Below are 72089 nucleotides of genomic sequence, written 5' to 3'. Positions count from 1 at the left end.
TGTATTATCATGTGAATATGTGTACTCATGATGCATTATAAAGTGATTATGTGTATTAATGATGTATTATAATGTGAATATGTGTACTAATGATGCATTATGATGTGACGATGTGTATTAATGATGTATTATCATGTGAATATGTGTACTAATGATGCATTATGATGTGACTGTGTGTATTAATGATGTATTATAATGTGAATATGTGTGCTAATGATGTATCATTATGTGAATATGTGTAATAATGACGCATTATGATGTGAATATGTGGACTAATGATGCATTATAATGTGAATATGTGTTCTAATGATGCATTATGATGTGAATATGTGCACTAATGATGCATTATGATGTGAATATGTGTACTAATGATGCATTATAATGTGAATATGTGTACTAATGATGAATTATGATGTGAATATGTGTGCTAATGATGCTTTATAATGTGAATATGTGTACTAATGATGCATTATGATGTGAATATGTGTACTAATGACGCATTACGATGTGAAAATGTGTACTAATGATGCATTATGATGTGAATATGTGTACTAGTGATGCATTATAATGTGACTGTGTGTATTAATGATGTATTATAATGTGAATATGTGTATTAATGGTGTATTATAATGTGGATATGTGAACTAATGATGTATCATTATGTGAATATGTGTACTAATGACGCATTATGATGTGAATATGTGCACTAATGATGCATTATAATGTGAATATGTGTACTATTGATGCATTATGATGTGAATATGTTTACTAATGATGCATTATGATGTGAATATGTGCACTAATGATGCATTATAATGTGCATATGTGCACAAATGACGCATTATGATATGAATATGTGCAATAATGATGCATTATAATGTGAATATGTGTACTAATGATGCATTATGACGTGAATATGTGCACTAATGATGCATTATAATGTGAATATGTGTACTAATGACGCATTATGATGTGAATATGTGTACTAATGATGCAATATGATGTGAATATGTGTACTAATGATGCATTATAATGTGAATATGTGTACTAATGATGCATTATGATGTGAAAATGTGTACTAATGATGCATTATAATGTGAATATGTGTCCTAATGATGCATTATGATGTGACTGTGTGTATTAATTGATGTATTATCATGTGAATATGTGTACTAATGATGTTTTATCATGTGGATATGTGTACTAATGATGCATTATGATGTGAATATGTGTACTAACGATGCATTATGATGTGACTGTGTGCACTAATGATGCATTATGATGTGAATATGTGTACTAATGATGCATTATAATGTGAATATGTGTACTAATGATGTATTATAATGTGAATATGTGTATTAATGATGTATTGGAAGGCATAGGGAATCAATTGGTGGAAAAAGTCCAGGTACTACAGGGAGAAAAGAAGAAAGTAGAGGGGAGTACCCATGAGTTGGAACAACTGAAGGAAAAGGTAAGATCCGGTGATCAGACAAGGGAAAGCCTAGAACAGAAGATAAAAAGAGGGGAAGAATACATGGAACAAGAGAAGAGCAAACTGAACAAGAGAATAGAGAAAGAACAAAGCAGAAACTCCCGGGATCGGGAGAACTTGGAAAAGGAAAGAGAGGAACACGATTTGTAATTAAAACCAAACTGGCTACAGGTTGCGGCAGACTTCGCTCGGTCTCTGACAAACCCAACCTGTAGCGACGGGTGTCTCCCCAACTGGCAAGGCACAGGTGTAATTTGGTATCGCGATAGAGGCGCGTAACCCGAGATCTGTGTCGAACCAGCCGGCGTTGCACCCGTGGGACGGCCGTGCCGGGAGGCGCGACCCGTCACCTACAACACTGATATTATTAACATGTGTATGTATGATGTATTAAAATGTGAATATGTGTTCTAATGATGCATTATGATGTGAATATGTTTACTAATGATGCATTATGATGTGAATATGTGCACTAATGATGCAATATAATGTGAATATGTGTACTAATGATGCATTATGATGTGAATATGTGTAATAATGATGCATTATAATGTGAATATGTGTACTAATGATGTATTATAATGTGAATATGTGTATTCATGATGTATTATAATGTGAATATGTTTATTAATAAGGTATTATAATGTGAATATGTTTATTAATGATGTATTATAATGTGAATATGTGTATTAATGATGTATTAAAATGTGAATATGTGCACTAATGATGTATTATAATGTGAATATGTTTATTAATGATGTATTATAATGTGAATATGTGTATTAATGATGTATTAAAATGTGAATACGTGCAGTCATGATGTATTATAATGTGAATATGTTTATTAATGATGTATTACAATGTGAATATGAATAACCCAGAGGACCTCGGAGGAGGAGCTACGAATCCGAGAGGATACCCAGAGGACCTCGGAGGAGGAGCTATGAATCCGAGAGGACACCCAGAGGACCTCTGAGGAGGAGCTACGAATCCGAGAGGATACCCAGAGGACCTTGGAGGAGGAGCTACGAATCTGAGAGGATACACAGAGGACCTCAGAGGAGGAGCTACGAATCCGAGGGGATACCCAGAGGACCTCGGAGGAGGAGCTACAAATCCGAGAGGATAACCATAGGACCCCGGAGGAGGAGCTACGAATCCGAGAGGATAACCAGAGGACTTCGAAGGAGGAGCTACGAATCCGAGAGGATACCCAGAGGACCTCGGAGGAGGAGCTACGAATCCGAGAGGATACCCAGAGGACCTCGGAGGAGGAGCTACGAATCCGAGAGGATACCCAGAGGACCTCGGAGGAGGAGCTACGAATCCGAGAGGATACCCAGAGGACCACGGAGGAGGAGCTACAAATCCGAGAGGATACACAGAGGACCTCAGAGGAGGAGCTACGAATACGAGAGGATACCCAGAGGACCTCGGAGGAGGAGCTACGAATCCGAGAGGATACCCAGAGGACCTCGGAGGAGGAGATACGAATCAGAGAGGATACCCAGAGGACCTCAGAGGAGGAGCTTCGAATCCGAGAAGATACCCAGAGGACCTCGGAGGAGGAGCTACGAATCCGAGAGGATACCCAGAGGACCTCGGAGGAGGAGCTATGCCGACGAGAGGATACCCAGTGGACCTTGGAGGAGGAGCTACGCCATTGAGAGGATACCCATAGGACCTCGGAGGAGGAGCTACGACTCCGGGAGGATACCGAGAGGACCTCAGAGGAGGAGTTACGTATCCGAGAGGATACCCAGATGACCTCGGAGGAGGAGGTATACCGCCGAGAGCATACCCAGAGGACCTTGGAGATGGAGCTACGAATCCGAGAGCATATCCAGAGGACCTTGGAGGCGGAGCTACGAATACGAGAGGCGAGGACTCGGGCTCTGTCAGCGGGCTGCCTCAACCATTCCCGTCTTATATAGGTGGGACGAGTATGCCGTAGGCCTTACCCCACCCTGCCTGATATATATATACTTGAACTCGATTCTGTCTACAAAAACAAACAAACAAAAAAAAACCTCATCCCTCCCCACCTTATATAGGCGGAGGAGTTTGCGGGCTTTGTCGGCGTGCGACCTAACCCCACCCCGCCTTATATAGGTGGGGCAAGGACTCGAGATCTGTCAGCGGGCGGCCTCACCAATCCCCGCCTTCTAGAGGTGGGGCGAATATGCAGGTCGCAGGAGGCTTTAACCCACCCTGCCTTATTTAGGTGGGGCAACCACTCGGGTTCAGTCGCTGGGCTGTCCCACCCCGCCGCGCATTTTATTTTTTATAAAAGACCTCGATATAATGTGCATGTTTCCACACCAAAATAAGATTTGAAATTTAAATTTAATATGTCCATCCTTTGCTCTTATGTTGTATTTTGATGATTGTTTTAGTTTATTAACTGATTGCAAAGTGTTTAACATGAAAGATTTCGCAAACGGATATTGGTTTGATTTTTGGAGTCCACTGAAGTTTATTCTTTGAAACTGTTTTCATGTTGTATCAATGCTATGAGACATTTTCAATCTTTACTCAATAATCTGTTTTTGAAAGATAGTTTCAATTTGATGGTAAAATACTTGTGCATTGGTGCAAACAATAGGGCCATTATAGTTGTAAAAACATCAGCATTTACATGTTCTTGACTTTATTACTTTCACCAGTATCTTGACATGTTTTGGATTTTGAAATCTTCCATCACAATCTTAGCCATCAATTCCTCTCCTAAAGAAGTTCACCAATCTCTGTGATTGAGGACCAGGAAGCTCAATGATAAATTGCAGTTTTGTTTTCTGTGCATGTGAAGATTATTTTTCAGCGATAAACATGTGGCAATCCTCACTGACTGCTTGGACTCTGGAGACCACATCAGGAGGCAGATTCTTCACCTTATTTGGTCCAAGGGTGGTGAAAAATTCTCACTTATTTCCTTTGATGGTGAAGTGGAGATGGAAGTAACAATGGATGTCCATCACTTTGACGGGCGAGGTTGGGGCCCGTCAATTTTTAGCCACGTCGCAGACGCTGCTCATAGAGTGCCCTCTGCTGTTGTTGTTGTTCTTCTTCTTCTGCTTGTTCTTCTTCTTCTTCTTGTTCTTCTTCTTCTTGTTGTTCTTGCAGAGAAGACAAAACCTCGAAGCTCCACCCATTCTGGGAACCATAGCTCCACCCATTTTGGGAGAGGCTTCATAAAAACAAATATCCACCATTTTATTAACTCGCATAGCTTTGAGGCCTGTTTTGTAGGCCCGTGGTGTCTTCCTCTCTCACACAGTTTTATTTCAAATCAAATTCGATATATCATTTCTTTTTTCACAGTCGCTAACATAGTTTTAGACTCGGTTGAAAAAAAACGGGAAGAAAATCCGATGAAAGTTGCCCTTTATAGAACAAAATGAATGCTCAAAGGCCTGTAACTTCAAGTCTATTGAGATATATATTTTTTAGATCGCGGCATGGTCAGTCAGACACCGCCCGAAATAAGAGACGGGAAAATGCCGACATATATTAAAAATTCGTCCATTTGATGACAATCGTCACGATGAAATATTTAATTTATACGTCATCACAATAATGTGGAGAGAGGAGCATAGCTTCGTTCACGTGTCGCCACACACGGGAAATTGCCGAGATATATTTTTTTTAAATCGCGGCATGGTCAGTCATACACCGCCTGAAATAACAGACGGGAAAATGCCGAGATATATTAAAAATTCGTCGCCACACATGGGAAATTGCCGAGATATATTTTCACTTTGCACAAAAATAACATCAAGTAATCGAATCAATAGGAATGTCCTGTGCCTATAACGTCGACGTTATAGGCACAGCTGCATCTAGGCATTGTGTAACATCGACGCGGCTTTTGTTTTAATTAAAACTTTTTGTATTGTTTCCTTTGGTGGGCATTGTTGTGGAAGTCTTAGTTTTATATCTTGTTTTTTCATTCATACAGAGATATCCTTGTTGTCTTTCGATTGTCAGAGGAAGGACCTTTTTAGGTGATGTATTGTTTTTTATATGGTTCAATCACGACTACATTTTATGAGCAACTGTCTTGCAACTTACATGAGATATATGTCCTTTCTCGTGGAGAGTAAGTGTGGTCCAAACCTCACCCAAGTGGGCGACCTCACCTCGCTGCGCCTTATAAAGGTGGGGCGAGGTATCAAGCCCTGTCGGCGGGGGGCTTCACCCCTCCCCGCCTTACATAGGTGGGGCGAGTATGCGGGAGGCCTGACCCAGCCCTGCCTTGCATATACTTGAGCTCAATTCTGTGTTAAAAAAGGTATATATGTATATATATATATATATATATATATATATATATATATATATATATATATATATATATATATATATATATATATATATATTGTTGTGGATATGAGAATGTTTTTTTTTTTTTGTTGTGTAATGAATTGTTGTAAAATGTCACCCTCCTTCCTGCATTTGTTGTTGTATAAAGGTCAAAGGGCGTTCCCGTAGTTAATTCCATAAAACATACACGAAGGACACCATATATCCCGGTTCGGTAGTTATATCCTTATTATGTGTATTAGTGTAAGGCTGTGTCTTCCATTAATTTAAATACTCCATTGCACCAAGTGAAATAAGAGTAGATTCCCTTCACCTTCCCCTTCCAACAATTGCCAACTGTCCCCTCCGCGACTCCATTCGCCACGAGGTCGGCTCGGAGAAGAAGGGGGAAGAGCCGCCGAATCCTGGGCGTGCCCGCCCATCGTCATCAAGGGCGGAGCCAGAGGGCCGTGCCGACCAATCAGGGCCGAGGCGAGCTCACCGATGGGCGTGTTCTAGAGGCCGGCGGCTTGATTGCCCGGGGGGGTTATAAAGAGCACGCGCGGAAGCCGTTAAGAAGAAGTGCGCACGAGGGCGAAGCAAGAGAGGAACGTCCTGAGAGAGATACGTCCTAAGATATACGTCCAAAGAGATACATGCAGAGATACGTGCGACGATCAAGTGCAAGCGAGTCAGAGCGGCGAAGTGCGAAGTGCCAAGTAGGGAAAGTGCCGAGTGCGCAGAGCCAAGTGCAAGAGAGTTCAAAGGAGCAGCTTTGGAGAGCGAACGGTGCACCGGAGGGGCTTCGCCGTGCAGATTGGAACCGCGGCTGTTTTGGCGATCCCAGCTCGGGTATTGACGGCAGCTATCCGCTTCCGGCCCGACCGATCCCCGCTGAACCTTCCTCCCCCGCCAAGCCATTCCTCCTTCCGATCCTTCCTGCCTGCAAATTCCCAATTCGTGTGAGTCCGTCTTTCGTTTGTTCTGTCCAGGGTTCAAAGTAAGACTGCCATAGATAAGCTAAGTTTCACTTTGTCTGCTTCTTCTTCTTCTGTTTTTATTTTATTATCCTTCCTTCTCCTTGGTTTCTTTGATTGTGTAAATAGTAGGAATAAATTTAGTAGCATTTCCAACCTTTTTGCTTTGGTGTTCTTCTTCTTCACAACATTCGCTTTAGTCTTTTCCCCATTGAATATCTGTGGCGCGATTCGGCCAACGTTCAGGAATCGGGTTAGTCGGGGTAACTGTTCGGGCGCGGCGGCCATCCGCTCGGCAAACAACATCCTCGCCGCGGTCCCGTAACAATATACTCGATCTCGATTCTGTGTACAAAAAAAATAAATACATGATGATGTGACTGTGTGTATGAATGATGCATTATAATGTGAATGTGCGTACTAATGATGCATTATGATGTGAATATGTGGACTAATGATGCATTATAATGTGAATATGTGTATTAATGGTGTATTATAATGTGAATATGTGCACTAATGATGTATCATTATGTGAATTTGTGCATTAATGATGCATTATAATGTGAATATGTGTACTAATGATGCATTATGATGTGACTGTGTGTATTAATGGTGTATTATAATATGAATATGCACACTAATGATGCATTATAATGTGAATATGTGCACTAATGATGTATCATTATGTGAATTTGTGCATTAATGATGCATTATAATGTGAATATGTGTACTAATGATGCATTATGATGTGACTGTGTGTATTAATGGTGTATTATAATATGAATATGCATACTAATGATGCATTATGATGTGACTGTGTGTATTAATGGTGTATTATAATGTGAATATGTGTACTAATGATGTATCATTATGTGAATATGTGTACTAATGATGCATTATGATGTGAATATGTGTACTAATGATGTATCATTATGTGAATATGTGTACTAATGATGCATTATGATGTGACGATGTGTATTAATGATGTTTTATCACGTGGATATGTGTACTAATGATGTATCATGATGTGAATATGTGTACTAATGATGCATTATGATGTGAATATGTGTACTAATGATGCATTATAATGTGAATATGTGTACTAATGATGCATTATGATGTGACTATGTGTTTTATTGATGTATTATCATGTGAATATGTGTACTAATGATGCATTATGATGTGACGATGTGTATTAATGATGTTTTATCATGTGGATATGTGTACTAATGATGCATTATGATGTGACTGTGTGTATTAATGATGTATTATAATGTGAATATGTGTACTAATGATGTATCATGATGTGAATATGTGTACTAATGATGCATTATGATGTGAATATGTGTACTAATGATGCATTATAATGTGAATATGTGTTCTAATGATGCATTATGATGTGAATATGTGTACTAATGATGCATTATGATGTGAATATGTGCACTAATGATGCATTATAATGTGAATATGTGTACTAATGACGCATTATGATGTGAATATGTGTAATAATGATGCATTATAATGTGAATATGTGTACTAATGATGCATTATGACGTGAATATGTGCACTAATGATGCATTATAATGTGAATATGTGTACTAATGACGCATTATGATGTGAATATGTGTACTAATGATGCATTATGATGTGAATATGTGTACTAATGATGCAATATAATGTGAATATGTGTACTAATGACGCATTATGATGTGAATATGTGTACTAATGATGCATTATAATGTGAATATGTGTCCTAATGATGCATTATGATGTGACTGTGTGTATTAATTGATGTATTATCATGTGAATATGTGTACTAATGATGTTTTATCACGTGGATATGTGTACTAATGATGCATTATGATGTGAATATGTGTACTAATGACGCATTATGATGTGAATATGTGTACTAATGATGCATTATGATGTGACTGTGTGCACTAATGATGCATTATGATGTGAATATGTGTACTAATGACGCATTATGATGTGAATATGTGTACTAATGATGCATTATGATGTGACTGTGTGCACTAATGATGCATTATGATGTGAATATGTGTACTAATGATGCATTATAATGTGAATATGTGCACTAATGATGTATTATAATGTGAATATGTGTATTAATGATGTATTATAATGTGAATATGTTTATTAGTAATGTATTATAATGTGAATATGTTTATTAATGATGTATTATAATGTGAATATGTGTATTAATGATGTATTAAAATGTGAATATGTGCACTAATGATGTATTATAATGTGAATATGTTTATTAATGATGTATTATAATGTGAATATGTGTATTAATGATGTATTAAAATGTGAATATGTGCACTAATGATGTATTATAATGTGAATATGTTTTTCAATGATGTATTACAATGTGAATATGAATAACCCAGAGGACCCCGGAGGAGGAGCTACGAATCCGAGAGGATACCCAGAAGACCTCGGAGGAGGAGCTATGAATCCGAGAGGACACACAGAGGACCTCGGAGGAGGAGCTACAAATCCGAGAGGATACCCAGAGGACCTCGGAGGAGGAGCTACAAATCCAAGAGGATAACCATAGGACCCCGGAGGAGGAGCTACGAATCCGAGAGGATAACCAGAGGACTTCGAAGGAGGAGCTACGAATCCGAGAGGATACCCAGAGGACCTCGGAGGAGGAGCTACGAATCCGAGAGGATACCCAGAGGACCTCGGAGGAGGAACTACGAATCCGAGAGGATACCCAGAGGACCTCGGAGGAGGAGCTACAAATCCGAGAGGATACCCAGAGGACCTCGGAGGAGGAGCTATGAATCCGAGAGGATACCCAGAGGACCTCAGAGGAGGAGCTACGAATCCGAGAGGATACCCAGAGGACCTCGGAGGAGGAGCTACGAATCAGAGAGGATACCCAGAGGACCTCGGAGGAGGAGCTACGAATCCGAGAAGATACCCAGAGGACCTCGGAGGAGGAGCTATGAATCCGAGAGGATACCCAGAGGACCTCGGAGGAGGAGCTATGAATCCGAGAGGCTACCCAGAGGACCTCGGAGGAGGAGCTACACCGCCGAGAGGATACCCAGAGGACCTCGGAGGCGGAGCTATGAATATTAGACCATACCCAGAAGACCTTGGAGGCGGAGCTACGAATCCGAGAGCTTACCCAGAGGACCTTGGAGGCGGAGCTACGATTCCGAGAGGATACCCAGAGGACCTCGGATGAGAGCTACGAATCCGAGAGGATACCCAGAGGACCTCGGATGAGGAGCTATGAATCCGAGAGGATACCCAGATGACCTCGGAGGAGGAGGTATACCGCCGAGAGCATACCCAGAGGACCTTGGAGATGGAGCTACGAATCCGAGAGCATATCCAGAGGACCTTGGAGGCGGAGCTACGAATACGAGAGGCGAGGACTCGGGCTCTGTCAGCGGGCTGCCTCAACCATTCCCGTCTTATATAGGTGGGACGAGTATGCCGTAGGCCTTACCCCACCCTGCCTGATATATATATACTTGAACTCGATTCTGTCTACAAAAACAAACAAACAAAAAAAAACCTCATCCCTCCCCACCTTATATAGGCGGAGGAGTTTGCGGGCTTTGTCGGCGTGCGACCTAACCCCACCCCGCCTTATATAGGTGGGGCAAGGACTCGAGATCTGTCAGCGGGCAGCCTCACCCATCCCCGCCTTCTAGAGGTGGGGCGAATATGCAGGTCGCAGGAGGCTTTAACCCGCCCTGCCTTATTTAGGTGGGGCAACCACTCGGGTTCAGTCGCCGGGCTGTCCCACCCCGCCGCGCATTTTATTTTTTTATAAAAGACCTCGATATAATGTGCATGTTTCCACACCAAAATAAGATTTGAAATTTAAATTTAATATGTCCATCCTTTGCTCTTATGTTGTATTTTGATGATTGTTTTAGTTTATTAACTGATTGCAAAGTGTTTAACATGAAAGATTTCGCAAACGGATATTGGTTTTATTTTTGGAGTCCACTGAAGTTTATTCTTTGAAACTGTTTTCATGTTGAATCAATGCAATGGGACATTTTCAATCTTTACTCAATAATCTGTTTTTGGAAGATAGTTTCAATTTGATGGTAAAATACTTGTGCACTGGTGCAAACAATAGGGCCATTATAGTTGTAAAAACATCAGCATTTACATGTTCTTGACTTTATTATTTTCACCAGTATCCTGACATGTTTTGGATTTTGAAATCTTCCATCACAATCTTCGCCATCAATTCCTCTCCTAAATAAGTTCACCAATCTCTGCGATTGAGGACCAGGAAGCTCAATGATAAATTGCAGTTTTGTTTTCTGTGCATGTGAAGATTATTTTTCAGCGATAAACATGTGGCAACCCTCATTGACTGATTGGACTCTGGAGACCACATCAGGAAGCAGATTCTTCACCTTATTTTGTCCAAAGTTGGTGAAAAATTCTCACTTATTTCCTTTGATGGTGAAGTGGAGATGGAAGTAACAATGGATGTCCATCACTTTGACGGGCGAGGTTGGGGCCCGTCAATTTTTTCCTTTGGTGGGCATGGTTGTGGATGTCTTTGTTTTATATCTTGTTTTTTCATTCATTCAGAGATATCCTTGTTGTCTTTCGATTGTCAGAGGAAGGACCTTTTTAGGTGTTGTATTGTTTTTATATGGTTCAATCACGACTACATTTTATGAGAAACTGTCTTGCATCTTACATGAGATATATGTCCTTTCTCGTGGAGAGTAAGTGTGGTCCAACCCTCACCCAAGTGGGCGACCTCACCTCGCTGCACCTTATAAAGGTGGGGCAAGGAATCAAGCCCTGTCGGCGGGGGGCCTCACCCCTCCCCGCCTTACATAGGTGGGGCGAGTATGCTGGAGGCCTGACCCCGCTCTGCCTTGTATATACTTGAGCTCAATTCTGTGTTTAAAAAATGTATATATGTATCTATATTATAATAGGCTACGGTGATTCTGTTGGACGTCTGTCCGGGGGTGTGGCTTCATCCGTTTGCAGAGTAGCTCCACCCATAGCTCCACCCATTCTTGGAGAGGCTTCATGTAAACAAATATCCACCATTTTATTAACTCGAATGGCTTTGAGGCCTGTTTAGTTAGGCCCGTGCTGTCTTTCTCTCTCACACAGGTTTATTTCAATTCTAATTCGATATATCATTTCATTTTTAACAGTCGCTAACATTGTGTTAGACTCGGTTGAAAAAAAACGGGAAGAGAATCCCAAGAAAGTTTCCGTTTTTAGAACGAAATGATTTCTCAAAGGCCTCTAAACTAAACGCCCATTTTATCGAATTCACCATCTGATTTAATTTTTATCGATGGTTTTCGACTCGGTGTCAGAAATAATTGAGAACATTCACAGACGCACGGGAAATTGCCGAGATATATTTATAACAAGTACAAAAAGTTTTAATTAAAACAAAAGCCGCGTCGATGTTACACAATGCCTCGATGCAGCTGTGCCTATAACGTCGATGTTATAGGCACAGGACATTCCTATTGATTCGATTATTTGATGTTATTTTTGTGCAAAGTGAAAATATATCTCGGCAATTTCCTGTGTGTGGCGACGAATTTTTAATATATCTCGGCATTTTCCCGTCTGTTATTTCAGGCGGTGTATGACTGACCATGCCGCGATTTAAAAAAAATATATCTCGGCAATTTCCCGTGTGTGGCGACATGTGAACGAAGCTATGCTCCTCTCTCCACATTATTGTGACGACGTATAAATTAAATATTTCATCGTGACGATTGTCATCAAATGGACGAATTTTTAATATATCTCGGCATTTTCCCATCTGTTATTTCAGGCGGTGTATGACTGACCATGCCGCGATTTAAAAAAAATATATCTCGGCAATTTCCCGTATGTGGCGACACGTGAACGAAGCTATGCTCCTCTCTCCACATTATTGTGACGACGTATAAATTAAATATTTCATCGTGACGATTGTCATCAAATGGACGAATTTTTAATATATCTCGGCATTTTCCCGTCTGTTATTTCGGGTGGTGTATGACTGACCATGCCGCGATTTAAACAAAATATATATATCTCGGCATTTTCCCATCTGTTATTTCGGGCGGTGTATGACTGACCATGCCGCGATTTAAAAAAAAAAATCTCAATGGACTTGAAGTTACAGGCCTTTGAGAATTCATTTCGTGCTATAAAGGGCAACTTTCATCGGATTTTCTTCCCGTTTTTTTTCAACCGAGTCTAAAACGATGTTAGTGACTGTGAAAAATGAAATGATATATCGAATTTGATTTGAAAGAAAACTGTGTGAGAGAGGAAGACACCACAGGCCTACAAAACAGGCCTCAAAGCTATGCGAGTTAATAAAATGGTGGATATTTGTTTATATGAAGCCGCTCCCACAATGGGTGGAGCTATGGTTCCCAGAATGGGTGGAGCTTTGAGGTTTTGTCTTCTCTGCAAGAACAAGAACAAGAAGAAGAAGAAGAACAACAACAACAGCAGAGGGCACTCTATGACCAGCGTCTGCGACGCGGCTAAAAAAATCGCGCCATGATGATACACAAAAATACACCGCCTAAAATAACAGTTGGGGAAAATGTCGAAATATATTAAAAATTTGCTTTTTCTTTTCGTTAAGATATATTACTTTTACGTTTTATGAGAGTCGGCACAAAAACGACATATATATCTTCGTTCTTTCTTATTTCATTCAACATTATTATCCGCAAGTAAAATATGTTTCACGAAATTACCGAGAGATATGCCTTCGTTTTTTTTAATTAGTTATGTGCGCATACACTTTAAATAGGTTTGGCAATAGGGGTTGGCGAGGAGTGTGAGGGGTTGTAGAGGGGTGTGAGGAGGTATTGGAGAGGAGTGTGAGGAGGCATTGGAGAGGAGTGCAAGGAGGAATTGGAGAGGAGTGTGAGGAGGTATTGGAGAGGAGTGCGAGAAGGTATTGGAGAGGAGTGCGAGGAGGTATTGGAGAGGAGTGTGAGGAGGTATTGGAGAGGAATGCGAGGAGTTATTGGAGAGGAGGGCGAGGAGGTATTGGAGAGGAGTGCGAGAAGGTATTGGAGAGGAGTGCGAGGAGGTATTGGAGAGGAGTGTGAGGAGGTATTGGAGAGGAGTGCGAGAAGGTATTGGAGAGGAGTGCGAGGAGGTATTGGAGAGGAGTGTGAGGAGGTATTGGAGAGGAGTGTGAGGAGGTATTGGAGAGGAGTGTGAGGAGGTATTGGAGAGGAGTGTGAGGGGTTGGAGAGGAGTGTGAGGGGTTGGTGAGGAGTGTGAGGGGTTGTAGAGGAGTGTGATGGGTTGCAGAGGAGTGTGAGGGATTGGAGAGGAGTGTGAGGGATTGGAGAGGAGTGTGAGGGATTGGAGAGGAGTGTGCGGGATTGGAGAGGAGTGTGCGGGATTGGAGAAGAGTGTGCGGGATTGGAGAGGAGTGTGCGGGATTGGAGAGGAGTGTGCGGGATTGGAGAGGAGTGTGCGGGATTGGAGAGGAGTGTGCGGGATTGGAGAGGAGTGTGCGGGATTGGAGAGGAGTGTGCGGGATTGGAGAAGAGTGTGCGGGATTGGAGAAGAGTGTGCGGGATTGGAGAGGAGTGTGCGGGATTGGAGAGGAGTGTTCGGGATTGGAGAGGAGTGTGAGGGATTTGAGAGGCGTGCGAGGGATTGGAGAGGAGTGTGAGGGATTGGAGAGGAGTGTGAGGGATTGGAGAGGAGTGTGAGGGATTGGATAGGAGTGTGAGGGATTGGAGAGGAGTGTGAGGGATTGGAGAGGAGTGTGAGGGATTGGAGAGGAGTGCGAGGAGGTATTGGAGAGGAGTGTGAGGAGGTATTGGAGAGGAGTGTGAGGAGGAGTGGTATTGGAGAGGCGTGAGGGTAGAGAGCAGTGAGGGGGTCACATATTATGTGAAATAAATAAGTTGTGTTCATTACACCATTTTAACCATTTTGTAAAATTTAATGTGCAGCATCTAAATCAAGATGTCCAAATGTCACACACCATACCCATGGGATTCCCACGGGTGACCCCACGAGTATATAATTATATACTCGATCTCGATTCTGTGTACAAAAAAAATAAATACCTGATGATGTGACTGTGTGTATGAATGATGCATTCTAATGTGAATGTGCGTACTAATGATGCATTATGATGTGACTGTGTGTGTTAATGATGTATTATAATGTGAATGTGCGTACTAATGATGCATTATGATGTGACTGTGTGTGTTAATGATGTATTATAATGTGAATGTGCGTACTAATGATGCATTATGATGTGACTGTGTGTATTAATGATGTATTATAATGTGAATATGTGTACTAATGATGCATGATAATGTGAACATGTGTACTAATGATGCATTATGATGTGAATATGTGTACTAATGATGCATTATGATGTGACTGTGTGTATTAATGATGCATTATCATGTGAATATGTGTACTAATGATGCATTATGATGTGAATATGTGTGCTAATGATGCATTATAATGTGAATATGTGTATTAATGGTGTATTATAATGTGAATATGTGCACTAATGATGTATCATTATGTGAATTTGTGCATTAATGATGCATTATGATGTGAATATGTGTACTAATGATGCATTATGATGTGAATATGTGTACTAATGATGCATTATAATGTGAATATGTGTACTAATGACGCATTATGATGTGAATATGTGTACTAACGACGCATTATGATGTGAATATGTGGACTAATGATGATTATAATGTGAATATGTGTACTAATGATGCATTATGACGTGAATATGTGCACTAATGATGCATAATAATGTGACTATGTGTACTAATGATGTATTATGACATGAATATGTGCACTAATGATGCATTATAATGTGAATATGTTTACTAATGATGCATTATGACATGAATATGTGTACTAATGATGCATTATAATGTGAATATGTGTACTAATGACGCATTATAATGTGAATATGTTTACTAATGATGCATTATGGCATGAATATGTGTACTAATGATGTATTATAATGTGAATATGTGTATTAATGGTGTATTATAATGTGGATATGTGTACGAATGATGTATCATTATGTGAATATGTGTACTAATGACGCATTATGATGTGAATATGTGCACTAATGATGCATTATAATGTGAATATGTGTTATATTGATGCATTATGATGTGAATATGTGTACTCATGAGGCATTATAATGTGAATATGTGTACTAATGACGCATTATGATGTGAATATGTGTACTAATGATGCATTATGATGTGAATATGTGTACTAATGATGCATTATAATGTGAATATGTGTACTAATGACGCATTATGATGTGACTGTGTGTATTAATGATGTATTATAATGTGAATATGTGTATTAATGGTGTATTATGATGTGACGATGTGTATTAATGATGTTTTATTATGTGGATATGTGTGCTAATGATGCATTATGATGTGACTGTGTGTATTAATGATGTATTATAATGGGAATATGTGTACTAATGATGTATCATGATGTGAATATGTGTACCAATGATGCATTATGATGTGAATATGTGTACTAATGATGCATTATAATGTGAATATGTGTTCTAATGATGCATTATGATGTGAATATGTTTACTAATGATGCATTATGATGTGAATATGTGCACTAATGATGCATTATAATGTGAATATGTGTACTAATGACGCATTATGATGTGAATATGTGCAATAATGATGCATTATAATGTGAATATGTGTACTAATGATGCATTATGACGTGAATATGTGCACTAATGATGCATTATAATGTGAATATTTGTACTAATGACGCATTATGATGTGAATATGTGTACTAATGATGCATTATGATGTGAATATGTGTCCTAATGATGCATTATGATGTGACTGTGTGTATTAATTGATGTATTATCATGTGAGTATGTGTACTAATGATGTTTTATCATGTGAATATGTGTACTAATGATGCATTATGATGTGAATATGTGTACTAATGATGCATTATAATGTGAATATGTGTACTAATGATGTATTATAATGTGAATATGTGTATTAATGATGTATTATAATGTGAATATGTTTATTAATAAGGTATTATAATGTGAATATGTTTATTAATGATGTATTATAATGTGAATATGTGTATTAATGATGTATTAAAATGTGAATATGTGCACTAATGATGTATTATAATGTGAATATGTTTATTAATGATGTATTATAATGTGAATATGTGTATTAATGATGTATTAAAATGTGAATATGTGCATTCATGATGTATTATAATGTGAATATGTGTTCCAATGATGCATTATGATGTGAATATGTTTACTAATGATGCATTATGATGTGAATATGTGCACTAATGATGCATTATAATGTGAATATGTGTACTAATGACGCATTGTGATGTGAATATGTGTAATAATGATGCAATATAATGTGAATATGTGTACTAATGATGCATTATGATGTGAAAATGTGTACTAATGATGCATTATAATGTGAATATGTGTCCTAATGATGCATTATGATGTGACTGTGTGTATTAATTGATGTATTATCATGTGAATATGTGTACTAATGATGTTTTATCATGTGGATATGTGTACTAATGATGCATTATGATGTGAATGTGTGTACTAACGATGCATTATGATGTGACTGTGTGCACTAATGATGCATTATGATGTGAATATGTGTCCTAATGATGCATTATAATGTGAATATGTGTACTAATGATGTATTATAATGTGAATATGTGTATTCATGATGTATTATGATGTGACTGTGTGCATTAATGATGCATTATAATGTGAATATGTGTACTAATGATGCATTATAATGTGAATATGTGTATTAATGATGTATTAAAATGTGCATATGTGCATTCATGATGTATTATAATGTGAATATGTTTATTAATGATGTATTACAATGTGAATATGAATAACCCAGAGGACCTCGGAGGAGGAGCTACGAATCCGAGAGGATACCCAGAGGACCTCGGAGGAGGAGCTATGAATCTGAGAGGACACCCAGAGGACCTCTGAGGAGGAGCTACGAATCCGAGAGGATACCCAGAGGACCTCAGAGGAGGAGCTACGAATCCGAGGGGATACCCAGAGGACCTCGGAGGAGGAGCTACAAATCCGAGAGGATAACCATAGGACCCCGCAGGAGGAGCTACGAATCCGAGAGGATAACCAGAGGACTTCGAAGGAGGAGCTACGAATCCGAGAGGATACCCAGAGGACCTCGGAGGAAGAGCTACGAATCCGAGAGGATACCCAGAGGACCTCGGAGGAGGAGCTACAAATCCGAGAGGATACCCAGAGGACCTCGGAGGAGGAGCTGCGAATCCGAGAGGATACCCAGAGGACCACGGAGGAGGAGCTACAAATCCGAGAGGATACACAGAGGACCTCGGAGGAGGAGCTACGAATCCGAGAGGATACCCAGAGGACCTCAGAGGAGGAGCTACGAATCCGAGAGGATACCCAGAGGACCTAGGAGGAGGAGATACGAATCAGAGAGGATACCCAGAGGACCTCGGAGGAGGAGCTTCGAATCCGAGAAGATACCCAGAGGACCTCGGAGGAGGAGATACGAATCCGAGAGGATACCTAGAGGACCTCGGAGGAGGAACTATGAATCCGAGAGGATACCCAGAGGACCTCGGAGGAGGAGCTACGAATCCGAGAGGAAACCCAGAGGACCTCGGAGGAGGAACTACGAATCCGAGAGGATACCCAGATGACCTCGGAGGAGGAGCTACGAATCCGTGAGGAAACCCAGAGGACCTCGGAGGAGGAACTACGAATCCGAGAGGATACCCAGATGACCTCGGAGGAAGAGCTACTCCGCCGAGAGGCGAGGACTCGGGCTCTGTCAGCGGGCTGCCTCACCCATTCCCGGCTTATATAGGTGGGACGAGTATGCCGTAGGCCTTACCCCGTCCTGCCTCATATGTATACCTGAGCTCGATTCTGTCTGCAAAAACTGATAAAGGTGGAGGAGTTTGCGGGCTCTGCCGGCGTGCGACCTAACCCCACCCCGCCTTATATAGGTGGGGCGAGGACTCGAGCTCTGTCAGCGGCTGGCCTCACCCATCCCTGCCTTATAGAGGTGGGGCGAGTATGCGGGAGGCTTTAACCCGCCCTGCCTTAAATAGGTGGGGCAACCACTCGCGTTCAGTCGCCGGGCGGTCCCACCCCACCCCGCATTTTATTTTTTATGAAAGTCCTCGATATAATAAATGTGTTTCCACACCAAAATAAGATTTGAAATTTTAATTTAATATGTACATCCTTTGCTCTTATGTTGTATTTTGATGATTGTATTCATTTATTAACTGATTGCAAAGTGTTTAACATGAAACCTTTCGCAAATGGATATTGGTTTTATTTTTGGAGTCCACTGAAGTTGATTCTTTGAAACTGTTTTCATGTTGAATCAATGCTATGAGACATTTTCAATCTTTACTCAATAATCTGTTTTTGAAAGATAGTTTCAATTTGATGGTAAAATACTTGTGCATTGGTGCAAACAATAGGGCCATTATAGTTGTAAAAACATCAGCATTTACATGTTCTTGACTTTATTACTTTCACCAGTATCTTGACATGTTTTGGATTTTGAAATCTTCCATCACAATCTTAGCCATCAATTCCTCTCCTAAAGAAGTTCACCAATCTCTGTGATTGAGGACCAGGAAGCTCAATGATAAATTGCAGTTTTGTTTTCTGTGCATGTGAAGATTATTTTTCAGCGATAAACATGTGGCAATCCTCACTGACTGCTTGGACTCTGGAGACCACATCAGGAAGCAGATTCTTCACCTTATTTGGTCCAAGGGTGGTGAAAAATTCTTACTTATTTCCTTTGATGGTGAAGTGGAGATGGAAGTAACAATGGATGTTCATCACTTTGACGGGCGAGGTTGGGGCCCGTCAATTTTTAGCTACGTCGCAGACGCTGCTCATAGAGTGCCCTCTGCTGTTGTTGTTCTTCTCCTTCCTCTTCTTGTTCTTCTTCTTCTTGTTGTTCTTGCAGAGAAGACAAAACCTCGAAGCTCCACCCATTCTGGGAACCATAGCTCCACCCATTTTGGGAGAGGCTTCATAAAAACAAATATCCACCATTTTATTAACTCGCATAGCTTTGAGGCCTGTTTTGTAGGCCCGTGGTGACTTCCTCTCTCACACAGTTTTATTTCAAATCAAATTCGAAATATCATTTCTTTTTTCACAGTCGCGAACAGTTTTAGACTCGGTTGAAAAAAAACGGGAAGAAAATCCGATGAAAGTTGCCCTTTATAGAACAAAATGAATGCTCAAAGGCCTGTAACTTCAAGTCCATTGAGATATATATTTTTTAGATCGCGGCATGGTCAGTCATACACCGCCCGAAATAAGAGACGGGAAAATGCCGAGATATATAAAAAATTCGTCCATTTGATGACAATCGTCACGATGAAATATTTAATTTATACGTCATCACAATAATGTGGAGAGAGGAGCATAGCTTCGTTCACGTGTCGCCACACACGGGAAATTGCCGAGATATATTTTTTTTAAATCGCGGCATGGTCATTCATACACCACCTGAAATAACAGACGGGAAAATGCCGAGATATATTAAAAATTCGTCGCCACACATGGGAAATTGCCGAGATATATTTTCACTTTGCACAAAAATAACATCAAGTAATCGAATCAATAGGAATGTCCTGTGCCTATAACGTCGACGTTATAGGCACAGCTGCATCTAGGCATTGTGTAACATCGACGCGGCTTTTGTTTTAATTAAAACTTTTTGTATTGTTTCCTTTGGTGGGCATTGTTGTGGATGTCTTAGTTTTATATCTTGTTTTTTCATTCATACAGAGATATCCTTGTTGTCTTTCGATTGTCAGAGGAAGGACCTTTTTAGGTGTTGTATTGTTTTTTATATGGTTCAATCACGACTACATTTTATGAGCAACTGTCTTGCAACTTACATGAGATATATGTCCTTTCTCGTGGAGAGTAAGTGTGGTCCAAACCTCACCCAAGTGGGCGACCTCACCTCGCTGCGCCTTATAAAGCTGGGGCGAGGTATCAAGCCCTGTCGGCGGGGGGCTTCACCCCTCCCCACCTTACATAGGTGGGGCGAGTATGCGGGAGGCCTGACCCCGCCCTGCCTTGCATATACTTGAGCTCAATTCTGTGTTAAAAAAGGTATATATATATATATATATATATATATATATATATATATATATATATATATATATATATATATATATATATATATATATTGTTGTGGATATGAGAATGTTTTTTTTTTTTTGTTGTGTAATGAATTGTTGTAAAATGTCACCCTCCTTCCTGCATTTGTTGTTGTATAAAGGTCAAAGGGCGTTCCCGTAGTTAATTCCATAAAACATACACGAAGGACACCATATATCCCGGTTCGGTAGTTATATCCTTATTATGTGTATTAGTGTAAGGCTGTGTCTTCCATTAATTTAAATACTCCATTGCACCAAGTGAAATAAGAGTAGATTCCCTTCACCTTCCCCTTCCAACAATTGCCAACTGTTCCCTCCGCGACTCCATTCGCCACGAGGTCGGCTCGGAGAAGAAGGGGGAGGAGCCGCCGAATCCTGGGCGTGCCCGCCCATCGTCATCAAGGGCGGAGTCAGAGGGCCGTGCCGACCAATCAGGGCCGAGGCGAGCTCACCGATGGGCGTGTTCTAGAGGCCGGCGGCTTGATTGCCCGGGGGGGTTATAAAGAGCACGCGCGGAAGCCGTTAAGAAGAAGTGCGCACGAGGGCGAAGCAAGAGAGGAACGTCCTGAGAGAGATACGTCCTAAGATATACGTCCAAAGAGATACATGCAGAGATACGTGCGACGATCAAGTGCAAGCGAGTCAGAGCGGCGAAGTGCGAAGTGCCAAGTAGGGAAAGTGCCGAGTGCACAGAGCCAAGTGCAAGAGAGTTCAAAGGAGCAGCTTTGGAGAGCGAACGGTGCACCGGAGGGGCTTCGCCGTGTAGATTGGAACCGCGGCTGTTTTGGCGATCCCAGCTCGGGTATTGACGGCAGCTATCCGCTTCCGGCCCGACCGATCCCCGCTGAACCTTCCTCCCCCGCCAAGCCATTCCTCCTTCCGATCCTTCCTGCCTGCAAATTCCCAATTCGTGTGAGTCCGTCTTTCGTTTGTTCTGTCCAGGGTTCAAAGTAAGACTGCCATAGATAAGCTAAGTTTCACTTTGTCCGCTTCTTCTTCTTCTGTTTTTATTTTATTATCCTTCCTTCTCCTTGGTTTCTTTGATTGTGTAAATAGTAGGAATAAATTTAGTAGCATTTCCAACCTTTTTTCTTTGGTGTTCTTCTTCTTCACAACCTTCGCTTTAGTCTTTTCCCCATTGAATATCTGTGGCGCGATTCGGCCAACGTTCAGGAATCGGGTTAGTCGGGGTAACTGTTCGGGCGCGGCGGCCATCCGCTCGGCAAACAACATCCTCGCCGCGGTCCCGTAACAATATACTCGATCTCGATTCTGTGTACAAAAAAAATAAATACATGATGATGTGACTGTGTGTATGAATGATGCATTATAATGTGAATGTGTGTACTAATTATTATGCATTATGATGTGACTGTGTGTATTAATGATGTATTTTAATGTGAATATGTGTACGAATGATGCATTATGATGTCAATATGTGGACTAATGATGCATTATAATGTGAATATGTGTATTAATGGTGTATTATAATGTGAATATGTGCACTAATGATGTATCATTATGTGAATTTGTGCATTAATGATGCATTATAATGTGAATATGTGTACTAATGATGCATTATGATGTGACTGTGTGTATTAATGGTGTATTATAATATGAATATGCACACTAATGATGCATTATAATGTGAATATGTGCACTAATGATGTATCATTATGTGAATTTGTGCATTAATGATGCATTATAATGTGAATATGTGTACTAATGATGCATTATGATGTGACTGTGTGTATTAATGGTGTATTATAATATGAATATGCATACTAATGATGCATTATGATGTGACTGTGTGTATTAATGGTGTATTATAATGTGAATATGTGTACTAATGATGTATCATTATGTGAATATGTGTACTAATGATGCATTATGATGTGAATATGTGTACTAATGATGTATCATTATGTGAATATGTGTACTAATGATGCATTATGATGTGACGATGTGTATTAATGATGTTTTATCATGTGGATATGTGTACTAATGATGTATCATTATGTGAATATGTGTACTAATGATGCATTATGATGTGAATATGTGTACTAATGATGCATTATAATGTGAATATGTGTACTAATGATGCATTATGATGTGACTGTGTGTTTTATTGATGTATTATCATGTGAATATGTGTACTAATGATGCATTATGATGTGACGATGTGTATTAATGATGTTTTATCATGTGGATATGTGTACTAATGATGCATTATGATGTGACTGTGTGTATTAATGATGTATTATAATGTGAATATGTGTACTAATGATGTATCATGATGTGAATATGTGTACTAATGATGCATTATGATGTGAATATGTGTACTAATGATGCATTATAATGTGAATATGTGTTCTAATGATGCATTATGATGTGAATATGTGTACATATGATGCATTATGATGTGAATATGTGCACTAATGATGCATTATAATGTGAATATGTGTACTATTGACACATTATCATGTGAATATGGGTAATAATGATGCATTATAATGTGAATATGTGTACTAATGATGCATTATGACGTGAATATGTGCACTAATGATGCATTATAATGTGAATATGTGTACTAATGACGCATTATGATGTGAATATGTGTACTAATGATGCATTATGATGTGAATATGTGTACTAATGATGCAATATAATGTGAATATGTGTACTAATGACGCATTATGATGTGAATATGTGTACTAATGATGCATTATAATGTGAATATGTGTCCTAATGATGCATTATGATGTGACTGTGTGTATTAATTGATGTATTATCATGTGAATATGTGTACTAATGATGTTTTATCACGTGGATATGTGTACTAATGATGCATTATGATGTGAATATGTGTACTAATGACGCATTATGATGTGAATATGTGTACTAATGATGCATTATGATGTGACTGTGTGCACTAATGATGCATTATGATGTGAATATGTGTACTAATGACGCATTATGATGTGAATATGTGTACTAATGATGCATTATGATGTGACTGTGTGCACTAATGATGCATTATAATGTGAATATGTGTACTAATGATGCATTATAATGTGAATATGTGTACTAATGATGTAATATAATGTGAATATGTGTATTAATGATGTATTATAATGTGAATATGTTTATTAATAATGTATTATAATGTGAATATGTTTATTAATGATGTATTATAATGTGAATATGTGTATTAATGATGTATTAAAATGTGAATATGTGCACTTATGATGTATTATAATGTGAATATGTTTATTAATGATGTATTATAATGTGAATATGTGTATTAATGATGTATTAAAATGTGAATATGTGCACTAATGATGTATTATAATGTGAATATGTTTATCAATGATGTATTACAATGTGAATATGAATAACCCAGAGGACCACGGAGGAGGAGCTACGAATCCGAGAGGATACCCAGAGGACCTCGGAGGAGGAGCTATGAATCCGAGAGGACACCCAGAGGACCTCGGAGGAGGAGCTACAAATCCGAGAGGATACCCAGAGGACCTCGGAGGAGGAGCTACAAATCCAAGAGGATAACCATAGGACCCCGGAGGAGGAGCTACGAATCCGAGAGGATAACCAGAGGACTTCGAAGGAGGAGCTACGAATCCGAGAGGATACCCAGAGGACCTTGGAGGAGGAGCTACGAATCCGAGAGGATACCCAGAGGACCTCGGAGGAGGAACTACGAATCCGAGAGGATACCCAGAGGACCTCGGAGGAGGAGCTACAAATCCGAGAGGATACCCAGAGGACCTCGGAGGAGGAGCTATGAATCCGAGAGGATACCCAGAGGACCTCAGAGGAGGAGCTACGAATCCGAGAGGATACCCAGAGGACCTCGGAGGAGGAGCTACGAATCAGAGAGGATACCCAGAGGACCTCGGAGGAGGAGCTACGAATCCGAGAAGATACCCAGAGGATCTCGGAGGAGGAGCTATGAATCCAAGAGGATACCCAGAGGACCTCGGAGGAGGAGCTATGAATCGGAGAGGATACCCAGAGGACCTCGGAGGAGGAGCTACGAATCCGAGAGGCTACACAGAGGACCTCGGAGGAGGAGCTACGAATCCGAGAGGCTACACAGAGGACCTCGGAGGAGGAGCTACACCGCCGAGAGGATACCCAGAGGACCTCGGATGAGAGCTACGAATCCGAGAGGATACCCAGAGGACCTCGGATGAGGAGCTATGAATCCGAGAGGATACCCAGAGGACCTCGGAGGAGGAGCTATGCCGACGAGAGGATACCCAGAGGACCTTGGAGGAGGAGCTACGCCATTGAGAGGATACCCATAGGACCTCGGAGGAGGAGCTACGACTCCGGGAGGATACCCAGAGGACCTCAGAGGAGGAGTTACGTATCCGAGAGGATACCCAGATGACCTCGGAGGAGGAGGTATACCGCCGAGAGCATACCCAGAGGACCTTGGAGATGGAGCTACGAATCCGAGAGCATATCCAGAGGACCTTGGAGGCGGAGCTACGAATACGAGAGGCGAGGACTCGGGCTCTGTCAGCGGGCTGCCTCAACCATTCCCGTCTTATATAGGTGGGACGAGTATGCCGTAGGCCTTACCCCACCCTGCCTGATATATATATACTTGAACTCGATTCTGTCTACAAAAACAAACAAACAAAAAAAAACCTCATCCCTCCCCACCTTATATAGGCGGAGGAGTTTGCGGGCTTTGTCGGCGTGCGACCTAACCCCACCCCGCCTTATATAGGTGGGGCAAGGACTCGAGATCTGTCAGCGGGCGGCCTCACCCATCCCCGCCTTCTAGAGGTGGGGCGAATATGCAGGTCGCAGGAGGCTTTAACCCGCCCTGCCTTATTTAGGTGGGGCAACCACTCGGGGTCAGTCGCCGGGCTGTCCCACCAAGCCGCGCATTTTATTTTTTATAAAAGACCTCGATATAATGTGCATGTTTCCACACCAAAATAAGATTTGAAATTTAAATTTAATATGTCCATCCTTTGCTCTTATGTTGTATTTTGATGATTGTTTTAGTTTATTAACTGATTGCAAAGTGTTTAACATGAAAGATTTCGCAAACGGATATTGGTTTTATTTTTGGAGTCCACTGAAGTTTATTCTTTGAAACTGTTTTCATGTTGAACCAATGCTATGAGACATTTTCAATCTTTACTCAATAATCTGTTTTTGGAAGATAGTTTCAATTTGATGGTAAAATACTTGTGCACTGGTGCAAACAATAGGGCCATTATAGTTGTAAAAACATCAGCATTTACATGTTCTTGACTTTATTATTTTCACCAGTATCCTGACATGTTTTGGATTTTGAAATCTTCCATCACAATCTTCGCCATCAATTCCTCTCCTAAATAAGTTCACCAATCTCTGTGATTGAGGACCAGGAAGCTCAATGATAAATTGCAGTTTTGTTTTCTGTGCATGTGAAGATTATTTTTCAGCGATAAACATGTGGCAACCCTCATTGACTGATTGGACTCTGGAGACCACATCAGGAAGCAGATTCTTCACCTTATTTTGTCCAAAGTTGGTGAAAAATTCTCACTTATTTCCTTTGATGGTGAAGTGGAGATGGAAGTAATAATGGATGTCCATCACTTTGACGGGCGAGGTTGGGGCCCGTCAATTTTTTCCTTTGGTGGGCATGGTTGTGGATGTCTAAGTTTTATATCTTGTTTTTTCATTCATTCAGAGATATCCTTGTTGTCTTTCGATTGTCAGAGGAAGGACCTTTTTAGGTGTTGTATTGTTTTTATATGGTTCAATCACGACTACATTTTATGAGAAACTGTCTTGCAACTTACATGAGATATATGTCCTTTCTCGTGGAGAGTAAGTGTGGTCCAACCCTCACCCAAGTGGGCGACCTCACCTCGCTGCACCTTATAAAGGTGGGGCAAGGAATCAAGCCCTGTCGGCGGGGGGCCTCACCCCTCCCCGCCTTACATAGGTGGGGCGAGTATGCTGGAGGGCTGACCTCGCTCTGCCTTGTATATACTTGAGCTCAATTCTGTGTTTAAAAAATGTATATATGTATCTATATTATAATAGGCTACGGTGATTCTGTTGGACGTCTGTCCGGGGGTGTGGCTTCATCCGTTTGCAGAGTAGCTCCACCCGTAGCTCCACCCATTCTTGGAGAGGCTTCATGTAAACAAATATCCACCATTTTATTAACTCGAATGGCTTTGAGGCCTGTTTAGTTAGGCCCGTGCTGTCTTTCTCTCTCACACAGGTTTATTTCAATTCTAATTCGATATATCATTTCATTTTTAACAGTCGCTAACATTGTGTTAGACTCGGTTGAAAAAAAACGGGAAGAGAATCCCAAGAAAGTTTCCGTTTATAGAACGAAATGATTTCTCAAAGGCCTGTAAACTAAACGCCCATTTTATCGAATTCACCATCTGATTTAATTTTTATCGATGGTTTTCGACTCGGTGTCAGAAATAATTGAGAACATTCACAGACGCATGGGAAATTGCCGAGATATATTTATAACAAGTACAAAAAGTTTTAATTAAAACAAAAGCCGCGTCGATGTTACACAATGCCTCGATGCAGCTGTGCCTATAACGTCGATGTTATAGGCACAGGACATTCCTATTGATTCGATTACTTGATGTTATTTTTGTGCAAAGTGAAAATATATCTCGGCAATTTCCTGTGTGTGGCGACGAATTTTTAATATATCTCGGCATTTTCCCATCTGTTATTTCAGGCGGTGTATGACTGACCATGCCGCGATTTAAAAAAAATATATCTCGGCAATTTCCCGTGTGTGGCGACATGTGAACGAAGCTATGCTCCTCTCTCCACATTATTGTGACGACGTATAAATTAAATATTTCATCGTGACGATTGTCATCAAATGGACGAATTTTTAATATATCTCGGCATTTTCCCATCTGTTATTTCAGGCGGTGTATGACTGACCATGCCGCGATTTAAAAAAAATATATCTCGGCAATTTCCCGTATGTGGCGACACGTGAACGAAGCTATGCTCCTCTCTCCACATTATTGTGACGACGTATAAATTAAATATTTAATCGTGATGATTGTCATCAAATGGACGAATTTTTAATATATCTCGGCATTTTCCCGTCTGTTATTTCGGGCGGTGTATGACTGACCATGCCGCGATTTAAACAAAATATATATATCTCGGCATTTTTCCACCTGTTATTTCGGGCGGTGTATGACTGACCATGCCGCGATTTAAAAAAAAAAAATCTCAATGGACTTGAAGTTACAGGCCTTTGAGAATTCATTTCGTGCTATAAAGGGCAACTTTCATCGGATTTTCTTCCCGTTTTTTTTCAACCGAGTCTAAAACTATGTTAGCGACTGTGAAAAATGAAATGATATATCGAATTTGATTTGAAAGAAAACTGTGTGAGAGAGGAAGACACCACAGGCCTACAAAACAGGCCTCAAAGCTATGCGAGTTAATAAAATGGTGGATATTTGTTTATATGAAGACGCTCCCACAATGGGTGGCGCTATGGTTCCCAGTGTAGAATAATAATTTTAACTACTGTTCTACTTCAGAAACTTCAGAAACTCGTTTTAGCAAAATCAATGTTTTATTCACTTTTCAGAATTTGTTGTATACTTGAGAATTTGTTGTATACTAAGCCGAGATCTTTAATGAGTCTTTGTTCGACTTTGTTGAAGCTGTTTGGTAGGTCTTGGTTGAAGCTCGGTCTGTAGGTCTTTTGAAGCTCGTTCAGTTGTTGACAATCTCCAGTTGGTTGATCAGTTCAACTGGTCTTCAGTTTCACTCCTCTTCAGTTCACTCTCCCAGTCCACTCTCCTTCTCCAATGCAACTTTCTCTTGGTTTTAAAGGCCCAGACTGCTTCATCCAAAAGCCTTTATTTGGCTCTTTTGGCCACCCCTCTATTTTGGGAGACTGAGAGCACCACTTTATTTCTGTTCAAGAGGTCAAATACTCTGACCTGCTGAAAAAGAATTTGCAGCGTGTGCGCAGTGCCCTGAACAAAGGCTATTAATGATCGACAGGTGGCGGTCCAAGAGCGTTACACATTCTTGTCTGAAATTAACTCTCCTGACCACATGTTAATTCTAGTTCTATGCTCTTTTGCTCATTCGTAAAGTAAAACATAATTCCACTTTAAACAAGATTACATTGATATATATTCTAGCAATATTGTCAATATGAATATTTAATCCCCAACAATCCCCAGTTTTTCTTTTATGTTTATATTAACCATTAATCTAAACATTACCACATTAAATATTCATACCACTAATCTGGTAATTCAATTTCCTAAGGCATACACCGTCATTCTGGAAGAATTTTGATCACAATGCATTTCCTTGTTCATTGACTCTTTCTATGTTGATAATTCAATTCAACTCATTTGCATAAAGATCACAAAACATTTCACCTTTACCAAAACGCAATAATTTCAGTTCATCAAAATAATAAAGCATCTGCAACATTTGGCAAAATATTTGCCTTTAATCAAATATTGACTTTCTTTGTTTGAAAAAGGGGCGGATCACTTGTGTTTGGAATTTCAGCATAAAACATTTTCTCCTGTTGTCTTCATCACCCCTTCACTATTTGCATAGGATTTTCTGCTGTTGTGATAGCTGGGCAGAGTCAAAGACTGACCCTGCTCTCCATGCAGCATCCTTGCCACTCTTGCTGTGAGCCATAGTAGATTTGAACAAGGCCTCCATCCAGTTGTAGTCGACTTGCCTCCTCACTAATCGTGAGCATGGAGCAAGTATTGATGTGATGTTGATTTGTCAACAAGATGTGGAGCAGGGATGCCGGATGCATCCGCAATGATGATGTTGGGACCATGGTACTCAGTTGCCCATGGTCCATACCAGGAGCACACAGCAGAATCGTGCACAGCTGTTGTGAAGGAAAAGGCAGTCGTTCGCTTGCAGCTCCATGCTGACTCCCCGGAAGTTGGTGATGTAATGACACACGTCACCGTATCCCGTAAACGTTGCAGGTAAAATATCGTCGTCCTGCAATTGCTGATGTGATGACTGTTCGAGGTATTTGAACACAAGTAAGTGATCGCCCTTTTCCATATGTTGCAGTGTGACCCAGACAAATGGTCACATAATTTTCCCTTGGTGAAGGTAAACATCCATCCTCCAAAGGAGCATTTCTTCATCATTCTTTGAGAAAGAGGGTGTATGCCAAGATTAACTTCATTTTCACAAATTTTCCTTTTTCAAACTTCTTCCCAGATGTCGTTATCACTCCATTTGGGATGTGGTCTTGTCTTTCCTTTACTTAGCCACATTTATATCTGCTCTCCACACAGATTGGATCAGATGGGGTACATTGTAACATGAAATCACTATATTTTATAACAACTTCACACGAATAATATTCAACCCAGACATGTGTTTTACACTACTAAAACTAAGAATAGCATCCACAATTGCTTTCAGGTTCATATAATTCAAAAAATTAAACTCATGCAGGTATTGTAACTCAACTCAAAGAAAATAAATGCATTAATAATGATTATATATGATTTAAATCACAAACAGGAATATCTAATTCCCAACAATTCTTGCAAACAAGCAAACTATGCCTAATATGTTATTAGCATAGTCCTCCCCGCTTTTTTTCTTTAACAGTGTTACTTGTGGTGATATGAGTTCATCGATCGTGTAAAACGGACATAGTGCACAACAAGTTGTTATGCCCTCATTTATGTCAATGACATTCAACATTATATACCAAACTAACAACTTCTTAAAATGTGACTAAAGAAAAATCCCTTAATATGTAACATAAATCTGATTATTTGCCTTATTCTGATGCCCCTATCTCCCGGGGTCCATATTTATTTCTATTGTTATCAACTTCCTATGATCTGTGAATTCGTTCCAAAATACCACAACCATAGGTTTTAACAAAGCTCTACCAAACTATTTCCAATGTGAACTCAAAATACTAGTAAAACAATCAATTCAAAGAATTAACCTCAAAGGGTCAGCAAATTCATTCTATAACCAGATCTAATTTTCCCATCCAATAGTGTGCCTTGACACATGTCAAATTATAACATTTTAATAAACCTTCAGAAATGTTTCTCATCGCAACAACTTTCCTGTTTACAAATAGCCATGTGTAAATTACGTATTGAACGACAATTTTCTCTCAATGTGTTTGGCCTAAATGGCCGCAAAAGTGGCTGCCAACATGCAGTACCATTTTTATCTACCAAGTAAGTGCTCATCGACATAAGATCTCTACCAAATGTTGTTTGTAAAAACAAATCTGGGATTTCTAATTACATGGATGCACACTCTCAGGACATTGCAGGCTGCTGTTACCAATCCATTATGATAAAATAATTTATTTACCCACAATCAAATAAGTAACACAAATTGAGGATATTATCCCTATCACATTCATTTATAGATTCATTTGGTTCTAATTCACACAATAGCTCTTATAAGTCTTTGTAATATCTCATTAAATTTACCCAGCATTGAAGAATTTATTTACTATCCATTTCCCTTCTGTTTACCCGTAACTTTGTTTAAACTCCATAACTTAATTTGATAAATCCCATGTGTACAGCTACCACTCATTGAAACCCCCTACTCTTGTAGAAAATATCCAAATACGTGGTTGTATACACCCTTAAAAGTTGTTCCTCCATTTTCTATGCAACTTAGTGAAGACTACTGACACCAGTATGCCAATATAGGTGTGGCAGATTAACAAAATATGTTGCAGGTACACGTAACATCGTGTTCTGAGTGTAAAAACCCATAAAAACCCAAAAAACATCTGAGTGTAAAAAACATAACAGCGCGTTCACGTCTGCCCCTTGGTTTTAAGATTCACAATGCATTTCGTTGTAAAACTCACAATAGTTCAATGCAACAAAATTTTCTTTACTATCTGCCCATATCATCTATGCCTAAGACACATCCATACATACAGCACAATTTATATGCTGATAAAAGTCAAGTTTATATTTGTCAAAAATCTGTGAGCAGAGTACTCTGGGAAGTCAGTGTAAGACCTCTTCCAAATTTGACTAATTTTGTACTCTCTCATTTTTTATGAAGCTCATATCCATAAATAGCTGTTATTCTCATATGAATTCTATCAAAAATGGAATCCCAAGATTACTCACAATTTTACTATTAATTAATGGCTGCTCATAACCCAGGACATCAAATCCGTATATTCCATCGCCCTTGACAAAAGAGATAATGTTCATAATCAAATTATATTCCTATTTTATTTTACGAATTTTCTGGATATTCTTGTAAGATTGACACACAAAACAAAACATTGACACACAAACATACACAAACCCAAGCATCTATATATATAAAGTAGAGTTGGCCTCTGTGTCTGTATCCTGATCTATCTACGATCTCTAAGATCTCGAGAACCCGTGGACGGATTTGCGAGCGGAAAGTACTGTTCGACTCGGGATGGTCCCAGGAATGTCACGGAGACATAAACATTTAAAAAATTTCGGGTTTTAAAATTAGCGTATTATTAGCACTAGCAGAAGAGAGAGGGATTCGAAGGGAGGGAGCGCAGCGCTTCTAGCGCTTCTGACTACAGCACACCTTAAAATTAAAAAAACTTCGGGTTTTAAAATTAGTGTGTTACGCGTAATTAGCGCTAGCAGAAGAGGGAGGGAATCTAAGGGAGGGAGCGCAGTGCTCCCTCCAGCGCTTCTGTTAGCGTAATTAGCGTATTTCGGAACGTTAATTTTTCAACTTCATTATTCGGAATCAGTACGTCCCAGAGAACCTTCGTAACGTTAATTTTTCAACTTCATCCGATTGACATGGGACCAACGGCATGTGACAAAGAGTGAAACATACAGGCTACATTTATTTGACGACAATGAGTTCCGACTTCCGACCTCGGTGGGATGACAGGCTGAGTCAACCCCCCTGGTGTGAAGGGGGAGGAGGAGGGGAGGGGGAAGAGAAGGGGAGGGGAACGAGGGGGAAGGGGATGGGAGGGGGGGAGGGGGAGGGGGGAAGGGGGAGGGGGAGGGGAGGGGAAGGGGGAGGGGAGGGGGGGAGGGGAAAGGGGGGGAGGGGGAGGGGAGGGGCCCTTCTTCCCCTGGGCACCCCCGCACCCTTCCCTCCCCCCTTCCCCTCCCCCCTCCCCCCCTTCCCCCTCCCCCCCATTCCCCTCCCCTCCTCTTCCCCCTCCCCTCCTCCTCCCCCGCTTCCCCCTCCCCCCTCCCCCCCGTTCCCCTCCCCTCCTCTTCCCCCTCCCCTCCTCCTCCCACTCCCGTGCAAAGCCGGGTACCTCTGCTAGTTATGTATATTTGTTTGCATTTGAACCATCATTAACAGATCAAGATGGGTGTCAATTTCATTTCAATTTCGTAAAATTTATCCTTTAATGTTAGAAACGCTAATACACAAATAGACAAAAAGTTTATTTTTTAGAAAACCCCTATAATGTCACATTGAAAGTACCCTTTTCGGTCCCACAATAATTTATCCAAATTTTCCAACACCAACAAATTATACAAATTTTTTTGTTTTACCAATAAATTGTACAACACCTCTATTGACATGTCAGTCGACCACTGACCTATCAGCATGCAAAAAAATAGTCCAAAATGCCCACCTGCTGATCATGTGATGCTCGTCACTTGGTTTCCAAAAAATTTTCCAAAAAGTTTTGCAAAGCAATGTTCCACACTTTGGTAATTGTTTTGTTGTAAAAAATTGTTTTGCCCAAAATACTCCCTAAAACCACATTTATAATTGGCAAATATGAGGCTTCCAGAATGAACTCTAATTCTGGATCTTTTAATTCATGTTCCAAAAAAAATCCAATTTTGGCATTTAATCAACTAATTATTAATTCGCTAATAAGCAAAAGTAAAATTCATTCTTGCTCCGAAAAAAATTTTGAGACAAGAAGCAGGAACAATTATTCATGTTGGTCTTATGATTTAATCTGTTGGGGCCTGTCGTCATTTGGGATCGGCAGCAATGAAAGCCTAATCGTTATCTGAGGTACCTGTAAGCACTGGTACCTTTAATCTTGGTTCTCCCTTGCGAAATCGTGTTTTGTTGACGTACGGACATCTTCTTTTCCAATGTCCATTATTTCCACAATTAAAACATCGACGTCTGTCATTGGCTGGTTTGTCCACCTGTTCACTTGTATTTCTAGGCTGTATCTCCAGATCCCTGAGTTGCCACTGCAATCTCTGGTTCTCTCCTGAAACACGAAAAAATTCTCTGTACCGTCCTTTTTGGGGAGACAAATGGGAATCAGATGGGACAACTGTCACTTTTATTCCTATGTTCGAGGGCAGTTGTGCATTTATGTCCTCCAATGTATCCTGCATCGTTTTTATTTTAAGTTCTAGGTCCAATATACGTCCTTGCTGTGCCCTATTCCTGGATTCCATATCCCAATAATGGAATGCAAGCCAGTCTACTGTTAAATTATGTCGCTTCCTGGCTTTCAATTCTTGTCCTAATCTCTCCAATCGACTTCGCTCAAATGTACCATCTCTTGGAAACTCCTTATCATGTCTCTTTGTCCACAAATACCAATTTTCAACCTCACTAATAGCCTCTTCACCATATCGGTCGTACATATAATATGCACAAGTACCTTTTTTTGGAATATCTGGTTGTCCTTGTGTATTCTTACAAGCTGCATTCCCCATTCTGCCTGTATATGAATAACACTCAGTATTTACTCAATGTAACAGATAACTACCAAGACTACACTTCGGACTACACCTGTACCCACTAACAACTGTGTGTACTGCAAAAATCTCAGAAGTTTGTTCCACCTTATACAAAGTAGCGTTGAATGCGTTGTTGTCTAGCTTATTCCTATAAGCTCCACTCTGTGGTCTTCCAGGAAGTATCTCTCCACCTGTCCACTTGATGACTTCAGGTGATTTCCAGAGAGTCCCCCTGCCCTGTGGCTTTTCCCACACCCCAATCTCGCTGATCAGCGTTGCAGATGAGTCTGGATCAGTAAGTCCTGTTAAGGGGGGGTCAAACAAAAATAACCACATAATATAACAAATAACCACTAGACTCACCACCTCGCTCATCATCCCAGGTTGTCTGCACCTTGATGTTTTGCAAATGTCTCAAAGCTTCTTTCCTGAGACCGCACTTTTTATTCATCCATCAATTGACTTGTTTAAATTAAATTTAAATAAAAGCAGATCAGATTAAATTAATCAGATCAAAATCAATCAGATCAATCGGATCAGAATCAGAATCAATTCAATTATGCAATTTTAATCAATTTATCAATATTCATCAATAAAATTCTAATAATAATATATAATAAAATAATATAAATGATAATATCCAAATTCACATTTATCAGTCTGATACCGAATTGAAACCCATGTCTGATACTGAACTATGATATGGGATCAACATTACTCTATCTCACATGTCACCCATGTCACATGTCATGTGTCACATGTCACACGTCATGTGATGTCACATGTCATGTCATGTGTCACCCACCATGTCTCACTTTGAAAGACACTCAAAGTTCTTGACAATTAAAATGGTGTAATATTCCTGAAATGTGTACCAATGAATGGCAATTAATTTACAATATTTATCAATGGAATCCAATCATACCGAAATTTCGACACTCCAATAAACTTTGTAACTTGTAATACATCATTAATCCTGCAGGGCTATAAAGCTATCCTTAAAGTCCATGCAATCGATTTACATCAAAACCCAATGATGACATGCCTGACAATCATAGCAATTTTCATGATTGTAAAATCATGACCATTGTAAATCATTGTAATTATAAATTGTAAATATAAATTTACCATAATTGTAAATTGGCAATTATAAATTATAATTGTAAAAAAATTGTAAATTGTTACCATTATCAGAGTCATACCATAATCATCCATTGCAGAAGACAAACATTTCCTGTATCAACACATCCACGTGGTATAATCAACAATGAAACAGTTATCATTAACAAAATTTGAGAATGAACATCAATAATAATCAGCATATGACAATCATGATGACAATGATGAATCTCATCAACAATGAGAGAAAACAATGAGAATGAGAAACAATGAGAGAAATGAGAAAACAATGAGAACTATGAAAGGTGAAAACAGGTAAAAGAAGAAGCAAAAGAGGAGGAAAGGAGAAGGAAAGGGGGGAGGAAAAGGGTGGGGAAGGGAGGAGGAGAAGTGGCAGAATGCCAAGGGAGGAATGAGGCTGGGGGAGGGGTGGGGCTTAGGGGTATTTACTATGCGAAATACGACACTCATTGTATTTTCCTAAAAATAACTGTGTATGATTGGCTGCACTTATTCTCCCTTACAAGGCTGTGAAAGGTTATATGATGGATACTATTTTCCCTCTCGACCTTCTGTGCAAATCATACACTCATCTGTGTATTATTTTAACGATGTAAACTGTGTCGTATCATGGCACTCATCACTTTAACACTATGGGGCCATGGTTGGAGAAGGGGGGGGAAGAGGGGTGCAAAAACACATGCATACCCACACATACACACAAAAACACAGCCAGACCACATAATGAGGTGATATGCTAAATCAATATGGGATCCATATGGGATATGCAATCCCATTCAATCCCATACAATCAACGATCCTATACATGCCTCATACAATCAGTAATATAACATGATTTGGAGGGGGTGGATAATGGTAGAATGAAGTTAGGGTTAAGATTGGGTTGGGGTCAACAAATTCATGTACATGTAAATTCATTCATGTATAAACAGATCACAATATATTTCATCATTGGTTTCCCTCCATTTAATTGCCTTGTCAAATGTCATAGGATCTTATATCAATAAATTCCCTTTTTTTAAATCTGAAAAGACAGATGAAATATAAAATGATCAAAGGTACATTTGATGGTTCTATTTTTTAGAGATTACGGATCACAGTAGCATGGGATTGGCTCTCATTAAATTTCATCTTGATTGAAGGATTTTTAGCTGTGGTCCAAGATGGCCGCCGCCATAAAAAATCCTAAAAATATATATATATTTTTTCTAATCAGGATGTAAATATACAGATAAAAGTAAGTTTGGAGAGAAAAACAGGAAGGGGGAAGGGATACAGAAGGGAAGAAAAAATGGGGGGTTTGGATAGGGGGGGGGGCGGAAGGAGGGAGGGGGAAAGGGCGAGGGAAGGTTGGGGGGTGTAGGGCAAGAAAAGTGAAAAAGGTTACATTTAAAAAATCGCTTCTGATCCTATATGTAGAAGTTTGGGCTAGGGCCCAGAACACAACACCAAACGGTTACCATGGGCAACCTGCCTGCACGCATTCCAGTGGCCGGCTACAATTACTGGCATCAGTGTGTGCAAGTCTTACTTGGAGCGTTGAATGCGTTGTATTACAAACATTACATTACATTACATTACATTAGAAATTAAAAATTACATGACTGTCCTACATGGGAAAAATGAATTGATGGTGCACTTCATCAAGTCATCCCTGTCAGAACATCATAATTCATAAGATTACAATTTCTTGTGTTCGTAAGAGCACATTTGGCCAATCACACACATAAATGTGCATAAAAATGCAGACGTGCGTCCAAACCGCTTCGAATTAACTCTTATGAAGGTACAAAAACCCATATTTGTGCCACAATGGAATTTTTTTATGACTTAAAATCGAGCCAGTCGATTTTACCATTATTTGGCTTACTGTACAGACGCTGTATAAAATCGCTTTTTACAAAACCCGCTAATATGATTATAAATCAAATAGTGTCCATTCTGCAATCTGCTCGTGTGTGTGGTCACAACCAAGCAGGATCTCAACCATTATTTTAACGGGAAAATCGACACACTTATAAGTCGTTTGATCACGAAAACGAGCAGATATTTAATGCAGACTATTAAACTGGAAATCATTTTGAAGATATTTACAAAATTGACGTTCTATTTCATGAATTCATGACGTTCATGAAATGAGCAAGAAATATACAAAATCCATATTTCAGTTGTACATGACAAGACGAATGCAGCACCTGTTGGCTAACGCCCGGGGTTCGTTAGTGGCTCTTTGCACTCGTCTCTTTAAAATGTACCGAAAAAAAATTCAAATTACAGAAAAAAACAAAAAAACAATTGATTATTAATTTTTTAAAAAATTTTTTATCGTCATGACTTCTGAAATTTAAAAAAATCCTTCATGAAAGCACAGCACCTTTTCTAAAGACTAAAGGCTTCAGTGGATATTTGTGACGGTTCATGGCACCATCCCTCAAAAATGCGTATACATAAATTTTGGAAGAAAAAGAGAAAAAAAATCGTCATGATTTCTGAAACCTGTTAAAAGGCCTCGTGATTTTTTTTCTTTCCTTCCACATATCAACAAACACACAAAACTCAAACACTGAGCTATTTTCACAGATTAACATCAGACTACACAGATAACAAACAAAAGCTTACCTTGTTTACCTGGGCAGTTGAGTCCCTACGGGCCACCAATTGTAGAATAATAATTTTAACTACTGTTCTACTTCAGAAACTTCAGAAACTCGTTTTAGCAAAATCAATGTTTTATTCACTTTTCAGAATTTGTTGTATACTTGAGAATTTGTTGTATACTAAGCCGAGATCTTTAATGAGACTTTGTTCGTCTTTGTTGAAGCTGTTTGGTAGGTCTTGGTTGAAGCTCGGTCTGTAGGTCTTTTGAAGCTCGTTCAGTTGTTGACAATCTCCAGTTGGTTGATCAGTTCAACTGGTCTTCAGTTTCACTCCTCTTCAGTTCACTCTCCCAGTCCACTCTCCTTCTCCAATGCAACTTTCTCTTGGTTTTAAAGGCCCAGACTGCTTCATCCAAAAGCCTTTATTTGGCACTTTTGGCCACCCCTCTATTTTGGGAGACTGAGAGCACCACTTTATTTCTGTTCAAGAGGTCAAATACTCTGACCTTCTGAAAAAGAATTTGCAGCGTGTGCGCAGTGCCCTGAACAAAGGCTATTAATGATCGACAGGTGGCGGTCCAAGAGCGTTACACATTCTTGTCTGAAATTAACTCTCCTGACCACATGTTAATTCTAGTTCTATGCTCTTTTGCTCATTCGTAAAGTAAAACATAATTCCACTTTAAACAAGATTACATTGATATATATTCTAGCAATATTGTCAATATGAATATTTAATCCCCAACACCAGAATGGGTGGAGCTTTGAGGTTTTGTCTTCTCTGCAAGAACAAGAACAAGAAGAAGAAGAAGAACAACAACAACAGCAGAGGGCACTCTATGACCAGCGTCTGCGACGCGGCTAAAAAAATCGCGCCATGATGATACACAAAAATACACCGCCTAAAATAACAGTTGGGGAAAATGTCGACATATATTAAAAATTTGCTTTTTCTTTTCGTTAAGATATATTACTTTTACGTTTTATGAGAGTCGGCACAAAAACGACATATATATCTTCGTTCTTTCTTATTTCATTCAACATTATTATCCGCAAGTAAAATATGTTTCACGAAATTACCGAGAGATATGCCTTCGTTTTTTTTTATTAGTTATGTGCGCATACACTTTAAATAGGTTTGGCAATAGGGGTTGGCGAGGAGTGTGAGGGGTTGTAGAGGGGTGTGAGGAGGTATTGGAGAGGAGTGCGAGGAGGCATTGGAGAGGAGTGCAAGGAGGAATTGGAGAGGAATGCGAGGAGGTATTTGAGAGGAATGCGAGGAGGTATTGGAGAGGAATGCGAGGAGTTATTGGAGAGGAGGGCGAGGAGGTATTGGAGAGGAGTGCGAGGAGGTATTGGAGAGGAGTGCGAGGAGGTATTGGAGAGGAGTGTGAGGAGGTATTGGAGAGGAGTGCGAGAAGGTATTGGAGAGGAGTGCGAGGAGGTATTGGAGAGGAGTGTGAGGAGGTATTGGAGAGGAGTGTGAGGAGGTATTGGAGAGGAGTGTGAGGGGTTGGAGAGGAGTGTGAGGGGTTGGCGAGGAGTGTGAGGGGTTGTAGAGGAGTGTGATGGGTTGCAGAGGAGTGTGAGGGATTGGAGAGGAGTGTGAGGGATTGGAGAGGAGTGTGAGGGATTGGAGAGGAGTGTGCAGGATTGGAGAGGAGTGTGCGGGATTGGAGAAGAGTGTGCGGGATTGGAGAGGAGTGTGCGGGATTGGAGAGGAGTGTGCGGGATTGGAGAGGAGTGTGCGGGATTGGAGAGGAGTGTGCGGGATTGGAGAGGAGTGTGCGGGATTGGAGAGGAGTGTGCGGGATTGGAGAAGAGTGTGCGGGATTGGAGAAGAGTGTGCGGGATTGGAGAGGAGTGTGCGGGATTGGAGAGGAGTGTGCGGGATTGGAGAGGAGTGTGAGGGATTTGAGAGGCGTGCGAGGGATTGGAGCGGAGTGTGAGGGATTGGAGAGGAGTGTGAGGGATTGGAGAGGAGTGTGAGGGATTGGATAGGAGTGTGAGGGATTGGAGAGGAGTGTGAGGGATTGGAGAGGAGTGTGAGGGATTGGAGAGGAGTGCGAGGAGGTATTGGAGAGGAGTGTGAGGAGGTATTGGAGAGGAGTGTGAGGAGGAGTGGTATTGGAGCGGCGTGAGGGTAGAGAGCAGTGAGGGGGTCACATATTATGTGAAATAAATAAGTTGTGTTCATTACACCATTTTAACCATTTTGTAAAATTTAATGTGCAGCATCTAAATCAAGATGTCCAAATGTCACACACCATACCCATGGGATTCCCACCGGTGACCCCACGAGTATATATATACTCGATCTCGATTCTGTGTACAAAAAAAATAAATACCTGATGATGTGACTGTGTGTATGAATGATGCATTCTAATGTGAATGTGCGTACTAATGATGCATTATGATGTGACTGTGTGTGTTAATGATGTATTATAATGTGAATGTGCGTACTAATGATGCATTATGATGTGACTGTGTGTATTAATGATGTATTATAATGTGAATATGTGTACTAATGATGCATGATAATGTGAACATGTGTACTAATGATGCATTATGATGTGAATATGTGTACTAATGACGCATTATGATGTGACTGTGTGTATTAATGATGTATTATCATGTGAATATGTGTACTAATGATGCATTATGATGTGAATATGTCTGCTAATGATGCATTATAATGTGAATATGTGTATTAATGGTGTATTATAATGTGAATATGTGCACTAATGATGTATCATTATGTGAATTTGTGCATTAATGATGCATTATGATGTGAATATGTGTACTAATGATGCATTATGATGTGAATATGTGTACTAATGATGTATTATGACGTGAATATGTGCACTAATGATGCATTATAATGTGAATATGTTTACTAGTGATGCATTATGACATGAATATGTGTACTAATGATGCATTATAATGTGAATATGTGTACTAATGACGCATTATAATGTGAATATGTTTACTAATGATGCATTATGGCATGAATATGTGTACTAATGATGTATTATAATGTGAATATGTGTATTAATGGTGTATTATAATGTTGATATGTGTACGAATGATGTATCATTATGTGAATATGTGTACTAATGACGCATTATGATGTGAATATGTGCACTAATGATGCATTATAATGTGAATATGTGTTCTATTGATGCATTATGATGTGAATATGTGTACTCATGAGGCATTATGATGTGAATATGTGTACTAATGATGCATTATAATGTGAATATGTGTACTCATGATGTATTATCATGTGAATATGTGTACTCATGATGCATTATAAAGTGATTATGTGTATTAATGATGAATTATAATGTGAATATGTGGACTAATGATGCATTATAATGTGAATATGTGTTCTAATGATGCATTATGATGTGAATATGTGCACTAATGATGCATTATGATGTGAATATGTGTACTAATGATGCATTATAATGTGAATATGTGTACTAATGATGAATTATTATGTGAATATGTGTGCTAATGATGCTTTATAATGTGAATATGTGTACTAATGATGCATTATGATGTGAATATGTGTACTAATGACGCATTACGATGTGAAAATGTGTACTCATGATGCATTATGATGTGAATATGTGTACTAGTGATGCATTATAATGTGACTGTGTGTATTAATGATGTATTATAATGTGAATATGTGTATTAATGGTGTATTATAATGTGGATATGTGTACTAATGATGTATCATTATGTGAATATGTGTACTAATGACGCATTATGATGTGAATATGTGCACTAATGATGCATTATAATGTGAATATGTGTTCTATTGATGCATTATGATGTGAATATGTTTACTAATGATGCATTATGATGTGAATATGTGCACAAATGACGCATTATGATGTGAATATGTGCAATAATGATGCATTATAATGTGAATATGTGTACTAATGATGCATTATGATGTGAATATGTGCACTAATGATGCATTATAATGTGAATATGTGTTCTAATGACGCATTATGATGTGAATATGTGTACTAATGATGCAATATGATGTGAATATGTGTACTAATGATGCATTATAATGTGAATATGTGTACTAATGATGCATTATGATGTGAAAATGTGTACTAATGATGCATTATAATGTGAATATGTGTCCTAATGATGCATTATGATGTGACTGTGTGTATTAATTGATGTATTATCATGTGAATATGTGTACTAATGATGTTTTATCATGTGGATATGTGTACTAATGATGCATTATGATGTGAATATGTGTACTAACGATGCATTATGATGTGACTGTGTGCACTAATGATGCATTATTATGTGAATATGTGTACTAATGATGCATTATAATGTGAATATGTGTACTAATGATGTATTATAATGTGAATATGTGTATTAATGATGTATTATAATGTGAATATGTTTATTAATAAGGTATTATAATGTGAATATGTTTATTAATGATGTATTATAATGTGAATATGTGTATTAATGATGTAATAAATGTGAATATGTGCACTAATGATGTATTATAATGTGAATATGTTTATTAATGATGTATTATAATGTGAATATGTATATTAATGATGTATTAAAATGTGAATATGTGCATTCATGATGTATTATAATGTGAATATGTGTTCTAATGATGCATTATGATGTGAATATGTTTACTAATGATGCATTATGATGTGAATATGTGCACTAATGATGCATTATAATGTGAATATGTGTACTAATGATGCATTATGATGTGAATATGTGTAATAATGATGCATTATAATGTGAATATGTGTACTAATGATGCATTATGACGTGAATATGTGCACTAATGATGCATTATAATGTGAATATGTGTACTAATGACGCATTATGATGTGAATATGTGTACTAATGATGCATTATGATGTGAATATGTGTACTAATGATGCATTATAATGTGAATATGTGTACTAATGATGCATTATGATGTGAAAATGTGTACTAATGATGCATTATAATGTGAATATGTGTCCTCATGATGCATTATGATGTGACTGTGTGTATTAATTGATGTATTATCATGTGAATATGTGTACTAATGATGTTTTATCATGTGGATATGTGTACTAATGATGCATTATGATGTGAATATGTGTACTAACGATGCATTATGATGTGACTGTGTGCACTAATGATGCATTATGATGTGAATATGTGTACTAATGATGCATTATAATGTGAATATGTGTACTAATGATGTATTATAATGTGAATATGTGTATTCATGATGTATTATAATGTGAATATGTTTATTAATAAGGTATTATAATGTGAATATGTTTATTAATGATGTATTATAATGTGAATATGTGTATTAATGATGTATTAAAATGTGAATATGTGCACTAATGATGTATTATAATGTGAATATGTTTATTAATGATGTATTATAATGTGAATATGTGTATTAATGATGTATTAAAATGTGAATACGTGCATTCATGATGTATTATAATGTGAATATGTTTATTAATGATGTATTACAATGTGAATATGAATAACCCAGAGGACCTCGGAGGAGGAGCTACGAATCCGAGAGGATACCCAGAGGACCTCGGAGGAGGAGCTATGAATCCGAGAGGACACCCAGAGGACCTCTGAGGAGGAGCTACGAATCCGAGAGGATACCCAGAGGACCTTGGAGGAGGAGCTACGAATCTGAGAGGATACCCAGAGGACCTCAGAGGAGGAGCTACGAATCCGAGGGGATACCCAGAGGACCTCGGAGGAGGAGCTACAAATCCGAGAGGATAACCATAGGACCCCGGAGGAGGAGCTACGAATCCGAGAGGATACCCAGAGGACCTCGGAGGAGGAGCTACGAATCCGAGAGGATACCCAGAGGACCTCGGAGGAGGAGCTACGAATCAGAGAGGATACCCAGAGGACCTCGGAGGAGGAGCTTCGAATCCGAGAGGATACCCAGAGGACCACGGAGGAGGAGCTACAAATCCGAGAGGATACACAGAGGACCTCGGAGGAGGAGCTACCAATACGAGAGGATACCCAGAGTTCCTCGGAGGAGGAGCTACGAATCCGAGAGGATACCCAGAGGACCTCGGAGGCGGAGATACGAATCAGAGAGGATACCCAGAGGACCTCGGAGGAGGAGCTTCGAATCCGAGAAGATACCCAGAGGACCTCGGAGGAGGAGCTACGAATCCGAGAGGATACCTAGAGGACCTCGGAGGAGGAGCTACGAATCCGAGAGGATACCCAGAGGACCTCGGAGGAGGAGCTACGAATCGGAGAGGAAACCCAGAGGACCTCGGAGGAGGAACTACGAATCCAAGAGGATACCCAGATGACCTCGGAGGAGGAGCTACGAATCCGAGAGGAAACCCAGAGGACCTCGGAGGAGGAACTACGAATCCGAGAGGATACCCAGATGACCTCGGAGGAGGAGCTACGAATCCGAGAGGAAACCCAGAGGACCTCGGAGGAGGAACTACGAATCCGAGAGGATACCCAGATGACCTCGGAGGAAGAGCTACTCCGCCGAGAGGCGAGGACTCGGGCTCTGTCAGCGGGCTGCCTCACCCATTCCCGGCTTATATAGGTGGGACGAGTATGCCGTAGGCCTTACCCCGTCCTGCCTCATATGTATACCTGAGCTCGATTCTGTCTGCAAAAACTGATAAAGGTGGAGGAGTTTGCGGGCTCTGCCGGCGTGCGACCTAACCCCACCCCGCCTTATATAGGTGGGGCGAGGACTCGAGCTCTGTCAGCGGCTGGCCTCACCCATCCCTGCCTTATAGAGGTGGGGCGAGTATGCGGGAGGCTTTAACCCGCCCTGCCTTAAATAGGTGGGGCAACCACTCGGGTTCAGTCGCCGGGCGGTCCCACCCCACCCCGCATTTTATTTTTTATGAAAGTCCTCGATATAATAAATGTGTTTCCACACCAAAATAAGATTTGAAATTTTAATTTAATATGTACATCCTTTGCTCTTATGTTGTATTTTGATGATTGTATTCATTTATTAACTGATTGCAAAGTGTTTAACATGAAAGCTTTCGCAAATGGATATTGGTTTTATTTTTGGAGTCCACTGAAGTTGATTCTTTGAAACTGTTTTCATGTTGAATCAATGCTATGAGACATTTTCAATCTTTACTCAATAATCTGTTTTTGGAAGATAGTTTCAATTTGATGGTACAATACTTGGGCACTGGTGCAAACAATAGGGCCATTATAGTTGTAAAAACATCAGCATTTACATGTTCTTGACTTTATTACTTTCACCAGTATCTTGACATGTTTTGGATTTTGAAATCTTCCATCACAATCTTAGCCATCAATTCCTCTCCTAAAGAAGTTCACCAATCTCTGTGATTGAGGACCAGGAAGCTCAATGATAAATTGCAGTTTTGTTTTCTGTGCATGTGAAGATTATTTTTCAGCGATAAACATGTGGCAATCCTCACTGACTGCTTGGACGAAACCACATCAGGAAGCAGATTCTTCACCTTATTTGGTCCAAGGGTGGTGAAAAATTCTCACTTATTTCCTTTGATGGTGAAGTGGAGATGGAAGTAACAATGGATGTCCATCACTTTGACGGGCGAGGTTGGGGCCCGTCAATTTTTAGCCACGTCGCAGACGCTGCTCATAGAGTGCCCTATGCTGTTGTTGTTCTTCTTCTTCTTGTTCTTGTTCTTCTTCTTCTTGTTGTTCTTGCAGAGAAGACAAAACCTCGAAGCTCCACCCATTCTGGGAACCATAGCTCCACCCATTTTGGGAGAGGCTTCATAAAAACAAATATCCACCATTTTATTAACTCGCATAGCTTTGAGGCCTGTTTTGTAGGCCCGTGGTGTCTTCCTCTCTCACACAGTTTTATTTCAAATCAAATTCGATATATCATTTCTTTTTTCACAGTTGCTAACATAGTTTTAGACTCGGTTGAAAAAAAACGGGAAGAAAATCCGATGAAAGTTGCCCTTTATAGAACAAAATGAATGCTCAAAGGCCTGTAACTTCAAGTCCATTGAGATATATATTTTTTAGATCGCGGCATGGTCAGTCATACACCGCCCGAAATAAGAGATGGGAAAATGCCGAGATATATATATATTTTGTTTAAATTGCGGCATGGTCAGTCATACACCGCCCGAAATAACAGACGGGAAAATGTCGAGATATATTAAAAATTCGTCCATTTGTTGACAATCGTCACGATGAAATATTTAATTTATACGTCATCACAATAATGTGGAGAGAGGAGCATAGCTTCGTTCACGTGTCGACACACATGGGAAAATGCCGAGATATATTAAAAATTCGTCGCCACAAATGGGAAATTGCCGAGATATATTTTCACTTTGCACAAAAATAACATCAAGTAATCGAATCAATAGGAATGTCCTGTGCCTATAACATCGACGTTATAGGCACAGCTGCATCGAGGCATTGTGTAACATCGACGCGGCTTTTGTTTTAATTAAAACTTTTTGTATTGTTACCTTTGGTGGGCATGGTTGTGGATGTCTTAGTTTTATATCTTGTTTTTTCATTCATACAGAGATATCCTTGTTGTCTTTCGATTGTCAGAGGAAGGACCTTTTTAGGTGTTGTATTGTTTTTTATATGGTTCAATCACGACTACATTTTATGAGTAACTGTCTTGCAACTTACATGAGATATATGTCCTTTCTCGTGGAGAGTAAGTTTGGTCCAAACCTCACCCAAGTGGGCGACCTCACCTCGCTGCGCCTTATAAAGGTGGGGCGAGGTATCAAGCCCTGTCGGCGGGGGGCTTCACCCCTCCCCGCCTTACATAGGTGGGGCGAGTATGTGGGAGGCCTGACCCCGCCCTGCCTCGCATATACTTGAGCTCAATTCTGTGTTAAAAAAGGTATATATATATATATATATATGTATATATATATATATTGTTGTGGATATGAGAATGTGTTTTTTTTTTTGTTGTGTAATGAATTGTTGTAAAATGTCACCCTCCTTCCTGCATTTGTTGTTGTATAAAGGTCAAAGGGCGTTCCCGTAGTTAATTCCATAAAACATACACGAAGGACACCATATATCCCGGTTCGGTAGTTATATCCTTATTATGTGTATTAGTGTAAGGCTGTGTCTTCCATTAATTTAAATACTCCATTGCACCAAGTGAAATAAGAGTAGATTCCCTTCACCTTCCCCTTCCAACAATTGCCAACTGTTCCCTCCACGACTCCATTCGCCACGAGGTCGGCTCGGAGAAGAAGGGGGAGGAGCCGCCGAATCCTGGGCGTGCCCGCCCATCGTCATCAAGGGCGGAGCCAGAGGGCCGTGCCGACCAATCAGGGCCGAGGCGAGCTCACCGATTGGCGTGTTCTAGAGGCCGGCGGCTTGATTACCCGGGGGGTTATAAAGAGCACGCGCGGAAGCCGTTAAGAAGAGTGAGAAGTGTAACGGGTTTTGAGAAGTGTAACGGGTTTTGAGGAGTGTAACAATTTTGGAGGAAGGGTAACGGATGTGAAGAGTATGGTTTTGGTATGGTAACATCCTGGTAATGTAAATAATGGTCGCAGCCGTCCTCCTAATTAATTTCATAGAACATACACGCAGGTCACGATATATCTTTTAAATAGTGTATTTCCTTATTCCATGTAGGCTAAGTATGTGTTTTCCACTAGATTGACTTTGCATTGTATCAAACAAAATAAGCATAGGCCCTTCCAGTTTCCCCAAAACCTCCCTTCCAATTGCCTTCTGCATTTTGGCTGGTTTTCTTCAAACCACCATTGGCCACGAGGTAAGGTTGGGGAAGAAAGGCGTGTCTCCACCTCGTCGTAAGAGGGAAGGAGTGAACCAGCCCTAACAGCCAATCAACACCGCGGTGAGTGACCCGGTAGGCGTGCCCTCGGAGCCGGCGGCTTAATTCCGCCGGAGGTGATAAAAGCGACTGCAGGGGACTGCTTTACCAGTGCAGAGTCGAGATGAGAGATGACTGGAGAGAGGCCTTGAGAGATACGCTGGGGGATGACCTGGAAGAGGAGCGCAATCCACCGCAAGCCCTACCTACCTACCTACCTGCCTGCCTGCAATACCCCCCTGTCGTTGGAGAGACGCGCTGAACGGAGGGAGACGGCTCCACCCCAGGAAGAGGAGCAGGTGTGCCGAGCCAGCGCGTGACGGCCGCGGATACGCGACGGAGGTTTTCCCGCCAAAACCGCGAGGGGTGCTGCGGCCTCCGACCTTGCCTTCCTCCACGCGTCCACCTCAGCTATTCCTTCCTGCAATATCCACCGTGTGAGTGTGAACGTCCTGTCCTACTCGTTTGTCTTGGGGATTAAGTAAATGAAATAGAATAAGTTAACAATGCACTGTGTGACTGCTCTTTTCCATCTATTGCTGTAAATAATATTGGTCGCTCTAAAATATTGCTTGTGTGTGTATAATAAATCTGTTCTTCCTCCGTATTCTTCTTCTTCTTTTTCATTCTCTTGCGATCGCTTTAGAGATTTCCCGATTGAATATCCGTGGGGCGATCTGGTCAACGTCGGGTGAAATCGGGTTTTAATCGGGGAGTAACTGTTCGGACGCGGTTAAATACACCACCGCTCGGTCCATATAACATCTAAAAGCCGTGTCCGTAACAATTGGTGTCAGGAGTGGGATTGAGTGCGCGACTGAGAGTGGAGGTGAGAGTAGTGAGAGTGAAACGGAGCGTGAGCTGGTTGTGATAGGTGAGCGAGGATGTACACCTGGGATGGAAGGATGCACACCTGGAATGGTAGAGCGTGAGTGGGAATGCACGCTGGAATTGGTAGTGAGACACGTGGTTGGGTGTGCGGGTGAGAGCACACCTGTGATCGTCACAAAGGAGGTGACCGAGAAAGGGGCGCGAAGCGGTGTATTGGTGAGGTGTGCGAGCAACGAATGTGTGCCAAAGTGTTCGGTGGTCAGGTGTGTGACCAAGTCGGTGAGCGGAGTGAGTGTACCGAGGTGTGAAAGAAAAGGTACGAGGAGAATGGGAACGGCTGCATGTATGAGCAAGAAAGAGGTAGCGTATGCATGTAAGCCTGCAGGTGAAGCGTCGACGGTAACCGGGTTAAAGGTTAGGTCGACTTTTAGCCGGATCGGGCCCTCGGTGCGTGCCGGGCTTCGCGTGCCGCGAGAACCAGCGGAGATCCGAGCCACGGCGGGTTCGAAAGGACCGCCGTGCGCGATCCACGCTGGGCCTCGCGTGGAGCGGCCGCGTCCGGGCTCCACAAGGCGGAGCGGGCAGCTCGATAGGAAGGGTCGTCATGGCGACCACTTTCTATTGAGACGTGCCGGCAGGTCGAGATCGGGACATTGGATGGCTCCACGCCGAAGTGGTGCATGGGATCTCGGCCCGGGTAAGCCTCCGTCCCTGCCCCGAATGCGGGACGTATCCAGCCGCTGGCAAAAAAAAAAAAAAAAAACGACCCGCGTTCATTGCTCGGCTGTACGAAGCCGGGCTGTAGATGTGAATTGGCGCACCGAGAGGATGTAATAAGTAGACGGGTGATGTGAATTGGCGCACCGAGAGGATGTAATAAGTAGACGGGTGATGGTGATAGTGATAGTAGTGATTTGAAACGAAATTTAGAAAAGTGAATAGAATTGGCAGTAAATGGAAAATTTTTGAATTGTTGGATTTGGACGAGCGAAATTGATAGTGAGAGACCCCCGATGTGGTGGGATGGCAAATCCACCATCCCTCACAGACGTGGGGCAAAGGAGCTATAGTTTATGGGGTGTATGGCAGTGAAAACTAGCCCGGGTGGGTTAGGTTATATTGTAGGGATCTAGAAGAGATTGACATTAGGTAACGTTAAGGTTAGTTAGTGACTGATACCTGTAGTGGGGACGCAGGTAGATTAGTGTGGATGATAATGACGTGGGAGCGCAATAGTTTAAAGGGACGACTGGGAAGCGCAAGTTTCAGAAGGGAGTAGTTAGCTGAGATGATGCCGTGTGTGTGAGGATTGAACGGGTGAGAATGGAACAGGTGTGATTGCACAGGTGTGCAACTGAACAGGTGTGTGGAGCAGTGTATGAGGGAGTAGTGGTGATTGCGTGTTGTGTTGACCAAATGGTCCAGGAAGAAAGGAGGGTGCAGGTGGCACCAGGTATGATTGCACAGGTGTGCAACGACAGGTGAATGGAGGACAGGTGTATGGAATAAATGGTATGGAGTAGTGGAATGGATGGTCGTGGAGTGAGAATGGTGGAAATTGTGGAGTGGAGTGGATGGTGCGAAGGTGTGAATGGGGGAAGAGTGGACCCCCATCACGGATACCCGGGGCGGGTAGTGTAAGTGTTAGGTAGAGGGTATAGGTAAATTGTAGTTGGATATTGGCATCTGTGGTGCGGGTGACAGAATGGTATGTGGATGGGTGCGTTGGTGTTGTGGAAATGGCTGGGCGTGTAGCCTGTTAGTGTGTGTAGTTGGTTTGGGCACTCCACCACTGTAAGGATGTCGGCCAGGTGAGGCCGCAGGTGGGCTCTGGGAGCCGGTAGTAGTTGTGTGGATGGGGCCCGAGGATCCGGAGGACGGACCCGGGTAGCCCAGTGCCAGAGGGCACCAAGGGGTGACAGAGCCAGGAGAGGGGCTGCCCCCAGTTAGATAGGTTAGGGTGAGGAGCTAGGTAAGCTCGGGTGGCAACTACAGTGGTGGAGGTGTGCAGGTGGGTAGACCTGTTGGGAGAGGTACACGTCGCAGCCCAGAAATTGTGCTAGAGCACCGGGAGATGAATCGGGGGAGTGAGACCCCAAAAATTGAGGAGCACCACAGTTTGGCCAATGGGAATTGGTTATTAGAACCCATAGTGTAAGTTGGCCAATGAATTGGCAGGGAAAGACCCCGGGTAGTGTAAAGTGTGTTAAAATCATTTAGAGGATAGTTAGGATGAAGGATCTCCTCACACCATCTGCATCCACTCACCTGAGGTGACAGGTACTCCACACCATGCCATGTTTGATTATTTTTTACTGTGCAAATGTTTGGGTTGTGAGACGCATCATGACGTGGGTGTGACATTGTGCTTTGATGTTCCATCTCTGCCTCCTTATGAGGATTGATGATGAATTTGGTGATGGCAAATTTTGAAGTAGAGGGATTGTGGTGACGAATTTGGTATAAGGGAAATATGGGGAAGACGTGACAGTAGTGACGAATTTGTAAATGGGTAGATTTTGTAAATATGGGGTAAGAGCAAGGGTAGTGTAGGTGACAGGGGGGTGACGTACGGTAGGGACGAGCTTTCTCACTTCGCCCTCCGTACGCATTTCACCTTGCATTGCCTTGTTTGACGTGTACCCTTGTGACCTTACCCCTCGCTCAATTGTCTTTCTTTTGTCTCCCACATGACCTGTGCGCCATTGGGTGCCGAGGGGAGCGTGCGTGAGGTGGCCATTGTGCGCCCGAGATTCCCAGAACCAGCACGCATTGCGTTGATGTACCACTTTATGGACCGCTGTTCGGCGGCCAAGTACCACTTGATGGACCCCAGGTTCTGGGGCAGAGCACCTCTGTTGGAGACCGGCCATAGTGGCCAGGGAATCTTGCTTGCGGACCTCGGTAAGGTGGCACCTATGCCAAACAGGTGGACCACCCTTAGTTGGCCCCTGGGGCCCTAAATAAAAATGGACACAAGTTGTGCTTTTTTTTTTAGTATGTCCAAATAGGCCGCATGAAGCCAGAAGACGTCGGGAAGAACATCGGCCCAGCAGAGAAGGAGAAGACCACCACCAGTTGTTTTGTTGTGTTTATTATGAACCATGGTAACCGCACCGGATGGTGTTTTTGGGTGCTTTGTGGTGTTTGGGTGCTTTTGGGTGCTTTGGTGGTATTGGTACTGGTGCATCGATGCAATGCGTGCTGTCTCCTCCCTCCCAACAGGAATTTCTTTCTCTTGTTCCCTAAAAAGAAAAGAAAAAAACACACAGGTCCTGGGTTGCGTTGTAAATAAGAAATCACGTCATTGTAAATAATGCCCCCCCCCGTAAATGTATAGTTTCAGAATAATTCCGTAATTCGGTTAGCTGTGGGCTTGAGTCTGTTAGACAGGATGCAATGCAATAGGGGGACATACTTATTTGTGTTTTAAAATTGTCACACTCAGGGTCAGGTTAATTGTAGAGGGAATTACACCTACATGTCACACTCAGTTAAGTCTAGTAGGCCCGAGGACGTGCCTGAAGAAAGGAGGGTGCAGTGTAACGATTTTGAGAAGTGTAACGGGTTTTGAGAAGTGTAACGGGTTTTGAGGAGTGTAACAATTTTGGAGGAAGGGTAACGGATGTGAAGAGTATGGTTTTGGTATGGTAACATCCTGGTAATGTAAATAATGGTCGCAGCCGTCCTCCTAATTAATTTCATAGAACATACACGCAGGTCACGATATATCTTTTAAATAGTGTATTTCCTTATTCCATGTAGGCTAAGTATGTGTTTTCCACTAGATTGACTTTGCATTGTATCAAACAAAATAAGCATAGGCCCTTCCAGTTTCCCCAAAACCTCCCTTCCAATTGCCTTCTGCATTTTGGCTGGTTTTCTTCAAACCACCATTGGCCACGAGGTAAGGTTGGGGAAGAAAGGCGTGTCTCCACCTCGTCGTAAGAGGGAAGGAGTGAACCAGCCCTAACAGCCAATCAACACCGCGGTGAGTGACCCGGTAGGCGTGCCCTCGGAGCCGGCGGCTTAATTCCGCCGGAGGTGATAAAAGCGACTGCAGGGGACTGCTTTACCAGTGCAGAGTCGAGATGAGAGATGACTGGAGAGAGGCCTTGAGAGATACGCTGGGGGATGACCTGGAAGAGGAGCGCAATCCACCGCAAGCCCTACCTACCTACCTACCTGCCTGCCTGCAATACCCCCCTGTCGTTGGAGAGACGCGCTGAACGGAGGGAGACGGCTCCACCCCAGGAAGAGGAGCAGGTGTGCCGAGCCAGCGCGTGACGGCCGCGGATACGCGACGGAGGTTTTCCCGCCAAAACCGCGAGGGGTGCTGCGGCCTCCGACCTTGCCTTCCTCCACGCGTCCACCTCAGCTATTCCTTCCTGCAATATCCACCGTGTGAGTGTGAACGTCCTGTCCTACTCGTTTGTCTTGGGGATTAAGTAAATGAAATAGAATAAGTTAACAATGCACTGTGTGACTGCTCTTTTCCATCTATTGCTGTAAATAATATTGGTCGCTCTAAAATATTGCTTGTGTGTGTATAATAAATCTGTTCTTCCTCCGTATTCTTCTTCTTCTTTTTCATTCTCTTGCGATCGCTTTAGAGATTTCCCGATTGAATATCCGTGGGGCGATCTGGTCAACGTCGGGTGAAATCGGGTTTTAATCGGGGAGTAACTGTTCGGACGCGGTTAAATACACCACCGCTCGGTCCATATAACATCTAAAAGCCGTGTCCGTAACAATATGTATATATATATATATTGTTGTGGATATGAGAATGTGTTTTTTTTTTTGTTGTGTAATGAATTGTTGTAAAATGTCACCCTCCTTCCTGCATTTGTTGTTGTATAAAGGTCAAAGGGCGTTCCCGTAGTTAATTCCATAAAACATACACGAAGGACACCATATATCCCGGTTCGGTAGTTATATCCTTATTATGTGTATTAGTGTAAGGCTGTGTCTTCCATTAATTTAAATACTCCATTGCACCAAGTGAAATAAGAGTAGATTCCCTTCACCTTCCCCTTCCAACAATTGCCAACTGTTCCCTCCACGACTCCATTCGCCACGAGGTCGGCTCGGAGAAGAAGGGGGAGGAGCCGCCGAATCCTGGGCGTGCCCGCCCATCGTCATCAAGGGCGGAGCCAGAGGGCCGTGCCGACCAATCAGGGCCGAGGCGAGCTCACCGATTGGCGTGTTCTAGAGGCCGGCGGCTTGATTACCCGGGGGGTTATAAAGAGCACGCGCGGAAGCCGTTAAGAAGAAGTGCGCACGAGGGCGAAGCAAGAGAGGAACGTCCTGAGAGAGATACGTCCTAAGATATACGTCCAAAGAGATACATGCAGAGATACGTGCGACGATCAAGTGCAAGCGAGTCAGAGCGGCGAAGTGCGAAGTGCCAAGTAGGGAAAGTGCCGAGTGTGCAGAGCCAAGTGCAAGAGAGTTCAAAGGAGCAGCTTTGGAGAGCGAACGGTGCACCGGAGGGGCTTCGCCGTGCAGATTGGAACCGCGGCTGTTTTGGCGATCCCAGCTCGGGTATTGACGGCAGCTATCCGCTTCCGGCCCGACCGATCCCCGCTGAACCTTCCTCCCCCGCCAAGCCATTCCTCCTTCCGATCCTTCCTGCCTGCAAATTCCCAATTCGTGTGAGTCCGTCTTTCGTTTGTTCTGTCCAGGGTTCTATGTAAGACTGCCATAGATAAGCTAAGTTTCACTTTGTCCGCTTCTTCTTCTTCTGTTTTTATTTTATTATCCTTCCTTCTCCTTGGTTACTTTGATTGTGTAAATAGTAGGAATAAATTTAGTAGCATTTCCAACCTTTTTGCTTTGGTGTTCTTCTTCTTCACAACCTTCGCTTTAGTCTTTTCCCCATTGAATATCTGTGGCGCGATTCGGCCAACGTTCAGGAATCGGGTTAGTCGGGATAACTGTTCGGGCGCGGCGGCCATCCGCTCGGCAAACAACATCTTCGCCGCGGTCCCGTAACAATATACTCGATCTCGATTCTGTGTACAAAAAAAATAAAAACATGATGATGTGACTGTGTGTATGAATGATGCATTATAATGTGAATGTGCGTACTAATGATGCATTATGATGTCAATATGTGGACTAATGATGCATTATAATGTGAATATGTGTATTAATGGTGTAATATAATGTGAATATGTGCACTAATGATGTATCATTATGTGAATTTGTGCATTAATGATGCATTATAATGTGAATATGTGCACTAATGATGCATTATGATGTGACTGTGTGTATTCATGGTGTATTATAATATGAATATGCATACTAATGATGCATTATGATGTGACTGTGTGTATTAATGGTGTATTATAATGTGAATATGTGTACTAATGATGTATCATTATGTGAATATGTGTACTAATGATGCATTATGATGTGAATATGTGTACTAATGATATATCATTATGTGAATATGTGTACTAATGATGCATTATGATGTGACGATGTGTATTAATGATGTTTTACCATGTGGATATGTGTACTAATGATGTATCATTATGTGAATATGTGTACTAATGATGCATTATGATGTGAATATGTGTACTAATGATGCATTATAATGTGAATATGTGTACTAATGATGCATTATGATGTGACTGTGTGTTTTATTGATGTATTATCATGTGAATATGTGTACTAATGATGCATTATGATGTGACGATGTGTATTAATGATGTTTTATCATGTGGATATGTGTACTAATGATGCATTATGATGTGACTGTGTGTATTAATAATGTATTATAATGTGAATATGTGTACTAATGATGTATCATGATGTGAATATGTGTACTAATGATGCATTATGATGTGAATATGTGTACTAATGATGCATTATAATGTGAATATGTGTTCTAATGATGCATTATGATGTGAATATGTGTACTAATGATGCATTATGATGTGAATATGTGCACTAATGATGCATTATAATGTGAATATGTGTACTAATGACGCATTATGATGTGAATATGTGTAATAATGATGCATTATAATGTGAATATGTGTACTAATGATGCATTATGACGTGAATATGTGCACTAATGATGCATTATAATGTGAATATGTGTACTAATGACGCATTATGATGTGAATATGTGTACTAATGATGCATTAAGATGTGAATATGTGTACTAATGATGCATTATAATGTGAATATGTGTACTAATAGCGCATTATGATGTGAATATGTGTACTAATGAGGCATTATAATGTGAATATGTGTCCTAATGATGCATTATGATGTGACTGTGCGTATTAATTGATGTATTATCATGTGAATATGTGTACTAATGATGTTTTATCACGTGGATATGTGTACTAATGATGTATTATGATGTGAATATGTGTACTAATGACGCATTATGATGTGAATATGTGTACTAATGATGCATTATGATGTGACTGTGTGCACTAATGATGCATTATGATGTGAATATGTGTACTAATGACGCATTATGATGTGAATATGTGTACTAATGATGCATTATGATGTGACTGTGTGCACTAATGATGCATTATGATGTGAATATGTGTACTAATGATGCATTATAATGTGAATATGTGTACTAATGATGTATTATAATGTGAATATGTGTATTAATGATGTATTATAATGTGAATATGTTTATTAATAATGTATTATAATGTGAATATGTTTATTAATGATGTATTATAATGTGAATATGTGTATTAATGATGTATTAAAATGTGAATATGTGCACTAATGATGTATTATAATGTGAATATGTTTATTAATGATGTATTATAATGTGAATATGTGTATTAATGATGTATTAAAATGTGAATATGTGCACTAATGATGTATTATAATGTGAATATGTTTATCAATGATGTATTACAATGTGAATATTAATAACCCAGAGGACCCCGGAGGAGGAGCTACGAATCCGAGAGGATACCCAGAGGACCTCGGAGGAGGAGCTATGAATCCGAGAGGACACCCAGAGGACCTCGGAGGAGGAGCTACAAATCCGAGAGGATACCCAGAGGACCTCGGAGGAGGAGCTACAAATCCAAGAGGATAACCATAGGACCCCGGAGGAGGAGCTACGAATCCGAGAGGATAACCAGAGGACTTCGAAGGAGGAGCTACGGATTCGAGAGGATACCCAGAGGACCTCGGAGGAGGAGCTACGAATCCGAGAGGATACCCAGAGGACCTCGGAGGAGGAACTACGAATCCGAGAGGATACCCAGAGGACCTCGGAGTAGGAGCTACAAATCCGAGAGGATACCCAGAGGACCTCGGAGGAGGAGCTACGAATCCGAGAGGATACCCAGAGGACCTCAGAGGAGGAGCTACGAATCCGAGAGGATACCCAGAGGACCTCGGAGGAGGAGCTACGAATCAGAGAGGATACCCAGAGGACCTCGGAGGAGGAGCTATGAATCCGAGAGGATACCCAGAGGACCTCGGAGGAGGAGCTATGAATCCGAGAGGATAACCCAGAGGACCTCGGAGGAGGAGCTACGAATCCGAGAGGCTACACAGAGGTCCTCGGAGGAGGAGCTACGAATCCGAGAGGCTACACAGAGGACCTCGGAGGAGGAGCTACACCACCGAGAGGATACCCAGAGGACCTTGGAGGCGGAGCTATGAATATTAGAGCATACCCAGAAGACCTTGGAGGCGGAGCTACGAATCCGAGAGCTTACCCAGAGGACCTTGGAGGCGGAGCTACGATTCCGAGAGGATACCCAGAGGACCTCGGATGAAAGCTACGAATCCGAGAGGATACCCAGAGGACCTCGGATGAGGAGCTATGAATCCGAGAGGATACCCAGAGGACCTCGGAGGAGGAGCTATGCCGAAGAGAGGATACCCAGAGGACCTTAGAGGAGGAGCTACGCCATTGAGAGGATACCCATAGGACCTCGGAGGAGGAGCTACGACTCCGGGAGGATACCCAGAGGACCTCAGAGGAGGAGTTACGTATCCGAGAGGATACCCAGATGACCTCGGAGGAGGAGGTATACCGCCGAGAGCATACCCAGAGGACCTTGGAGATGGAGCTACGAATCCGAGAGCATATCCAGAGGACCTTGGAGGCGGAGCTACGAATACGAGAGGCGAGGACTCGGGCTCTGTCAGCGGGCTGCCTCAACCATTCCCGTCTTATATAGGTGGGACGAGTATGCCGTAGGCCTTACCCCGCCTGCCTGATATATATATAATTGAACTCGATTCTGTCTACAAAAACAAACAAACAAAAAAAAACCTCATCCCTCCCCAGCTTATATAGGCGGAGGAGTTTGCGGGCTTTGTCGGCGTGCGACCTAACCCCACCCCGCCTTATATAGGTGGGGCAAGGACTCGAGATCTGTCAGCGGGCGGCCTCACCCATCCCCGCCTTCTAGAGGTGGGGCGAATATGCAGGTCGCAGGAGGCTTTAACCCGCCCTGCCTTATTTAGGTGGGGCAACCACTCGGGTTCAGTCGCCGGGCTGTCCCACCCCGCCGCGCATTTTATTTTTTATAAAAGACCTCGATATAATGTGCATGTTTCCACACCAAAATAAGATTTGAAATTTTAATTTAATATGTCCATCCTTTGCTCTTATGTTGTATTTTGATGATTGTATTAGTTTGTTAACTGATTGCAAAGTGTTTAACATGAAAGATTTCGCAAACGGATATTGGTTTTATTTTTGGAGTCCACTGAAGTTTATTCTTTGAAACTGTTTTCATGTTGAATCAATGCTATGAGACATTTTCAATCTTTACTCAATAATCTGTTTTTGGAAGATAGTTTCAATTTGATGGTACAATACTTGTGCACTGGTGCAAACAATAGGGCCATTATAGTTGTAAAAACATCAGCATTTACATGTTCTTGACTTTATTATTTTCACCAGTATCCTGACATGTTTTGGATTTTGAAATCTTCCATCACAATCTTCGCCATCAATTCCTCTCCTAAATAAGTTCACCAATCTCTGTGATTGAGGACCAGGAAGCTCAATGATAAATTGCAGTTTTGTTTTCTGTGCATGTGAAGATTATTTTTCAGCGATAAACATGTGGCAATCCTCACTGACTGCTTGGACTCTGGAGACCACATCAGGAAGCAGATTCTTCACCTTATTTGGTCCAAGGGTGGTGAAAAATTCTCACTTATTTCCTTTGATGGTGAAGTGGAGATGGAAGTAACAATGGATGTCCATCACTTTGACGGGCGAGGTTGGGGCCCGTCAATTTTTAGCCACGTCGCAGACGCTGCTCATAGAGTGCCCTCTGCTGTTGTTGTTGTTCTTCTTCTTCTTCTTGTTCTTCTTCTTCTTGTTGTTCTTGCAGAGAAGACAAAACCTCGAAGCTCCACCCATTCTGGGAACCATAGCTCCACCCATTTTGGGAGAGGCTTCATAAAAACAAATATCCACCATTTTATTAACTCGCATAGCTATGAGGCCTGTTTTGTAGGCCCGTGGTGTCTTCCTCTCTCACACAGTTTTATTTCAAATCAAATTCGATATATCATTTCTTTTTTCACAGTCGCTAACATAGTTTTAGACTCGGTTGAAAAAAAACGGGAAGAAAATCCGATGAAAGTTGCCCTTTATAGAACAAAATGATTGCTCAAAGGCCTGTAACTTCAAGTCCATTGAGATATATATTTTTTAGATCGCGGCATGGTCAGTCATACACCGCCCGAAATAAGAGACGGGAAAATGCCGAGATATATTAAAAATTCGTCCATTTGATGACAATCGTCACGATGAAATATTTAATTTATACGTCATCACAATAATGTGGAGAGAGGAGCATAGCTTCGTTCACGTTTCGCCACACACGGGAAATTGCCGAGATATATTTTTTTTAAATTGCGGCATGGTCATTCATACACCACCTGAAATAACAGACGGGAAAATGCCGAGATATATTAAAAATTCGTCGCCACACATGGGAAATTGCCGAGATATATTTTCACTTTGCACAAAAATAACATCAAGTAATCGAATCAATAGGAATGTCCTGTGCCTATAACGTCGACGTTATAGGCACAGCTGCATCTAGGCATTGTGTAACATCGACGCGGCTTTTGTTTTAATTAAAACTTTTTGTATTGTTTCCTTTGGTGGGCATTGTTGTGGATGTCTTAGTTTTATATCTTGTTTTTTCATTCATACAGAGATATCGTTATTGTCTTTCGATTGTCAGAGGAAGGACCTTTTTAGGTGTTGTATTGTTTTTTATATGGTTCAATCACGACTACATTTTATGAGCAACTGTCTTGCAACTTACATGAGATATATGTCCTTTCTCGTGGAGAGTAAGTGTGGTCCAAACCTCACCCAAGTGGGCGACCTCACCTCGTTGCGCCTTATAAAGGTGGGGCGAGGTATCAAGCCCTGTCGGCGGGGGGCTTCACCCCTCCCCGCCTTACATAGGTGGGGCGAGTATGCGGGAGGCCTGACCCCGCCCTGCCTTGCATATACTTGAGCTCAATTCTGTGTTAAAAAAGGTATATATATATATATATATATATATATATATATATATATATATATATATATATATATATATATATATATATATATATATATATATATATATATATTGTTGTGGATATGAGAATGTTTTTTTTTTGTTGTTGTGTAATGAATTGTTGTAAAATGTCACCCTCCTTCCTGCATTTGTTGTTGTATAAAGGTCAAAGGGCGTTCCCGTAGTTAATTCCATAAAACATACACGAAGGACACCATATATCCCGGTTCGGTAGTTATATCCTTATTATGTGTATTAGTGTAAGGCTGTGTCTTCCATTAATTTAAATACTCCATTGCACCAAGTGAAATAAGAGTAGATTCCCTTCACCTTCCCCTTCCAACAATTGCCAACTGTTCCCTCCGCGACTCCATTCGCCACGAGGTCGGCTCGGAGAAGAAGGGGGAAGAGCCGCCGAATCCTGGGCGTGCCCGCCCATCGTCATCAAGGGCGGAGCCAGAGGGCCGTGCCGACCAATCAGGGCCGAGGCGAGCTCACCGATGGGCGTGTTCTAGAGGCCGGCGGCTTGATTGCCCGGGGGGGGTTATAAAGAGCACACGCGGAAGCCGTTAAGAAGAAGTGCGCACGAGGGCGAAGCAAGAGAGGAACGTCCTGAGAGAGATACGTCCTAAGATATACGTCCAAAGAGATACATGCAGAGATATGTGCGACGATCAAGTGCAAGCGAGTCAGAGCGGCGAAGTGCGAAGTGCCAAGTAGGGAAAGTGCCGAGTGCGCAGAGCCAAGTGCAAGAGAGTTCAAAGGAGCAGCTTTGGAGAGCGAACGGTGCACCAGAGGGGCTTCGCCGTGCAGATTGGAACCGCGGCTGTTTTGGCGATCCCAGCTCGGGTATTGACGGCAGCTATCCGCTTCCGGCCCGACCGATCCCCGCTGAACCTTCCTCCCCCGCCAAGCCATTCCTCCTTCCGATCCTTCCTGCCTGCAAATTCCCAATTCGTGTGAGTCCGTCTTTCGTTTGTTCTGTCCAGGGTTCAAAGTAAGACTGCCATAGATAAGCTAAGTTTCACTTTGTCCGCTTCTTCTTCTTCTGTTTTTATTTTATTATCCTTCCTTCTCCTTGGTTTCTTTGATTGTGTAAATAGTAGGAATAAATTTAGTAGCATTTCCAACCTTTTTGCTTTGGTGTTCTTCTTCATCACAACCTTCGCTTTAGTCTTTTCCCCATTCAATATCTGTGGCGCGATTCGGCCAACGTTCAGGAATCGGGTTAGTCGGGGTAACTGTTCGGGCGCGGCGGCCATCCGCTCGGCAAACAACATCCTCGCCGCGGTCCCGTAACAATATACTCGATCTCGATTCTGTGTAAAAAAAAAAAAAAATACATGATGATGTGACTGTGTGTATGAATGATGCATTATAATGTGAATGTGCGTACTAATGATGCATTATGATGTGACTGTGTGTATTAATGATGTATTTTAATGTGAATATGTGTACGAATGATGCATTATGATGTCAATATGTGGACTAATGATGCATTATAATGTGAATATGTGTATTAATGGTGTATTATAATGTGAATATGTGCACTAATGATGTATCATTATGTGAATTTGTGCATTAATGAGGCATTATAATGTGAATATGTGTACTAATGATGCATTATGATGTGACTGTGTGTATTAATGGTGTATTATAATATGAATATGCACACTAATGATGCATTATAATGTGAATATGTGCACTAATGATGTATCATTATGTGAATTTGTGCATTAATGATGCATTATAATGTGAATATGTGTACTAATGATGCATTATGATGTGACTGTGTGTATTAATGGTGTATTATAATATGAATATGCATACTAATGATGCATTATGATGTGACTGTGTGTATTAATGGTGTATTATAATGTGAATATGTGTACTAATGATGTATCATTATGTGAATATGTGTACTAATGATGCATTATGATGTGAATATGTGTACTAATGATGTATCATTATGTGAATATGTGTACTAATGATGCATTATGATGTGACGATGTGTATTAATGATGTTTTATCATGTGGATATGTGTACTAATGATGTATCATGATGTGAATATGTGTACTAATGATGCATTATGATGTGAATATGTGTACTAATGATGCATTATAATGTGAATATGTGTACTAATGATGCATTATGATGTGACTGTGTGTTTTATTGATGTATTATCATGTGAATATGTGTACTAATGATGCATTATGATGTGACGATGTGTATTAATGATGTTTTATCATGTGGATATGTGTACTAATGATGCATTATGATGTGACTGTGTGTATTAATGATGTATTATAATGTGAATATGTGTACTAATGATGTATCATGATGTGAATATGTGTACTAATGATGCATTATGATGTGAATATGTGTACTAATGATGCATTATAATGTGAATATGTGTTCTAATGATGCATTATGATGTGAATATGTGTACTAATGATGCATTATGATGTGAATATGTGCACTAATGATGCATTATAATGTGAATATGTGTACTAATGATGCATTATGATGTGAATATGTGTAATAATGATGCATTATAATGTGAATATGTGTACTAATGATGCATTATGACGTGAATATGTGCACTAATGATCCATTATAATGTGAATATGTGTGCTAATGACGCATTATGATGTGAATATGTGTACTAATGATGCATTATGATGTGAATATGTGTACTAATGATGCAATATAATGTGAATATGTGTACTAATGACGCATTATGATGTGAATATGTGTACTAATGATGCATTATGATGTGACTGTGTGTATTAATTGATGTATTATCATGTGAATATGTGTACTAATGATGTTTTATCACGTGGATATGTGTACTAATGATGCATTATGATGTGAATATGTGTACTAATGACGCATTATGATGTGAATATGTGTACTAATGATGCATTATGATGTGACTGTGTGCACTAATGATGCATTATGATGTGAATATGTGTACTAATGATGCATTATGATGTGAATATGTGTACTAATGATGCATTATGATGTGACTGTGTGCACTAATGATGCATTATGATGTGAATATGTGTACTAATGATGCATTATAATGTGAATATGTGCACTAATGATGTATTATAATGTGAATATGTGTATTAATGATGTATTATAATGTGAATATGTTTATTAATAATGTATTATAATGTGAATATGTTTATTAATGATGTATTATAATGTGAATATGTGTATTAATGATGTATTAAAATGTGAATATGTGCACTAATGATGTATTATAATGTGAATATGTTTATTAATGATGTATTATAATGTGAATATGTGTATTAATGATGTATTAAAATGTGAATATGTTCACTAATGATGTATTATAATGTGAATATGTTTATCAATGATGTATTACAATGTGAATATGAATAACCCAGAGGACCCCGGAGGAGGAGCTACGAATCCGAGAGGATACCCAGAGGACCCCGGAGGAGAAGCTACGAATCCGAGAGGATACCCAGAGGACCTCGGAGGAGGAGCTATGAATCCGAGAGGACACCCAGAGGACCTCGGAGGAGGAGCTACAAATCCGAGAGGATACCCAGAGGACCTCGGAGGAGGAGCTACGAATCCGAGAGGATAACCATAGGACCCCGGAGGAGGAGCTACGAATCCGAGAGGATAACCAGAGGACTTCGAAGGAGGAGCTACGAATCCGAGAGGATACCCAGAGGACCTCGGAGGAGGAGCTACGAATCCGAGAGGATACCCAGAGGACCTCGGAGGAGGAGCTACGAATCCGAGAGGATACCCAGAGGACCTCGGAGGAGGAGCTATGAATCCGAGAGGATACCCAGAGGACCTCGGAGGAGGAGCTACGAATCCGAGAGGATACCCAGAGGACCTCGGAGGAGGAGCTACGATTCAGAGAGGATACCCAGAGGACCTCGGAGGAGGAGCTACGAATCCGAGGAGATACCCAGAGGACCTCGGAGGAGGAGCTACGAATCCGAGAGGCTACACAGAGGACCTCGGAGGAGGAGCTACGAATCCGAGAGGCTACACAGAGGACCTCGGAGGAGGAGCTACACCGCCGAGAGGATACCCAGAGGACCTCGGAGGCGGAGCTATGAATATTAGAGCATACCCAGAAGACCTTGGAGGCGGAGCTACGAATCCGAGAGCTTACCCAGAGGACCTTGGAGGCGGAGCTACGATTCCGAGAGGATACCCAGAGGACCTCGGATGAAAGCTACGAATCCGAGAGGATACCCAGAGGACCTCGGATGAGGAGCTATGAATCCGAGAGGATACCCAGAGGACCTCGGAGGAGGAGCTATGCCGAAGAGGGGATACCCAGAGGACCTTGGAGGAGGAGCTACGCCATTGAGAGGATACCCATAGGACCTCGGAGGAGGAGCTACGACTCCGGGAGGATACCCAGAGGACCTCAGAGGAGGAGTTACGTATCCGAGAGGATACCCAGATGACCTCGGAGGAGGAGGTATACCGCCGAGAGCATACCCAGAGGACCTTGGAGATGGAGCTACGAATCCTAGAGCATATCCAGAGGACCTTGGAGGCGGAGCTACGAATACGAGAGGCGAGGACTCGGGCTCTGTCAGCGGGCTGCCTCAACCATTCCCGTCTTATATAGGTGGGACGAGTATGCCGTAGGCCTTACCCCGCCTGCCTGATATATATATACTTGAACTCGATTCTGTCTACAAAAACAAACAAACAAAAAAAAACCTCATCCCTCCCCACCTTATATAGGCGGAGGAGTTTGCGGGCTTTGTCGGCGTGCGACCTAACCCCACCCCGCCTTATATAGGTGGGGCGAGGACTCGAGATCTGTCAGCGGACGGCCTCACCCATCCCCGCCTTCTAGAGGTGGGGCGAATATGCAGGTCGCAGGAGGCTTTAACCCGCCCTGCCTTATTTAGGTGGGGCAACCACTCGGGTTCAGTCGCCGGGCTGTCCCACCCCACCGCGCATTTTCTTTTTTATAAAAGACCTCGATATAATGTGCATGTTTCCACACCAAAATAAGATTTGAAATTTTAATTTAATATGTCCATCCTTTGCTCTTATGTTGTATTTTGATGATTGTATTAGTTTGTTAACTGATTGCAAAGTGTTTAACATGAAAGATTTCGCAAACGGATATTGGTTTTATTTTTGGAGTCCACTGAAGTTTATTCTTTGAAACTGTTTTCATGTTGAATCAATGATATGAGACATTTTCAATCTTTACTCAATAATCTGTTTTTGGAAGATAGTTTCAATTTGATGGGAAAATACTTGTGCACTGGTGCAAATAATAGGGCCATTATAGTGGTAAAAAATCAGCATTTACATGTTCTTGACTTTATTATTTTCACCAGTATCCTGACATGTTTTGGATTTTGAAATCTTCCATCACAATCTTCGCCATCAATTCCTCTCCTAAATAAGTTCACCAATCTCTGTGATTGAGGACCAGGAAGCTCAATGATAAATTGCAGTTTTGTTTTCTGTGCATGTGAAGATTATTTTTCAGCGATAAACATGTGGCAACCCTCATTGACTGATTGGACTCTGGAGACCACATCAGGAAGCAGATTCTTCACCTTATTTTGTCCAAAGTTGGTGAAAAATTCTCACTTATTTCCTTTGATGGTGAAGTGGAGATGGAAGTAACAATGGATGTCCATCACTTTGACGGGCGAGGTTGGGGCCCGTCAATTTTTTCCTTTGGTGGGCATGGTTGTGGATGTCTTAGTTTTATATCTTGTTTTTTCATTCATTCAGAGATATCCTTGTTGTCTTTCGATTGTCAGAGGAAGGACCTTTTTAGGTGTTGTATTGTTTTTATATGGTTCAATCACGACTACATTTTATGAGAAACTGTCTTGCAACTTACATGAGATATATTTCCTTTCTCGTGGAGAGTAAGTGTGGTCCAACCCTCACCCAAGTGGGCGACCTCACCTCGCTGCACCTTATAAAGGTGGGGCAGGGAATCAAGCCCTGTCGGCGGGGGGCCTCACCCCTCCCCGCCTTACATAGGTGGGGCGAGTATACGGGAGGCCTGACCCCGCTCTGCCTTGTATATACTTGAGCTCAATTCTGTGTTTAAAAAATGTATATATGTATCTATATTATAATAGGCTACGGTGATTCTGTTGGACGTCTGTCCGGGGGTGTGGCTTCATCCGTTTGCAGAGTAGCTCCACCCGTAGCTCCACCCATTCTTGGAGAGGCTTCATGTAAACAAATATCCACCATTTTATTAACTCGAATGGCTTTGAGGCCTGTTTAGTTAGGCCCGTGCTGTCTTTCTCTCTCACACAGGTTTATTTCAATTCTAATTCGATATATCATTTCATTTTTAACAGTCGCTAACATTGTGTTAGACTCGGTTGAAAAAAAACGGGAGGAGAATCCCAAGAAAGTTTCCGTTTATAGAACGAAATGATTTCTCAAAGGCCTCTAAACTAAACGCCCATTTTATCGAATTCACCATCTGATTTAATTTTTATCGATGGTTTTCGACTCGGTGTCAGAAATAATTGAGAACATTCACAGACGCACGGGAAATTGCCGAGATATATTTATAACAAGTACAAAAAGTTTTAATTAAAACAAAAGCCGCGTCGATGTTACACAATGCCTCGATGCAGCTGTGCCTATAACGTCGATGTTATAGGCACAGGACATTCCTATTGATTCGATTACTTGATGTTATTTTTGTGCAAAGTGAAAATATATCTCGGCAATTTCCTGTGTGTGGCGACGAATTTTTAATATATCTCGGCATTTTCCCGTCTGTTATTTCAGGCGGTGTATGACTGACCATGCCGCGATTTAAAAAAAATATATCTCGGCAATTTCCCGTGTGTGGCGACATGTGAACGAAGCTATGCTCCTCTCTCCACATTATTGTGACGACGTATAAATTAAATATTTCATCGTGACGATTGTCATCAAATGGACGAATTTTTAATATATCTCGGCATTTTCCCATCTGTTATTTCAGGCGGTGTATGACTGACCATGCCGCGATTTAAACAAAATATATATATCTCGGCATTTTCCCATCTGTTATTTCGGGCGGTGCATGACTGACCATGCCGCGATTTAAAAAAAAAAAATCTCAATGGACTTGAAGTTACAGGCCTTTGAGAATTCATTTCGTGCTATAAAGGGCAACTTTCATCGGATTTTCTTCCCGTTTTTTTTCAACCGAGTCTAAAACTATGTTAGCGACTGTGAAAAATGAAATGATATATCGAATTTGATTTGAAAGAAAACTGTGTGAGAGAGGAAGACACCACAGGCCTACAAAACAGGCCTCAAAGCTATGCGAGTTAATAAAATGGTGGATATTTGTTTATATGAAGCCTCTCCCACAATGGGTGGAGCTATGGTTCCCAGAATGGGTGGAGCTTTGAGGTTTTGTCTTCTCTGCAAGAACAAGAACAAGAAGAAGAAGAAGAACAACAACAACAGCAGAGGGCACTCTATGACCAGCGTCTGCGACGCGGCTAAGAAAATCGCGCCATGATGATACACAAAAATACACCGCCTAAAATAACAGTTGGGGAAAATGTCGACATATATTAAAAATTTGCTTTTTCTTTTCGTTAAGATATATTACTTTTACGTTTTATGAGAGTCGGCACAAAAACGACATATATATCTTCGTTCTTTCTTACTAGGGCATGCCCGTACTATATATATATCTAAAAGTATATCCCCCCCCCCTCTATTTACATGCAATGGTTTGGTCCAAAGCTAACGGCTTGCGAGTACGGTGACAATCCCCCCCCTCTATTTACATGAAATGGTTTGGTCCAAAGCTAACGGCTAGCGGAGTTTGGTAAAGAAATCGCCATAGCGTGCACAAATGCGCAGGAAAGCGAAAGAATCGCAAATTAGTTTTAATTAGTTGTAAAACATAGTTTAACGCCAACATAGCGGCAACATAGTTTGCCAACGTGAAATAAATGAATACGCTCTCAAATGTGCCAAAAAAAAAAAAAAACGCTACCCGTACGCTCTACCCCGCCCGTACGCCCGTAAACAAAAAAAACAACGCTCTTCGCTTCCGCCCTTCGCTCTGACTGAATTGGGAGAAATAATGCGCATAAGAAATCGAGAAATTATTATTTTCTCCGGAAGAAATCGAATTACGTACCGTAATGGCGCACGCGCTGGGCTCAGCATCAGCTCGCTCTCACATCGGCCACGCCTATGCAATAACGCGTTCTGTGATTGGATGCCGGAAGTGCAGTCCTCACTGTCCGGAAGGTCGTATATCGCAGTTACGATGAATCGCAAATTAGTTTTTATTAGTTTTAAAACATAGTTTAACGGCAACATAGTTTGCAAACGTGAAATAAATGAATACGCTCTCAAATGTGCCATCCGAGGCAGAGTGTGTCCGCCACGTTCAGCACACGCGATAGCTCGCTGCTCTCTGATTGGTTGAATCGTTTTTTGGACATAGCTCGGTAAGTAATTGTCCGATTAATATGAAACCTTGAAAAGGCACATCCTCGGGTCCCCAGCAATATACCTGGCAAGTTTCAAGTATATCGGACCGGTAGTTGTCGAGAAACAGCGGTCACAGACATACAAACAAACAAACGTACAAACAAACATACACACAGAGATTAGTGGAATTATAGATAGATTTCATTCAACATTATTATCCGCAAGTAAAATATGTTTCACGAAATTACCGAGAGATATGCCTTCGTTTTTTTTTATTAGTTATGTGCGCATACACTTTAAATAGGTTTGGCAATAGGGGTTGGCGAGGAGTGTGAGGGGTTGTAGAGGGGTGTGAGGAGGTATTGGAGAGGAGTGCGAGGAGGCATTGGAGAGGAGTGCAAGGAGGAATTGGAGAGGAATGCGAGGAGGTATTTGAGAGGAATGCGAGGAGGTATTGGAGAGGAATGCGAGGAGTTATTGGAGAGGAGGGCGAGGAGGTATTGGAGAGGAGTGCGAGGAGGTATTGGAGAGGAGTGCGAGGAGGTATTGGAGAGGAGTGTGAGGAGGTATTGGAGAGGAGTGCGAGAAGGTATTGGAGAGTAGTGCGAGGAGGTATTGGAGAGGAGTGTGAGGAGGTATTGGAGAGGAGTGTGAGGAGGTATTGGAGAGGAGTGTGAGGGGTTGGAGAGGAGTGTGAGGGGTTGGCGAGTAGTGTGAGGGGTTGTAGAGGAGTGTGATGGGTTGCAGAGGAGTGTGCGGGATTGGAGAGGAGTGTGAGGGATTGGAGAGGAGTGTGAGGGATTGGAGAGGAGTGTGCGGGATTGGAGAGGAGTGTGCGGGATTGGAGAAGAGTGTGTGGGATTGGAGAGGAGTGTGCGGGATTGGAGAGGAGTGTGCGGGATTGGAGAGGAGTGTGCGGGATTGGAGAGGAGTGTGCGGGATTGGAGAGGAGTGTGCGGGATTGAAGAGGAGTGTGCGGGATTGGAGAAGAGTGTGCGGGATTGGAGAAGAGTGTGCGGGATTGGAGAGGAGTGTGCGGGATTGGAGAGGAGTGTGCGGGATTGGAGAGGAGTGTGAGGGATTTGAGAGGCGTGCGAGGGATTGGAGAGGAGTGTGAGGGATTGGAGAGGAGTGTGAGGGATTGGATAGGAGTGTGAGGGATTGGAGAGGAGTGTGAGGGATTGGAGAGGAGTGTGAGGGATTGGAGAGGAGTGCGAGGAGGTAATGGAGAGGAGTGTGAGGAGGTATTGGAGAGGAGTGTGAGGAGGAGTGGTATTGGAGAGGCGTGAGGGTAGAGAGGAGTGAGGGGGTCACATATTATGTGAAATAAATAAGTTGTGTTCATTACACCATTTTAACCATTTTGTAAAATTTAATGTGCAGCATCTAAATCAAGATGTCCAAATGTCACACACCATACCCATGGGATTCCCACGGGTGACCCCACGAGTATATATATACTCGATCTCGATTCTGTGTACAAAAAAAATAAATACCTAATGATGTGACTGTGTGTATGAATGATGCATTCTAATGTGAATGTGCGTACTAATGATGCATTATGATGTGACTGTGTGTGTTAATGATGTAATATAATGTGAATGTGCATACTAATGATGCATTATGATGTGACTGTGTGTATTAATGATGTATTATAATGTGAATATGTGTACTAATGATGCATGATAATGTGAACATGTGTACTAATGATGCATTATGATGTGAATATGTGTTCTAATGATGCATTATGATGTGACTGTGTGGATTAATGATGTATTATCATGTGAATATGTGTACTAATGATGCATTATGATGTGAATATGTGTGCTAATGATGCATTATAATGTGAATATGTGTATTAATGGTGTATTATAATGTGAATATGTGCACTAATGATGTATCATTATGTGAATTTGTGCATTAATGATGCATTATGATGTGAATATGTGTACTAATGATGCATTATGATGTGAATATGTGTACTAATGATGCATTATAATGTGAATATGTGTACTAATGACGCATTATGATGTGAATATGTGTACTAATGACGCATTATGATGTGAATATGTGGACTAATGATGATTATAATGTGAATATGTGTACTAATGATGCATTATGACGTGAATATGTGCACTAATGATGCATAATAATGTGACTATGTGTAATAATGATGCATTTTAATGTGAATATGTGTACTAATGATGCATTATGACGTGAATATGTGCACTAATGATGCATTATAATGTGAATATGTGTACTAATGACGCATTATGATGTGAATATGTGTACTAATGATGCATTATGATGTGAATATGTGTACTAATGATGCATTATGACGTGAATATGTGCAATAATGATGCATTATAATGTGAATATGTGTACTAATGACGCATTATGATGTGAATATGTGTACTAATGATGCATTATGATGTGAATATGTGCACTAATGATGCAATATAATGTGAATATGTGTACTAATGACGCATTATGATGTGAATATGTGTACTAATGATGCATTATAATGTGAATATGTTTCCTAATGATGCATTATGATGTGACTGTGTGTATTAATTGATGTATTATCATGTGAATATGTGTACTAATGATGTTTTATCACGTGGATATGTGTACTAATGATGCATTATGATGTGAATATGTGTACTAATGACGCATTATGATGTGAATATGTGTACTAATGATGCATTATGATATGACTGTGTGCACTAATGATGCATTATGATGTGAATATGTGTACTAATGACGCATTATGATGTGAATATGTGTACTAATGATGCATTATGATGTGACTGTGTGCACTAA

This window comes from Myxine glutinosa, chromosome 4 (assembly GCF_964187855.1).
Source record: "Myxine glutinosa chromosome 4, kmMyxGlut1.1, whole genome shotgun sequence".
Lineage (NCBI taxonomy): Eukaryota > Metazoa > Chordata > Myxini > Myxiniformes > Myxinidae > Myxine > Myxine glutinosa.
This window is presented reverse-complemented; position numbering follows the sequence as displayed.